General features: G+C 40.1%; 5 protein-coding genes across 8 annotated transcripts; 4 read left to right on the top strand and 1 right to left on the bottom strand.

Moving 5' to 3' along the window:
• Nucleotides 1-2,922: 2,922 nt before the first annotated feature.
• LOC143903208 (uncharacterized) lies at nt 2,923-5,055 on the top strand. Its single transcript, XM_077416664.1, has 4 exons — nt 2,923-2,980; nt 3,081-3,118; nt 4,168-4,209; nt 4,277-5,055. Exons 1-4 carry the CDS (start codon nt 2,975-2,977, stop codon nt 4,995-4,997), a joined length of 807 nt encoding a protein of 268 aa, XP_077272790.1. The 5' UTR covers nt 2,923-2,974; the 3' UTR covers nt 4,998-5,055.
• Nucleotides 5,056-26,679: 21,624 nt separating this feature from the next.
• Nucleotides 26,680-32,537, top strand: LOC143903222 (uncharacterized). Of its 3 annotated transcripts, none has more exons than XM_077416677.1 (11): nt 26,680-27,233; nt 29,513-29,674; nt 29,972-30,175; nt 30,269-30,454; nt 30,574-30,702; nt 30,952-31,113; nt 31,213-31,296; nt 31,445-31,522; nt 31,633-31,850; nt 31,947-32,115; nt 32,232-32,537. In XM_077416677.1, the coding sequence occupies exons 2-11, from the start codon at nt 29,605-29,607 to the stop codon at nt 32,369-32,371; spliced, it is 1,440 nt and encodes a 479-aa protein (XP_077272803.1). In that variant the 5' UTR covers nt 26,680-27,233; nt 29,513-29,604; the 3' UTR covers nt 32,372-32,537. The 3 variants fall into 3 exon arrangements, with proteins under 3 accessions (XP_077272803.1, XP_077272801.1, XP_077272802.1); XM_077416675.1 differs by having other exon boundaries at nt 29,404-29,674; XM_077416676.1 differs by lacking the exon at nt 26,680-27,233 and adding an exon at nt 27,243-27,896 and having other exon boundaries at nt 29,404-29,674.
• On the top strand, nt 32,531-33,793 carry LOC143903223 (uncharacterized). Of its 2 annotated transcripts, XM_077416679.1 has the most exons (3): nt 32,531-33,274; nt 33,366-33,524; nt 33,614-33,793. In XM_077416679.1, exons 1-2 carry the CDS (start codon nt 33,035-33,037, stop codon nt 33,483-33,485), a joined length of 360 nt encoding a protein of 119 aa, XP_077272805.1. In that variant the 5' UTR covers nt 32,531-33,034; the 3' UTR covers nt 33,486-33,524; nt 33,614-33,793. The 2 variants fall into 2 exon arrangements, with proteins under 2 accessions (XP_077272805.1, XP_077272804.1); XM_077416678.1 differs by lacking the exon at nt 33,366-33,524.
• Nucleotides 33,794-45,539: 11,746 nt separating this feature from the next.
• LOC143903198 (uncharacterized) lies at nt 45,540-49,352 on the bottom strand. The gene is made up of 3 exons (XM_077416656.1): nt 48,190-49,352; nt 47,672-48,119; nt 45,540-47,564 (listed from the first exon to the last, which is right to left on the bottom strand). Exons 1-3 carry the CDS (start codon nt 49,350-49,352, stop codon nt 45,540-45,542), a joined length of 3,636 nt encoding a protein of 1,211 aa, XP_077272782.1.
• Nucleotides 49,353-56,277: 6,925 nt separating this feature from the next.
• On the top strand, nt 56,278-56,775 carry LOC143903197 (uncharacterized). The gene has a single exon (XM_077416655.1). It carries the CDS (start codon nt 56,278-56,280, stop codon nt 56,773-56,775), a length of 498 nt encoding a protein of 165 aa, XP_077272781.1.
• The last annotated feature ends 15,314 nt before the right edge of the window (nt 56,776-72,089 follow it).

Genomic DNA, 72,089 nt, shown 5'->3' with positions numbered 1-72,089 from the left:
GACCTTTAAAAACAAAAAACGATCTATTAGCGCTACATGAGCGCGGGTCCGCTCGGCCTCGACTGTCGGCCATTACTGGTAGCACGGTATACGGTATAGCCACCATCAGTTCCTCGTTCCTCGTCAGCCCACAATCGCGAGGGTTTCCGATTGCGCGTGGTCGACGCCACCAAGCTGTCTCAACGTCGCAAGCACAAACGTTCGAACCAGTTCCTCGACGTCGAGACCGTCTTCTTCCTCCTCCTCGAGTCAGTTCAGTTGCTGCAACTACCAAGTGCCGCGGCGAACGCTGCATTGATACCTCGTCACCAAGCGTTTTCAAGCATGATGGAGGATAAACTCAACCAACTTAATATGAATGTAAGTATACATTTAATTAATCTCAAAATCTCGGATACTCGCAACTCGTCGCATCGCGTAAGAATGGGTGCGTTTAGCCGATACTCCGCTAGCCTAGCAATCGTGAGCAGTCGCTCGTTTTCGCTCGTTTCTTCTCCTTTGATCCAATGGATTAAAAGGAGAGGAAACGAGCGACTGCTCACGATTGCTAGGCTAGCGAAGTATCGGCTGAACGCACCCAATATAACATATAATATACCGCATATATATATATATATATATATATATATATATATATATTGTGACGTTGCGGCTCGCCGCATCGTCGCGGCGCCCCGCCGCCGTCACAAGACGCGGAATTTCGCGCCCAGGGACGGACCAGGGGGGCAACGGCGAGATCTCCAGGGGTCGTAATTAATTGCGTTTCCACGTTCTGATGACGTTCTTTTTTTGCAATGTAATACGCGCGGCACCTCACCCACACCACGGCAAACCTTCGAGGGAGTACGTGGCGAGGAAAATCAAGGACGATCGATGACCCGGGAGGGGTGGCAAACGCGGAAGCAGCAGAGATCGCGGGATGGCGAGAGCAGCGCGGCAGGCGGGCGGCACGTACGGCAGCGACGGACGAGGCCGCCGATAGCGGGGCCCCAAGCGCATGGGTGAACACCCGGCTTCAGCAAAGGATCTCTACAAAACATCGACCTACGGGGTGACTGATCACCGCCCCAGGGTCAAACCGGAGACACACCGGCGAGAACCGAATTCCGTCCGCTGCTAAGGACAGAATTGAGGAGTCGCACGCCGCCGAGGGACCGCTGCACGCCCCCGAAGGATCTCGTATCGACAGCACTGCGCCGGGACACCGCGGGCTTGCAAGCTCGCGCCCGATTGGCTCGCGCGCCCCTCAGGAAGGGGTACCGTATCGATTCCGCAATCGAGCGGGTCTAGCGTTTTCACTCTCTGGTCGTCCGTCGGCGAGAATCGTTTTGTAAGATACGCGATAGCCACCCCGAGTCGGGTATTTCGATATTCGTCTGGAGGATCGAGGATCGTGGTGGAAGGCGACGGCGAGGAGCCCAGGAGGAGGCGTATTCCCGGTGAGGTTGCCCGTAAATCGCGATATGTAAAGCCACGACACCGCCCTCCGGTACACGCTCTCGCTCGGGATAACGTCTGTTAAGATTGAGTGTAATTTCGCGATCGATAACGAGAGCGAAGGGCCTCGGGATGGTATCGTGGCCGCGGAACCGTGGTACAAGCGTTGTGGCGAATCCCTGGAGATCGCGGTAGGCGTTAATGAGTTCGGTATCGCGAGTATATTGCGTTGTCCTCGCGACCTTGGTATACGGCCACATACGGGCCGGTAGTTCGTCAATTGCGTTCCGTTTCTTCGCGTCGGGAAGTTCTGGTGTTCGAGCGTCGGTGTTAGCGTATCGATCGGTGTTCGGATCTCGTGATTACGGGCTGAGAATTGTGCTCTCGCGCTGAGAAACTTTGCGTCCGGTATTGCTTGCGCTGCGTCCTATACTCGCGTTAATAAAGTACCGGCGTTCACACGCTTCGTGCGTTTAGATGTTAATTGCGTAGTTCTTCCTGGCGTTCCGTGGATATTAGAAGAGCACTTCGAGTCAAAGGTGGTGTGGCCTTCTCCACACCTGGCGCCCAACATTATTAGCGATATCGCGACTGGCTTGGTTAAATGACTCGGCGCCTTCCCGTTGCGCCCGAGCCGGATATCTCGCGTTAAGCTAAGATATTATTGCGACAGAGTTTTCGTACGGTCCCGGACGTGGTTTCCACGCAATCCAAGCGTGACGTACCCTTATTTCGCGACATTTTGTGTTGAATCTCACTCTCGTGAGTGATATTAAGCGTCTTATTATTATTCATATTATTCATATCATATTATTAATCGTTTGAGAATAGAACCTTCAGCGGGTTTATTAGAGACCCAGTTAATACTCCGTGGGTGTCTCGCGTCCGCAGTAATATTAGTTCTGTTAAAGGAATCTCGACACCCCGCCACCGGCATTCTTGATTTAGTTATCGAAATTATCTTGTGTTTGATCGAAGCCGGATGGATAAACGTTGTTATTTTCCCGACAACCAGTACTCAATAAATATTATATTCTTTGTTATCTGACTGAGTATGAAATTAACGTGTCACCCCGCCGAGTGCCGTGCCGCCCTTCATTAACCCCGCCCGTGATTAGGTCAAGCTAGCCGATTCCACGCACCTCCACACTTCGTTTCGCGTCTCGTTTAGGTTTTCGCGATTTCGTGGACGCGAAGGTACGCGTCTAACATTCGGAACATTTCGTGGAGTATCGGAGGTGCGAGGAAATCACTGGAGAGGCCATCCATCCCGCTCTCCTAAGTCCTTTTGATCCGGCTCACGTCCCGGAGCGGTCCGGGAGTGCAAAAAGTCGTGACAAAATATATATATATATATATATATATATATATATATAACTCATTTATTTTATAGGATGATGAATCTAAGTAACTAAGAAAAGCAGTGCCAATAATCAGTAGAAGAAGAAAAAGAAGCGGGACACGCACGGACACGAGACGTGACCGTGCTACACAGGACCTGAAATTGTCGGTTCACGTTGTGTTGTAAGAAGATGCCATGGCGGTAAGTATTGCATACATAATATTATTTATAACAAATACAATACCTTAGTATTGATAAAAAAAATTTAATTAGGTACAACTGCTATTCTTCCTCTTTACAGCAGGAAGGAGATGGGAATGAAAAGACAGCAATAAACAGGTTAGTTAGAACTTAATTTGAAAGAATGGCTATGCTAGAAATTTCTTGCTTTTGCATGTGTGTGTGTATGTGTGTATATGTGCGTGCGTGTGTGTGTGTGTGTGTGCGTGTGTATGTGTATGCGTGCGTGTGTGTGTGTGCGTGCGTGGCTAGACGCCCTTTCCTGGACTTTTCTGTTTTCTAGATGTATGATACATTCCTGAAATCCGCTCTCACATCGGTTGGCACATTCTAAAATTATTCTCGAAATTGCCGTAGGACTTAAATTTTTCCAGGACTGTACAGCTAGATGTCTCTAGACGCACACACACACACACACACGCACACACACACACACGCACGCACGCACACGCGCGCGCGAGCGCAGGATGATCTAATAAAAAAGTACACAGATTCCGATGTAAATCATGTCGTAGATGTCGTTTTCATAAAATTTCAAAGGCGACTAATTTCTTAAATGGAACTTAATTTTTTCCTTCAGATAAAAGTTGTAGATCTTGTTGAGACGTTTTTGAAACACTAATAATAAAGCTCTCTTTTCTTAAGAATTTCTTGAGATATTTTAAGTTTTGTCATGATATTTTTATTTAATATAAAATATGAACTATCTCGTAAAGTATTCAATTTTCGATGACTTATATTTAAGAAATTAATCGCCTTTGAAATTTCTTGAAAACGACATCTACGACAGGGCTCACATCGGAATCATATGTCACCCTTTAAGGCAAACAACTTTGTCTGAAATATTTTTCCATATCTTTTATATTTTTCGAGATATTTGCCTGCATCGATTAAAATGACATCCTGTAATAAGTAACATAATTTTATTTATAAATACATTTTTCTCAAAAGAACAGAAAGAGAAAGAGATAAGAGAGGAAGAGAAAGCAATATGAATGTATATGTAAATGTATATCGCTTTCTCTTTCTCTCTTATATCTTGAACTGCAAGCTGGCCAGACTCTTATTAGAGAGACTCTACTTTTAATAATTGTGCTAACGATATTTATTATTTATTATTTACAAATGTTTCTTTTTGTTTATTACAGTTCTATTGCTTCTCAGTCTAAGGTGGAAAACGACAATGGACCGTACGTAATGTTTTATTAATTTTACAATTATTATTATTTACACAATTTTAATATTTTTTTGTTCTAGATATGAAGAAGATGAAGATATAATTTTGGGGCAAAAATTTCAATCCCCAGTGATAACCCCTCCCCCGGAACGACAATCAGCAGAAATAGATGTCGGAATGAATTCGCCAATTCAGAATCAGGACCGTCGATCGCCAATTCAGGATCAGGATCAGGACCGTCGATTGCCAATTCAGGATCAGAACCGTCGATCGCCAATTCAGGATCAGGACCGTCGATCGCCAATTCAGGATCAGGACCGTCGATCGCCAATTCAGGATCAGGACCGTCGATCGCGAGATCACTTGCCTCGCGACCGTCGATCACGAGATCATAGTTCTCAGGACCGGCGATTGCGAGATCACTGGTCTCGCGACCGTCGCTCACGAGATCATAGTTCTCAGGACCGGCAATCGCGAGATCACTGGTCTCGCGACCGTCGATCACGAGATCATAATTCTCAGGACCGTCGATCGCGAGATCACTGGTCTCGCGACCGTCGCTCACGAGATCATAGTTCTCAGGACCGGCGATCGCGAGATCACTGGTCTCGCGACCGTCGATCACGAGATCATAATTCTCAGAACCGTCGATCGCGAGATCACTGGTCTCGCGACCGTCGGTCTCGAGATCATAGTTCTCAGGACCGTCGATCGCGAGATCACTGGTCTCGCGACCGTCGATCACGAGATCATAGTTTTTTTCATGACCGTCGATACCTACTACTTTTTTTTCTACGATGACGTTGTTTGGTGTACGAAAGCGAACGTGTTTAAGAGTTTAATACATATATATATCTACGCGTACAAGAAATTAATTTTAAGTTCTCACAGTTCTCTAAATATATAAGTAAGTTAGCGATAGGATAAATAATTAAAAATGTCAGTAGCAAGGGAAGATTCTTTATTATAAGCGAAATCGATTGGTGTTCGATGCATATCGAGGTAAAAATAACAACACTCAAGTGTAAGCTGTCATCGACAATAATTATACAATAATAGACATAAATTGTCTTTCTATCTCACTTTAGGATGTTTCTAACAATAATATACTAATTCTACGTATTTTACGCTCAAACCGCAAGAGCATATATATCTGTACCTCTACTTCTTCCCCGACGCTCATGGAATGCATGTAAGTTATAATGCAATTAAAAGGAATAAACTTTTCATATCTTTTTCTTCATTAAATAACTCTCCCTTCTTTTCTTTATAAAGTCTATTTCTTCCTTCTCTAAAAGTAGGTAGAAACATTATACGCGATTTGCAACAATTGTTCCGTGATAACGACAGAGATCATTGGAGATGTAGTTATGTACGAACAATAGTAGAATAAAAGGAAATACTGTATTCACAGAAACGTACCGTTTTTTACCGTATATGTAGATGAATTTCCTTACCTCAGGAACATTTCGCGACAAAACTTTTTAACATGCATTCGAGATTTTTTACGTTTTTTACGCCTTTGTTTCACGCATTATACAATTTAGAGAGTAGCGCCGCTATTCGCATGCTAACGATCACTTAACTAATGTCTAGGTTGTCCAACAATTCGATACGCGACTAGTCTTAATTTCTAATGCCTTGTTATCAAGATGATTCATCTGCCTGTATTTATATATTGAATTTGGAGCACTTTTTTTGACTTACAAGTTACTTCAGTACTCTTTCTATTTATATGTCTAAAGTCTCTTTTAGGGGCAGCTTTGCTACTTCAAAGAAAATCCTAGAATACAAATAAAATTGAATAAACATTGGTTATTCACGAAAATATGTTTCAATATATGTATATATAAATTATAACGTGTATTATATATATATATATATAAAAATATAAAGTGTAACATGTTCAATATATAAAATACTTACTTGTGGCTGTACTTGCTGTGGACAGTCTTTAATGCTTCTTTGTGTTTCCTATGCAAGCTCTAGTTTAAAAGATTGCAAATATCTCATATGTCGTCAAGTTTATAACCGCTATAGTATTCTAATGTTGGATTCCATCCTCCCAAGTCTTTCATTAGCAACGCGAGTAACAACGCCGCCGCTGCCATTTTACTATCGCTAAACCTGATCATTGTATAATCCATCAGAAAATGTTCCAGTATGTACCGAGCCAGTGTTGACGTGGGCATAGACACCTTGGCACACTATTTTCAGATAGTAGTGATGAATTAGTATACGTTTATATAAATTCCATTTGAATAAGACGGATATTTTATTGGAGAATTTTGAAAAATTATTATTTCATAGAAGAAATAATGTAAAATTCATTTAAATCCTGGGACAGAATAATTACTTGGATACCCGATATAAATTGTTAACTTTGTGAATATCTTACCCTGGCATAACGCCAAAGAAATCTGTAAGAGAGAGGTATTCCCAAGTCAAAATTGACTATTTTTAAAATACTTATTTTAAACGTTAACGCGCGGCCGCAATCACGCGGCAAAAACGCCTCGTGTGAACAGGCTCCTTGATCTCAGTATCAGCTCCCTGCTGTCAATATAAAAAATAATATAATAGGTTATTAACCTGTATGTATAAATGTATAAACACTCACGTAAACGTAGTAAAAACAGTAAATAAAATAGTACAAGTATAACAGTAATATATAGAATAAGATAATTATAGGATAATTACATAAAACAATTACCTTGAATTAATCGTCGCGTCGCGTAAAGAGTCACGGTCGGTCTCGCTCCGCGCGTACTACCATGATTCTCTCGAGATAGGTTATGACTGATGAACTGACTGACAACGCGCTAAACGAACGCACTGTCTAACTAGCTAACGCTGCTATAGCCGCCAGTGTCGAAAAAGTGAAAGTGACGACGTTCTCTGTTTGTTACATGTATGTTATAATAAATGAGAGCGGTCGACGTAGAAGAAAGTATCTTAAAAAAAAATTTTGACATTTAAACTTTGCGTCGTAATATCTCCGTTCGTAGGGCACGTAGCGGAATATTATAAGAGCAACCCCCCCCCCTAATTGGACCCTAAGCTATCGATCAAGCCTACTTAGAACTTGATCCGTTCACTCGTTATCGAGATCTCAACATCTTGTATACTCGCAACCCGTCGCGTCGCGTAAAAGAGTCACGGTGCGGTCTCGCTTCGCGTGTACTTGGCGCGAGACACTACCGTGTCTCTTGAAATTCAATATTAATACTTTAGCATTAAATAAAAAATCTCCAAAAATTCAAGGTTTAATTAGATACAATAGGAAAGCTATTTCTGGGTTCAAACATTTTTTTTATCGATAAATTTGAATTTTGACAGCTATATGTGACAAAAATTTCTTTTTTGTACGATATTGTAACTTTGATCGGCAATATCTCGGAAAGTATTAACCGAAGTTCTATTCTTTCTCTATAAGGAAGCCAAATTAATAAATATTAATAATTATGCATCAAATAAAATACAAGCTTCCTCATAGAAGAAGCTTTATGAGTGAGCGAAATCAAATGTTGATGAAGCAACGTGCAAATTCTTCAGCGTTTCGAGTAAAAGGTCGAAAGGGGCTAATTTTTTTAAATTTTTATTTTTTTGACAAAGTACAAAATTAATATGTTTATATCAGTGCTATTTACTATATCGAATGGCACATAATTAAACTTCCGAATTCAAATTCGATTAAAACAGTAAATTGACTGGCATATGAGGCTACATGCTGCGGATGATATTGTTAAAATGTCGAAAATGTTGAACGTTTGATTATGAAAATCTTGCATTTGACATTACGCTTATAACAGATAAGCGTGTAAAAATCTTGTCTGTATTTGTAACTACATATCACACTTGTGAAAGATAGGCTTGTAAAAAATGTGCAAAAGAAATGTAAACGTGCAGAAAAACTTGTCTGCAATAATACATACGATAGAGACACAGAAGAAAATGTAAATATATTGTAAAAAAAATTGATTTTTTTTATTACAATAATTTAATTATTGAAACTATTTTGTACTATATATGGTTTCTAATCACTTATATGTAATTACCAACAATATATTAATAACAAATAATAAATTAAAGAAGTATTTTTTGATTTGAAAGGTCATGAAAATAGGTATTTTTCATAATAAAATATGTAGTTAATACAAAATCGGACGTTTCGACACTTCTTTTGTGTTATCTTCAGCGTATAAATGCAAATAATACATAAAATTTCGACGATAAAATACAGTCAACCGCGATAAAATGAGTCAGTCAGTAGAATGGCGCAGTTGTCGAAGATTCGAACGATTCGGAGCATATGCATATCGGCCTATCTTACTGGACTACTGAACAACCGTATGACTTTTAATTTATTTATTTGACTGCGCCATTCTCTCTCTCTCTCTCTCTCTCTCTCTCTCTCTCTCTCTCTCTCTCTCTCTCTCTCTCTACTGACTGACTTATTTTAACGCGATTGACTGTATTTTATCGTCGAAATTGTATGTATTATTTTCATTTATACGCTGAAGATAACACAAAAAAAGTGTCGAAACGTCCGATTTTGTATTAACTAATATATTTTATTATTGACTATAATTTGATTACGCATTAATTACCGCGCGTGACTCCGATTGCCTCTATCACTTCCCTTTATTTGATTTATTCAAAAGAGCCTATATTTCGTTAATTTTATTTTTCATTAATTTTTTTGTAGGAAAACGAAGAAGGCGAATAACGTTTAAACTTTTCATGTTTTTTTAACTCTATTTTGAGAGTATATTTTTTAAGTAACAAAAATGCTCTTTTTTCTAAGTTATATCCTGGTCACTAGAATAAGGTATAAATGACAGACGATGTAAATGATTCCAACCGTTCTATAAGTATCAGAAACGCAAAAACCAAAAATTTTCTTATTCAGAAGAAGTGTGACTATCGTCTGAACTAGAATAAACATTATACGTTTATTTAGCTTCTTTCTTTTTTAAATAAAATACTTCCAAAATTTTGAAAAAAGTTATAATATTTTTAATAAAAAAGCCGTTAGAATGGAAATATTAGTTTAGTTCTAGTTCAGACGATAGCCACACTTCTCCTGAATAAAAAAAATTTTGGTTTTTGCGTTTTAGATACCTAGAACAGCTAGAATCATTTACACCGTCTGTCATTTACACCTTCTAATGACGGGATATAACATGGAAAAGAAGAGCATTTTTATTACTTGAAACTAAAAATATATTTTCAAAATAAGGTTAAATAAACATGTACAGTTTAGCGTTATCCGCTGTTTTCGTTTCCCTGCAAAAAATTCCTGAAAAATATCTTTTCTTATGACTTTTTAAACCAGAATATCTATTTAACAATTTTTTACATTTCTTTCCTGATGGAAGAGATTACCTTCTCTCTTTACTTCTAAATATAAATAAATTTAGGTATGTTGTCATGGTTTTATTCGATTATTCCGGCGTTTTTATATTTGTGATTCAATTAGATTGTTTATTTTATTTATATTATTAAGAGATTGTGTGTGTGTGTGTGTGTGTGTTTAATGTTTTACTATATTGTTGCGCTCGTCCGCGCGTTCGCTACACACACACTCACGCACACACTCGCAAACGCGGCGCGCGATCCCGTTGCCGGGAATAAAGACTCTTTCTGATAGAAAAGAACTCTTTTAATGGGAATATGCGAATACAACGAAGGGCTCGTGAACACATCTGTTCGATTCGAAGGCCCAGCGAAGAATCTGACAGACGGCAAATAAAAACAAACAACGCAACAGCTCGTCGTCAGGCTCGACGTCACGCAGCGCTTCGCGACTGCTTTTCGGGCTTCTACCGGGCGTCTCGGCACGGGCGCAACAATATGTATGCTAACTTAAACACGTTAACATGTTTTTTGATATTTATTTTCTTCTTTCATAGCAATCCGTTCGGAAGAAGACTATAAGTACAGTCGAAACGTTAACCGTGTGTATTGTTTGTTTAATAAATTGTTTCTATTTTAATCCAATATCTTTTTTTTGGCGCCCGTGATTTGGCCGTTTAAACATGCATAGCTAAAATTATAAACTTAATAAGAATATACTATAAACTACAATTCTTTTCTTGATCTTCTTCTTCTTCTTCTTCTTCTTCTTAAGCACCATGCCTGCTTCAGACGTTGGCGACTTCTCTTCATATACATGTGCTGCGCGTGTGAATTATACACATTGTATATGGGACCTATATACAGTTTAACGCCGATTACGAATGGCTATATTTAGAGAAGTTTTTCTTGGCAAGTCATACTCTCGGTGGTTTGCCATTGCCTTCCGAGAGGAGAACGAGCGAATATATATGTTATAGTTAAAACCCGAAATTCGTCAAAACCTGAATTTATTGGTAAATTCTAGTTTTAACTAAGCCAGCTTGGCAATTCGCGTTCTAGCTGAAATAATTTAGTCAAAACTAGAATTGACCGAGTGCTTTAGTATATTCGCGTTCTAACTGAAAAATTTAGTTAAAATTAGAATTAACCGACTGCTTTTTAGTAAATTCGCGGTCTAACGTGCTTCTCTTACAGTCAAAACGAAATCCCTTAATCGGCAATTGTTCGGGAGTCGCAGGGAGTGGGGGAAGGGAGCGCGAATCAAGTAGAGTGGATAAACGGTAATACAAGGCAATATATTTTCTCCAATCTAAGTACATGTAATTGTCTTTGGTTTAGTTAACGGCGCCGACTGCCGCCTGAGGCTGAGAGCCTCTTTCAAAAAATCACGTTATGACACGGGGGGGGAGGGGACTTAGAACGTGAGTCGATGGTGTGCTGCCTTTTTCTTTGGTCGTCGTCCCGGTGGGTTCTCGTTGTTGTTGCGATCGAGCTTAAGGGAAGCTCCCGGAGTGGGAAGAGGCCGATCTAGGGCAAGCTCTCGAGGCTCTGGTGATGCCTCCGGTTGGAAGAGAGTCTGCGTACCCAGCATACGCCACGATCGGGGGGGCCACGACGTTTGGGTGGCCACTGATACTCGCGGTGCGGCTCTCGAGGGCGAGATGGGCTGGCTGAGGCGCGGATCCCCTGGAGCGAGTCAGGCGTTGGCGGCGTTCCGGGATCGAGATTTTCTCGAGCCTCCACGTTGTTCCTCGCGCTTCGGTAGGAGCGGTTGTGGTTCTGATGAGTGCCGGTTTTCCACGGCGGCCTCTTCTCCGGCTCCGGCCGTGGCGGCTGGTGGAAGCGGATGCTGATTTTGGCTTCTCTGTGGAGGGGACGCAGTACACCACCGATCGGAGGCGACTGCCGTCACTCGCTTCCACGTCGAAAATCTTCGACGTTGGGCGAGCCGACGAAGGAGGAGAGTAAAGGTTCGTTCTGCGTAACTTGTTCATGCGTCTTGACACCGGGAAAGTGGAGCTACAGAATAGTACGAACAGATTCTGCTTTCTCTTGGCCGGGCCAGGCTTCTTATTGCGTTAAAGAGTAAATCTTCTAACGCGAAATGCGGCCATCCGGTGGCGACAGGTAATATTATCGACGTAAACAAACTCGCGTATATTGTGCTCCGTGAGCGCTCGCGAGACGTGCTGGGTGGCGGGTGGCAGCCATATCAGGCGCGTTCTCATACATTCCGCCCGCCTCGTTAGACGGCTAACGAATGCTGTGCGAGGCTGTGATATTTCTCGTCTTCGGCATTTTGGCTGGCTCCGATCCCGTTGTTGACACCAGGTAGCGGAACCAGTTTTGTGACGGGTCTGGTGAAAGAGGATGTGGCGGTTTTGACTGTAACGACCCTCGTCTATTCATCAGCTCCCGGATGCGTGGCTGTGATCCGCGCAAGCGGCCACTTGCTGGAAGGGGAGATCTCATTGCGAATGAGGCACAGGTCTCCGACGTTGAGGTTGGCTTGCTTCTTCCTCCACTTAGATCTGGTCGTCAGCGTGTTCAAATACTCTTGTGACCAGCGTAACCAAAAATGATCACGCATTTGTTGGAGAGTTTGCCAGCGCGAGAGCCTGGTCAGTGTTACCTTAAGGCGGATAGATCCTCGTGGTCGTCACTTAAGGCTTGCAGGGGCCTGGAATATAGCGTAGCTTCTACTTGTGCTAACAGGGTGGCCATTTCTTTATACGTCAGTGTAGTGTCTCCAATGACTCTTTGGAGGTGGTGTTTCACGGATTTGACTGCCGCCTCCCACAGTCCTCCAAAATGCGGGGCAGCAGGGGGGTTGAATTGCCATTCAACCCCTTCGTTGGCTAGAACATTGCTGATGCGATTGTTGGTGGTGGCCGCTTTGAAGAAGGCGCGTAGTTGCGCATCGGCGCCAACGAAATTTGTTCCTCTGTCGCTGTAGAGGCAGCTGCACAGTCCGCGCCGAGAAACAAGGCGGCGGAATGCTGCCAAAAATGCGTCGGTGGTGTAATCCAACACAACTTCAAGGTGGGTTTCCTTTGTGTTGAGGCAAACAAAGATTGCCAGGAAGGCCTTGCTTGCCTTCTGGCCGCGTCCCTTTGAAGTCCGTAGCAGGACAGGCCCAGCGTAATCCACGCCCACGTGCGTGAACGGCCTTGATGCGGTGACACGCGCGGTGACACACTATAAGATGGAGCACCGATTACTAGGTCGACGGTGTATAATAAACAGAATAATAAATTTCTTTTGCTAGTATATAGAATAACAATTAAAGTAATTTAAATCGACCTGACTGGCAATATATATAACGTCTTTTTTATATATAACGTCCATCTTATAGTTGTTATTGCGATATATATTACCACAGCCCCAGTGGTCGAATTGGCACGACACCCGCACGGTATACGGGAGGTTCCAGGTTCAAGCCCTGGCTGGGGTAATATTTTTCGCAATAAAATTTAAAAACTATTTAATTTAGAAATTACATCAACTGACCAAAACCCATGGTCGAAATTAATGTCTCGATATTGATCTGAAAAAAGTACTGTGTGAATCCGACAAACCAAGTTGGCTCACAGTTTTTCAATGTTCATATCGGAAAAGACGTTATATATATTGCCAGTCAGGTCAATTTAAATTACTTTAATTTTTAATTTTTATGTTTATTAATATTTATTTAATTATATTTGCAATTTTTATATTTATAAATTTCATATATATATGTATATAAATTGTAAATACAATTAAATAAATATTTATAAATGTAACGTATAAGTGCATCGTCGATTTGACAACTCGAGACCTGGCAGTCGGCGAGGCTGGCCGGCCGGCTGGCGAGGCACGAGACGCAATAGCCGAAATTATCGACACATTGTGACTCCGTTTTATTGTACGTATTTGGAGCAGTAATTTCAAGGGCAGAAGGTATATTATTTAAATAATACTCATCGCGAAAAATTGTTTTCATGTTGCAGTTTTGTCACATTTTGACATATTTGTGTTTTTAGATTAAGTATTTGGCTGTTTGTAAAATGTCAACTGAGGACAATGAAAAAAATCCAAGTACGTCGCATCCTGGGCCAAATGTTGAAGTAATTGCCGCATAAATTCCTAATTTTTTTTTTGTTTACTAATTTAATGCTTCATTTATCATATTTAATATCCCTGGTAGAAATTGCCTTGCCAGCGCCACGACACTTGTCAGCGCCATGCAAGTTTGCCACGCCACAGCCTTATCCTAAAAACTAGAAAGAGCCATATCAGGGCCATGTCCGCGCTTAATATGGCATTTACATAAAATTGAACGGGCGCAGGTCTGGATTTGACTGAGTTTCTAATGCGATCCACACTTGCGCCACGTTAGGTGCTGTCGAGATTCTTCTCTTTGGCTTCTAGATCGACTTCTTAATTTTTAGAAATTTATTAAAACATGTACGTTAAAATTGAGACAGGATTATTTTATCCTTTACCTGCCGCGGCCGGAGTCCTTCGGCTGGCAGAGCTCTACTAATTTATCTGGCAATAAATAATAATAAATGATAATAAATTATAATAAATAATAATAAATAATAATAAATGATAATAAATATAATAATAAATAAATGGTAAATAAATAATTTGGTTTGGCAATAAATAATAAATAATTAAATTGGGCGCTAATCAGTTGTAGAAGAACTGATAGGCTACAACTACATCTATCGTAACGCTTTGATCGTGATCGTAAGCAATGAAGTCGTCGTCTTTATTATTCATTAATTCCCACGATCAAAGCGTTACGATAGATGTTAGTTGTTACTTTAGGTTATAATTGCAACGCCAGACGAGCATCGTAATTGGAAAGAGTTCAAGCTGAATCAAGTCATACGACGAGCTTACGATAGCGATTACGACGAGCGTTACGACCGCTTACGATAAACATTACAATAGATGTAGGGTGCATTCGGGGAGACGCTATTAACGCTATAAACGCAAACGCTATGAACTTCGTTAGAGGAGCCAATAGCGCGACAGCGGTAGCAAGCTCCCCGAACGCAGCTTAAGCGCCAATAGTATTTCGTGCCTCACCTCGAAAATAATAGCGCGAGTGATGACATCACGCTGCCTTTACAGTGACGTCATCATCGTATATCACAGCGCCACAAAGCGTCTTCTCGAACCGTTTTGGACGATAATTGTGCTAATAGCGTGCTCCCCGAATGCACCCGTAGTTGTAGCCTCACACGACAATGGATAGTAATAAAAAATTAAAATCAAAATTTCGAGCGCAAAAATATCGCCAGATGAAAAAATTTAAACGCCATTATTTGTCATTATTTGAAGAAGAAAAATACGATACATGTAATAAACCAAGTACTAGCGGTATAACATCAGAAGGTATTAATCATATACATCACGAATAATATCGAAGCAAATATTGTATTGTATGTAATAGTACAGTTAAGAAATATGTTTTATTATTTTTTATGTAGATCACACGGATGATGTAAATGTAAACGTAGGAGAAGGTTCGAGTGATTCCAATGGAAGTGATTCAGAAACAACATCAGAAGGTTATAATTCATATATATCATGTAATCAAGAGACACGGTAGTGTCTCGCGCCAAGTACACGCGGAGCGAGACCGACCGTGACTCTTTTACGCGACGCGACGAGTTGCGAGTACCCGAGATGTTGAGATCTCGATAACGAGTGAACGGATCAAGTTCTAAGTAGGCTTGATCGATAGCTTGGGGTCCAATTAGGGGGGGGTTTCTCTCATAATATTCCGCTACGTGCCCTACGAGCGGAGATATTGCGACGCAAAGTCCAAATGTGAAAATTTATTTTTAAGATACGTATACTTCTAACGCCGACGTCTGATATGATGACGTCATAATCAGAAACGTTACTTTCACTTTTTCGACGTTGGCGGCGCAGGTATCGCCAGTTTCGATATCGCGCGCGTATTTTGAAATTAGGTCGATAGACTTATCGGTCAGAAGGAATATTTCTATTTAGGTAAATTAGGTATATATATAAATAATATATATTGAGTTAATGGAAAAGAAGTTTCTCTACGCTTGGCAGAAAATGCCGCTAGAGAATTTTTAAGTCGATTCTTATGAATTAAGCTTGAATTCGATGTTTTCCGTAGTTTTTGGTGTCTACGTGTATTAATACCTTGAATTCGATGTTCACGTGTCCCAGGTTGCTGATGACGGGATCCAGATAGTGCGCTTCAGAGTTTTCGGTGTCCATGTGTAATCGTACGTTGAATTCGATGTCTAGGTGTCCCAGGTTGCCGATGACGAGGTCCACATAGTGCGCTCCGTAGTTTTCGGTGTCTACGAGTATTAATATCTTGAATTCGATGTCCACGTGTTCCAGGTTGCCGATGACGGGACCCAGATAGTGCGCTTCATAGTTTTCGGTGTCCAGGTGTAATCGTACGTTGAATTCGATGTCTAGGTGTCCCAGGTTGCCGATGACAAGGTCCACATAGTGCGCTTCGTAGTTTTCGGTGTCCAGGTGTAATAATACGTTGAATGCGATGTCTAGGTGTTCCAGGTTGCCGATGATGAAATTTAGATAGTGAGTTCCGTAGTTTTAGGTGTCTACGTGTATTTATACCTTGAATTCTATGTTTAGGTGTCCCAGGTTGCTGATGACGAGGTCCAGATATCGCGCTCCGTAGTTTTTGGTGTCTAGGTGTAATAATACTTCGAATTCGATGTTTACGTGTCCCACGTTGCCGATGACGAGATCCAAATAGTGCGCTTCATAGTTTTCGGGGTCCAGGTGTAATCGTACGTTGAATTCGATGTATAGGTGTCCCAGGTTGCCGATGACAAGGTCCACATAGTGCGCTCCGTAGTTTTCGGTGTCTACGTGTATTAATACCTTGGATTCGATGTCCACGTGTCCCAGGTTGCCGATGACGGGATCCAGATAGTGCGCTTCATAGTTTTCGGTGTCCAGGTGTAATCGTGCGTTGAATTTGATGTATAGGTTGTGACGTGACAAAAGTCGCGTCCCTTACCCCAGATGGGAGCTCGGCCGAGGGAGGCGTCAGGGATGGTGCCTCCGCCCGAGGCGGGCGGAGAGCGAGCCTTTAGGTTAGGATTAAGATCTTTTGCGAGCGTTACAGGTCGAGGGAGTGCGGAGCAGATGGCCAGGGTCACGACGAGTGTAACGGCTTATGCCGCATCGAGGGACTTACGGCTGGACAACCAGGAGCTTTCGAGGGCGTACGATCGGCGGGCGGGTCACGCTGGGGCCTACAGCCGGCAGATCAGATGACCTGTCAAGGCGTCACGGATGGCACGAGAGCACTGCAGCCCGGATACGGGGGACGCCCCGACGAAGGTCCCCGTTAAGGAACGGGGCCACCACCGCTGAGTACCGCTCCCGGTCGACGAGCCATGGCCCGTCCAGCCTGGCCGTCGAGGAACCGGACGATGAGACGCGGCCTGGACAGCCGGTCTCAAATAGGCGGACTTTAAAACTACCGCCGGCGGATGGGCGCAGTGACGAGGGGCGCTCGCGAAGGGCGCGACGATCGCCTAGAGGGATCGCTGGCAGGCCAGGGCGCAGCACCGATCAGGGTAGGGAAACCGGCGCGCGCGGGCGCGCGCGGGCCCTGCGTGGTCCCGCCGGATCAAGGAAACGCCACTGTCGAGCGAGCCGCCATCCCGGCAACATCCAGCCCTAAGAGCGAGTGACGAGCCGCCGGAACGAGACGAATTTGTAAGGCCACTGCTCAGCCTTCCTCGAAGTAAGATCGCGAGAATACCTAAACCCTCCCGGGAGTCGCGTTGTGCCGCGGTAAAGTATGAAATCGGCTGTAATTAAAGAATATCGAGCGCCATACCGCGGGAGGGCCCGGGCGACGAAGTGATCGCGAGTGCCCGCCTCGGGGATGAAACGTACGGCCGCCGACAGTCAGCGTACATGTAATTTCGTTGTGATATCGTTTCGTGTACTTCGTTGCGTATGATTTCGTTGTGAGTAATTTCGTTCGCGTAATTTCGTTGCGGGTGATTTCGTCGCGTGGAATTTCATGAACGCCGTTGGCTTAACCGTGCCGTAGTTTTGAGAAGTGGCTCTCGCGCGTGAGAGGGCCTCGTAGTTATCGTTGCCGGTTAAGTTCATGCCATTTGTAAGTAGCTATACGTGCGTTTCATCGGGATTAATGGCCCACGGTTGTGTCGAGTTAACGGGTGGGGCCATTCGTGCGTTTCGAGGGGAGAGAAGATCCCCAGCGTTGTCGCGGTAGACCGTAGGGAAATTGCGTAATTGTTTAAGGAGATTGCGTTGGTTATTTGTTAGCATCTCGCGTTTGACCGTCCGGGTGGAATTCGCTGCAACTTATGTCGGGGAATACTCTTGTGCGAATTCAATCGGGATTGCCGTGCAGCTCAGCGACGGAATGAATATCGCGCTCGTGGGGTGACACGTGGCGTGTGCTCGAATTCTGCTTGTTCGCCGTGGAACTCGCTATCGTCCACTTGTTATCTGCCTTAACCGAAATATAATTTAATGTTTTATGTATTTGAGTGTGATGATTGCGCTACGCTCCCTCTCCTATTCCATCCGCGGTTGATCAAAGAAGCCCACGCCTGAGAAATACCGCGATCTCGTGAATCGTGGTGCGAGGAATCGCACCTGGCGCCCAACATAACATCTCTAAAATACTCAGTCGAGCTACCATCGGGGTTTCGGAGAGCAGTATCGCGAATATTGATGGAGATTATAGTGAAGAAAGCGACGGCGCGCTCCTCCACGGCCGGCGAGACCGTGAGGACATCGTCGTCGTCGTCGTAAGGTGTCCCAGGTTGCCAATGACGAGGTCCACATAGTGCGCTTTGTAGTTTTCGGTGTCCAGGTGTAATAATACGTTGAATTCGATGTCTACGTGTCTCAGGTTGCCGATGACGAGGTCCACATAGTGCGCTTCGTAGTTTTCGGTGTCCAGGTGTAATCGTGCGTTGAATTTGATGTATAGGTGTCCCAGGTTGCCAATGACGAGGTCCACATAGTGCGCTTTGTAGTTTTCGGTGTCCAGGTGTAATAATACGTTGAATGCGATGTCTAAGTGTTCCAGGTTGAAGATGACAAAGTCCACATAGTGCGCTTCATAGTTTTCGGTGTCCAGGTGTAAGAATACGTTGAATTCGATGTCTACGTGTCTCAGGTTGCCGATGACGAGGTCCACATAGTGCGCTTCGTAGTTTTCGGTGTCCAGGTGTAATAATACGTTGAATGCGATGTCTAAGTGTTCCAGGTTCCAGGTTGCCGATGACAATGTCTAGATAGTGAGCTCCGTAGTTTTCGGTGTCTACGTGTATTAATACCTTGAATTCGATGTTTAGGTGTCCCAGGTTGCTGATGACGAGGTCCAGATAGCGCGCTCGGTAGTTTTTGGTGTCTAGGTGTAATAATACCTCGAATTCGATGTCTACGTGTTCCAGGTTGCCGATGACGAGGTCCACATAATGCGCTTCATAGTTTTTGGTGTCTAGGTGTATTAATAATTTTAAATCTGAATGGGTGCGTTCAGCCAATACTCCGCTAGCCTAGCAATTGTGAGCAGTCGCTCGTTTTCGCTCGTTTCCTCTTCTTTTAATCCATTAGGTCAAAAGAGAGGAAACGAGCGAAAACGAGCGTCTGCTCACGATTGCTAGGCTAGCGAAGTATCGGCTAAACGCACCCAATGTAGGACACGTAGATATCGAATTTGAGGTATTAATACATGTAGACACCGAAAACTATAGAGCGCACTATGTGGACCTCGTCATCGGCAACCTGGGACACCTAGACATTGAATTCAAGCTTGATTCATAAGAATCGACTTAAAATTTCCCTAGCGGCAGAATTAGAATTATGTCATGACATAATAAAAATCGCTAAATTAAAATTATGTTTAGACATAATAAAAATTGGACAAAAATTATGTCTAGACATAATAAAAATTGGATGAATTAAAATTATGTCTGACGTAAAAATAATTATCAAAAATATCGATACCTGAAGATATCGGTACATATACAGTTGCGAACAACATTTAGTAAGACACGCAAATAAAAATAAATAAAGAATTTTACAGTTAACGACTTATTAACATTAATCATGCTTTATTGCGATTATGTTTTATGTTGAAATTGAAAAATATATACAAGGTGTACAACTAAAAGGGTTACAGATTATTATTTAAAAAAAACTAAGCAAAATATTAAATTGTTGTTTTCTTTAGAAATAATAGTCCGTAACAATTTTAGCTTCATACCTTGTATTATATACTGTTTATAAGATTATAAGATATATTGTTTATAAGATTAAGATGCGTAACACTACAAAAAGGCGTGATATCCGTACAAAATTACCTTTTTAAAAAAAAGGTAAAAAAGAGCGCCAAGTACACGCATAGTAGTGTATATGTATTATGTTGTTACCCTGTTATGTTGTTACCTCGAAAAAAACAAAGTGGTAGTTTTATACCTCCAAATAGTTTTATCCTGTACATGCTGTTTATAAAATGCGTAATATACTACAAAAAGGCGTGATATCCGCACAAAATTACCTTTTTTAAAAAAAGGTAAAAAAAGGCGCCAAGTACACGTATAGTAGTGTATATGTTGTTACCTAAAAAAAATGAAAGTGGTATATTATACCTCAAAAAAACCTAAGTAACAAGTGGTAGATTTTTATATCTCAAAAAATCTCGAAAAAATCTAAGCAGTAGTATCTTTATTTCCGAAAAATTATAACCCAAGTGATATACGTCACAAAATTATGTTACCTTATCAAAAAGAAGAGTCGCGCTTCAAGTGATCTATTACAATTACAAAAAAGAAATGATATCTCTTTAAATTAGAGCGCTAATTACAGAAAGAACATGTATATTGCCTCAAAAAATAATTGTTGCACTACTTTGAAAAACCTTTACATTGTGTCAATTAGAAAAGAATGTATAATAACAATTTTATAAGTTTAAAAAATTTTATTTAAATTTAACAAGGGAATACAAGATATTTAAATACAAAGTTTACATGTGTATTTTTTAATGGTCACAAAGAATTACAGAGGTAACAGTACAAAATACAAATATTTTATTAAAATATTTAATCCAACGAGGGAATACAATTTGTATTTAAATATAAAATTTATATATGTATTTTTCAATAGAATAAAATATTTAATCACAAAGAATTACAAAGGTAACAGTACAAAATAAAAATATTTTATTAAAATACATAAATTTTTCTTGTAAAAAAACTTGGCGCTGTTAGACCTCGAAATTTTAAATAAATAAATAAATTTATTCTATACTTAATTATAAGCCGCATTATCCGCCGTCCGCGTCGTCACGCACACCCATATCATTCACTCCCACATCCACGCTGATAATCATTTAATATTACTCCCATCGCATTTTTCTCTGAATTATTTTTATTTACTGTTGTCCTTATTTATTTAAAATTTCGAGGTCTAACAGCGCCAAGTTTTTTTACAAGAAAAATTTATGTATTTTAATAAAATATTTTTATTTTGTTCTGTTACCTTTGTAATTCTTTGTGATTAAAAATTTTATTCTATTGAAAAATACATATATAAATTTTATATTTAAATACAAATTGTATTCCCTCGTTGTATTAAATATTTTAATAAAATATTTGTATTTTGTACTGTTACCTCTGTAATTCTTTGTGACCATTAAAAAATACACATGTAAACTTTGTATTTAAATACCTTGTATTCCCTTGTTAAATTTAAATAAAATTTTTTAAACTTATAAAATTGTTATTATACATTCTTTTCTAATTGACACAATGTAAAGGTTTTTCAAAGTAGTGCAACAATTATTTTTTGAGGCAATATACATGTTCTTTCTGTAATTAGCGCTCTAATTTAAAGAGATATCATTTCTTTTTTGTAATTGTAATAGATCACTTGAAGCGCGACTCTTCTTTATGATAAGGTAACATAATTTTGTGACGTATGTCACTTGGGTTATAATTTTTCGGAAATAAAGATACTACTGCTTAGATTTTTTCGAGATTTTTTGAGATATAAAAATCTACCACTTGTTACTTAGGTTTTTTCGAGGTATAATATACCACTTTCATTTTTTTTAGGTAACAACATATACACTACTATACGTGTACTTGGCGCCTTTTTTTACCTTTTTTTAAAAAAGGTAATTTTGTGCGGTGAATAATATCGAAGCAAATGTATAATGAAGAAATATATTTTATTATTTGTTATGTAGATCATATGAATGACAATATAAACGTAGGAGAAGTGTTGAGTGATTCCGATGGAAGTGATTCAGAAACTTACATTGTAAATGAAGAAATCGATAATAACGATAGCGATCAGAGTGATGTGGACGAGCATAATATAATAGATGTAGAAGAAATTGAAGAAATATCAAAACTACGGGTGTGGGCTATTGAATGTAAGATTCCGTTTGTACATCTGGATAAACTGTTAAAAATCCTTCAACAAAGACTTTTACCTACATTACCAAAACCATCAACAACTTTTTTAAAAACTAACATTTTATCATATGATATAAGTAAAATGGAAGACTGCGATAATATTACGAATGGAGAATATTCGTACTTTGGTATTGAACAAGGATTGCAATCTTGCGTCAATCCTGAAATACATTCTGACAACATTATCGAATTACAAATTAACATTGATGGAATGAAACTATTTAAATCGAGTATAAAATCTATGTGGCCTATTCTAGTCAAAGTACATTTCAAGCCAGACATTTATAAGCCTTTCGTAGCTGCTGCTTATGTAGGAAACAGTAAACCCAAATCAATAAATTTATTTATGAAAGATTTTGTTGCTGAAATCAATATTCTACAAAAGAGAGGTACAGTCATAAATAATAAACATTATTCTGTAATAATAAAATGCTTTATTTGTGATACACCTGCCAGAGCATACCTTAAATGTATTAAGGGTCATAATGCGAAATACGGTTGCGAACGGTGTCTGGTAGAGCGTGAAACTAAGCATAAAATAGCCACATACTTAGACATTAATTGTCCTAAAAAAAGCGATGAAAGTTTCCGAAATTTTTCTCATGTGGAACATCATACAGCAGCATCACCTTTACTGTGCATAGAGCCATCAGTCGACATGGTCAATGATTTCCTACTTGATTCGATGCACTTGTGTAACTTAGGAGTAATGAAACGGTTAATTGATGCTTGGATGTCACCTGATTTTAATGCGCAGCTTAGTAGTAATCAAAAGAAATTACTATCAAGTCGAATGAAGAAAATAAAATTACAGCAGCCCGAAGAATTTCACCGAAAGATTAGAGGCATTGAGCACCATGCTAAATTTAAAGCCACGGATTACCGATTTATTTTGTTATTCTGTGGACCTGTAATATTGAAAGACATTTTAGATAGCGATAGATATAATCATTTTTTATTATTTCATGTAGTTTGTAGAATGTTATCAATGGAAAATGCATTTGATTATACAGATTATGCAGAAAAATTACTTACAAAGTTTATTGTGCTAGCAGAAAAACTTTATGGTTCACAATTTGTAGTCATGAATGTCCATAATCTAATGCATATCTCAGATGATGTAAGAAATATGCAGTGTGGATTGAGTTCAATAAATGCGTTTCCATTTGAAACATATTTAGGGCAATTAAAAATTATTATAAGATCACCTCATAATATTTTGGCGCAACTGACTCGAAGACTACATGAAATTAATTCATATCTCAACCATTCATGTTCACTCCCATCTATACATATTTTGAAAGGAAACGAAAAAGATATAAAAAAGTTAAAATATAAAACAATAATAATTACAACAAAGCTCCCAAATAATATGATTCTATTACAAAATAATAAAGTATGTGAAGTGACTAAAATTTTTGTAAAAAATGATGACATTTTATTAGAAGTTAAAATATGGAAAGTAAAAAATTCTTTATATACTTATCCTTGCGATTCAACAAATTTAAATATGTATAAATTACAACCCGAACCTTTACAAGGAAAAAGAATTATTTCTGTAGAGAAAATTAAATGTAAATTGATAAAATTATCAATTTTCGACGAAACAATAAACAGAGAAAAAATATTTGCAATTTCCCTCTTACATTAAATGTTACACGGCGGGGCTATACGTTTACGCGATGACAATTTTCTACCGTTTACGCTTAGTAATATATATATATGTGAAATAACGAATATACTTTTCATAATAAAATGTTATTTTTTGTTAACCTACCCTGCATAGTCTATACTGATCGATATTAGAAATACAGAATTTAGATCTATATAGATATAGTCAAAGATCTATAACATCAACTACGTAATATCTATCTCGTTGATCGTTACAGATCTATGAATACCATATCTATAAATATTATATCTATAAATAAAATTAAAGGTCAAGCTCGTGTGTGTCAAATAATAAATAGGTTGCCGGCCAATAACGAGCAATGTTAGACGTTAAAATTTCAAAATTTATTAATGTAACATTACAAATGGTACGTTTCGGCAACACTGTGCCTTCCTCAGCCAATTTTAACAATTAATTGAAATGCCACGAATCATGTGTCAAGAGTAACAAATTTCCACATCGAAATTAACATACAGATAACATTGAAATCTAAATTATTACATACTGATGAAGTCCTTAAAGTATTGATAAGGTGTATACTTGCTGAACAAAAATTCGGAATCGTTGTGTATCAATCTTAATTAAACGTCGAATGATAAAATCCATGATTAATTCCTCAGTCGGCAGTGAGAACGAATCGAGTCAATCTGTGATTTTTTGTCCGTCACAATCAAGAGTCAATAATTACGATGAAAGTGTAAACTGTAATCAAGAGTCAATGGTTGAATTAATATTTTTGTAAATTATAAATTAAAACTTGTCAACGTGGGTAAATCTAAGGCTATTATTGCACTTATACGTACTGAGACCATAGCAAATTCGAGTTAGTAAAGTTTTCAGAAGGAACTGTATCGTGTCGAATCTTGTGTGTGACTGAGCATTTTCGTTCCGTGTCGGAATCGGTTGACAACAATGATGTAAATAGACCAATGTTTAACTCCCTATGAGTTGTTACTAAGTTCGTTTAGGATGTTAAAATAAGAACCATCTAGCAATTCAGTGTCTTTATTGGAATTAATACCATTTTTTTGTTCTTTGATGTGTATCATCTCTGATATTAGTCTCTTGTAGTAATTCGTTTCGAAATCTAAAATCTCCGGGTTGTTCCAATTAAAACTATGATTCAAATTAAGTATATGTTCTGTAATGACTGAATGTCTGGATGGGTCTAATTTATAATTGTTTTTGTGTTCGTTGATTCTTGTTTTCAGTTGTCGCTTTGTTTGCCCCACGTAAGAGGCGTCGCAATCATTACATTTGATTTTATAAATTACATTGTTGTTCGAGCATAATGCATTGGTATCTTTATGTGTTTTGATAAACTTGTCCAATTTGTTGAGGACTCTATACCCTATTATATGTTCTTTTTTATCGAAAAGGTGTGCTGTTTTTTCAGAGATGTTGTTAATGAACGGAATAACAATAATTTTCCTTCTATTTTCTTCCGAGTCATTATCAACATCAACATTAGTGTCAACTCTATTCGCATTTTTGTTCTGCTTAAGTTTACCATCGAATAATGTCCTTAATCTTATGTTAATTCTCATAAAGATCAAATCTATAGGATAACCGTTGTTCATTAGTATGTTAATACACAATTTTATGTTCTTTGCTTGGAATATAGGGTGGGACAATAGTATGGACCTGTCCACTAAACTGTATATCGTGCCAATTTTATGACACTCTGGATGGTTCGAATAGTAGGATAGATATCTACCAGAGAATGTATCCTTGTGATACCAATCTATGTGGATAGTGTCATTAATAATATGTAATTTTAGATCTAAAAAACTCAACGTACGGTCATTTTCATATTCGATTGTAAACTTCAGCCTATCATGGTAATTATTAAATTTATCTAGGATGTATTGAGCCTTGTCACGTGGAATCGACATAATTATGTCATCAACATAACGAAAATAGAACGGCAAATTGAAACCAATCGATTCTAAAATTGTTTCCTCTAAATCTTGCATAACCATGTCAGCTATAATTGGGGATAATGGAGATCCCATGGGAGTACCAAAAGTTTGTTTGTATATAGCGTTGTTAAAGTTAAAGTATGTGGATGACAAAATTAATTCAATGGCAATTAAAAATTCTTTTTTCGGTATGTTAGTACCTTCTCTAATATGTGACCATCTTTTTTTGATACTCTCCAATGCTAGATTCAGAGGAATATTTGTAAATAACGAGGTCGCATCTAAAGATATAAGAATATTAGAATTTGAAACTTTCATACCAGAGAGCGTACTGTATAGGTCAAAGCTATTATTCACATAACTTCTTGTTTTTGGTATGTTATCAGAAATAATTTTTTGTAAAAAACTCGCAAGAGGATATAAAGCTGTGTCAATTGAAGAAACAATTATTCTAAACGGATGATTAGGTTTGTGTATTTTAGGGAGGGCATAGGCTTTAGGCAGTGGTGCGTCGCTGGAATGCATTCTAAAATATTCTTTTTTTGAAATATACTCTTTCTTGAACCATGATTTGAGTAAATTGTTACAGTCATTCTCAATTTGTTTTGCAGGATTTTATATCTATAAATACCATGGTCATAGATTCGACAATTTTAACTTTTTCTTAAAATAATAAGGTAGAGATGTTTAACACTCTACAGGTGTAGATCATCACATTTTATTTCTGTTAAAACAAATGAAAACTATAAGAAGTTGCGGACGTCGCGAGTCGCAAGTGCTGTGACAATTCTTTGTAAAATAAAGCTACGAATTTCGTTTAATAATTACGAAACAAGAAAAAAATATGGATAATAGTATTATGTTAACTTTGAATTGACACATACATACACACACGCCCATATATATATATATATATATATATATATATATATATATCGCTTCCGTTTTGATATATATATATATATATATATATATATATATATATATATCAAAACAGAAGCGGTTGTTAGCGGAGCTCGCGGACCGCCGAACGAGATCAAGGGGTGCAGGAAAACACGCGCGCGGCGCGTGACGCGGTAGCGGACGGAGCTGGATACAGCAGGGCCCCGGCGCCGGGAGAGAACAAATTTCTCCGGCTAACCCTTACTACAAACCGGACTCCGGGGCGGCTGGCCACCATCTCCGGGCCGCAAGGGAGGTTCATGGAGGAATCAACGTGTCCCGACCGCTGCCTAAAAATCCCGGGAGGCTGCGAGAGCGAGGGGACATAGGGCACCCCCGCAGGATCTGCTGCTGACAGCACTGCGTAAGGATATATCGCGGGCCTGCGAGCCCGTCCCTAATTGGCCCGCGCTTTCGCGCCGGAAGGCCGCGCGCCTGGGAGGGGCGCGTCGCACGTCATCGATTCCTCTATCGAGCGGCAGCGCATTTTCGCGGTCGTTCTCCGGCGTTGGCACGTGAAAATTTTGGTAGTTATAGCGCCGTGCGCCGTTATCTGCTGCTAGCTGCCGAGACACGAGACCCGAGACCCGAGACCCGAGCCCGGACGGATACGAGCCGATGTGAAAGAGGAACACATTTTCCTGAGGTGAGGTTGCCGTGAACATTTCGCGTGAATAAAGCCACGACACCGCTCTCCGGGTCACGTTCTTGCTCGTACCGACTCGTACATGATTCGCGTCAACTTCCGAGAAGGCTTACTTTGGTGTTGGTGGTCGGTATGGAGAGCGAGAGGCCCCGGGATAGTTTCGTTGGCTTCGGGGGATCGCAGATTGAGATTGCAGGCTCCTGGAGATCGCGACCGTGGAAGGGACGCAGGCGACTACGTGGCAGCGACCTGATTTCGAGATCGCGAATTCACCATTTCTCGCGTTTTTCGTGCTTGCAACCGCGTGTACCATTTCGTGTATTATTTTGCGTCGTAATTAGTGTTGCCGTGCACTAGAGTTTGATTGAGAGAGTGTCGCGCGTGTTAAGCTTCGGAAACGTCACCCGGGTACTCACGGGTATACTCTCTTCTCCTTCTAACTCGCTGAGATAGAAAGGGAACGGAGTATTGCTCGTGTGCACTCGGATGATGTTTTCAAACGCAGCCTTATACCGGTGCGATATTAATCGCACGATATTGAGCATTGTGTTTAGAGTCCCTCGCCTCCCTCGAGCGTATTACACATTGGCGACAGAACCCTTTCGCTGCTTCGGACGTCGAGTTCTTACGCGCCAAGCGTGACGCAGCACTCTTTCACCTTGGGTGATATTTCAAGTTCAATAGCATGTCGTATTCGAGCGTACCTTCGTTTCTTGTTTATATTATATGTAATTCTAGTTTAAATTTAATATTACTTCCTATTTACTTTGAGCATTTTGCATTCATCTCTGTTATGTTTAATTCGGTTCCGTAATTAAGGTTCTTTCGCGTTATATGATCTAATTGTTACTGATTCGATTCAGTCTCTTTAATCCACTGTAACTTCTGTTTTTTTTTGTTGCTATTCAATAATTGTATTCAATGTAATTTCTGACTTCTGATATTTGATTATCTTACTCCGTTCAATTTCTAATTTCCGTTATTCAATATAACTCGATTCAGTTCTCTTTATCATTCTATCTCGCCGTGTTTACAGTCCATAACAAACATTGTTACTGATTATTATTAAATCTTTATGTGTTGTTTTTTACACACACACACACATCAAACATAATACATACATACATATACATATACAGGGTGTATCATTTTAAGTGATTCAACTGAATATCTCTTAAAGTAAAAGAGATTGGAAAAATTGTTTCAGACAAAAGTTGTTTGGTTCGAAGGGGGACATAAGATGGTGTCATTAGTTTGACCATGGATGGTCGTTTAAAGCTCACGTGAACGACACCTTTAATTTCTTAAATGAAAACCCCTATTTTTCAATACATATTGTTGTAGCTAATCTCGAGAGCTTTTCAAAACACTATAATAAAGTATTTTTTCGTTAAAAACTTTTGGAATTATGAGGCTTGAAAGTTCTAGTATTTTGACATAAAATACAAAATATCTTGTAAAACATTAATTTTTCGGTAATGTTACCTTAATACTTTTATGCACAGAATAATGAGACGAATCAATTGGTATGAAAAAAAGACATGGTTGCTTGCAAGAAAAAGTATGCAGATGCGTGTTGCAAATTACATATTATTTCTTAAACGAACTATGCCTTTTTTTCATACCAATTGATTTGTCTCATTATTCTGTGCATAAAAGTATTAAGGTAACATTACCGAAAAATTAATGTTTTACAAGATATTTTGAATTTTATGTCAAAGTACTAGAACTTTCAAGCCTTATAATTCCAAAAGTTTTTAACGAAAAAATACTTTATTACAGTATTTTGAAAAGTTCTCGAGATTAGCTACAAGAATATGCATTGAAAAATAAGTTTCCATTTAAGAAATTAAAGGTGTTGTTTACGTGAGTTTTAAACGACCATCCATGGTCAAACCAATGACACCATCTTATGTCCTCCTTCGAACCAAACAACTTTTGTCTGAAACAATTTTTCCAATCTCTTTTACTTTAAGAGATATTCAGCTGAATCACTTAAAATGATACACCCTGTATATTTGCTATATGCTAGATTGCTATATAATATATACATCAAAAATTTAGATTTTGTGCCCTGCATCTAATTTTTTCCAAATTTTTTCTTGTTGCTATTAAGTATGACCAACATCATCAGTGTCATGCAAGGGATAATTTATACATATTTATACAGATCTCTGAAAGCGACGACGGCGAAAAAATGATTTACCGATTTAAAATTGTGAGATTTGTTAAACGTGGGAGAAAAGGTCTCACGAAAGAAATTGATATTGTCCCTTCAGCCTGGATTGACTGGGACGAGAAAACAAAAAGATTAAAAGTTCCGTTTCTTCCTCCTCCATATACAAAAAAGAACATCAATGAACTCCACGATATGGTGAAACAAGAATCTGAAGTACCAGACTCATGGCCATTCTACAATATTGACATTGTTGGGCAAGCAAGTATGTAATATGTACAACTAATATTTCCTTTTTTTTTTAATAAAAGAATCTTATGAATATTATATCCGAACTGACAAAGGTGTTCACAGACTAGCTCGATCCAACATATCACAGCTAACGCACATAATGGTGATGCACATAAATTAAAACTAAATTCTAAATCTATAATTAAATTGCGTCAATCTGTAAATGCCTTTATGTAATTAAAAATTTTATTTTAGTTAAAAATGGTAAACTAATTAACTTATAGATTTCTATTAATTAATCGCAATGAATGTAATAAAATAATTATTTCAGAGACATTCACAGAAGCTATGGATCGCTTGATACTTCTTGATCGAACTGAGACTGCTTTTTCGCAGGATTCGGAAGACGACGAAGAAAAAATAAAGAAAGCAGAGACAGTTTACCGACAACAAAAGTTGAAAAAAAATGCAGATGAAATTAAAAATCTTTTTAATGAAATTCCTGTGCTCACAAAAAAATCTTGCAGTCAGTCAGGTTTGATGCATTTTAAAATGTAGAATAATATTATTTAACTTAACTTCAACTAAACACAATCCAGGTTTTAATATTACATTATATTAATTGTAGATAAACATAAATCTGCTATGAAGTCATCAAAATTGTCGGAGAAGAAGTTTACGGCTGTAAGGTCAAAATTATTGGAGAAGAATGTTACGGAAAAAAGTATTATTGTACCAACTGCAAAAACATCTGAACCAGAATCAGAATCAGAACCAGAATCAGAACCAGAACCAGAATCAAAACTATCAAATAGTGAGTTTTTTGTTCTTTCTTATTTTTGATTATTTACATCTCCCAATATCACACATATAAGAGTACATTTATCAACTAAACACAATCCAGGCTTTAATATTACATTATATTAATTGTAGATAAACATAAATCTGCTATGAAGTCATCAAAATTATTGGAGAAGAATGTTACGGAAAAAAGTATTGTACCAACTGCAAAAACATCTAAACCAGAATCAGAACCAGAACCAGAATCAGAACTATCAAATAGTGAGTTTTTTGTTCTTTATTTTTTATTATTTACATCTCCCAATATCACACATACATACAGGTCCGTATTTAGAATGCGCTTACAACGATGTTAGCGCGAAATGTTAGCGGTCCTAGCCAATGGAGCGTTCTAGGAGCGCTAACATCTCGCGCTAACATCGTTGTAAGCGCGTTCTGAATACGGGCCACAGAGTACATTTATCAACTAAACACAATCCAGGCTTTAATATTACATTATATTAATTGTAGATGAACATAAATCTGCTATGAAGTCATCAAAATTGTCGGAGAAGAAGTTTACGGCTGTAAGGTCAAAATTATTGGAGAAGAATGTTACGGAAAAAAGTATTAGTGTACCAACTGCAAAAACATCTGAATCAGAACTAGAACCAGAATCAGGACTATCAAATAGTGAGTTTTTTGTTCTTTCTTATTTTTTATTTTTTTTACACCTCCCAATATCACACATACATACAGACTACATTTATCCTAAAAATTACCATTTTTCAGATCAGTTACCTTCTATAATGTTGCTTGATACGCAATTACCTGTCATATCTAAAAATGACTTAATAAAATATACAAACAATAAAGGTATACAATATTTTTGTAAAGATGTAAATGTTCAAATCTATACTTATTATAAATAATTTTATATTTATTATAAAGACTAATGACAGTAATGACAATGACATTAATTGTTGTAAGTATTAATAATTGTAACAAAATTTAATTGATTCAGATCCGCTTAGCGTTGATATAAATGCAGTTTGGTCGAAATTGATAATGCTGGAAAGTGATTCGAAAAACTTAAATAAAAGTAAGATTTTTAAACATATATAGATGTATTATTCAAATATGTATATATAAATTTCTGTTGAAATGTCTATGTATGTACATGTAACTTAATTTGTTATTTTTGTTTCACAGAATTAGATTTAATATTAGAAAAATTGAAAAGTCTACTTTTTGATACTAAAACCATAAAAAATCAAACAATAAACCAAGGCAGTTCCAGTAAATCTATCAACGTGGATGCAGATAACATATTTAAAAAATATGAAATAATATTACCTGCAAAAACAAACGAAGAATTTGGGCATATAAATATTAAATTAGACAAAGATAGGGAATTTCGAACCAATTTTGTGAGTTTATTTTACAAAACATAATAATTTATTATTATTTGAAAAAGGGTATATATATTATTTCGTTAAAAATAATAAAATTAATTATATTTTTAGTGTGAGCATCTTTATCGTTATATTGAATTTAATTCAACGTTAACAAAAAATATCACAACGATTTTAAAAATCTGTGTAACGCGCGATATAGCAGTCACATATACTGCTACTAAAACTATGCTTGGCAAGAAAACAATGAAAGATGAACCATTTTACTCATGTATAGAAGGTACATATTTTATATTATATAATTAATATTTTCTCGAAATGAGAGAGAGAGAGATTTTGCTGTCATTGCAGCGCCGACTCCGAACGTTAAATCTTTATAAATATTCGGATTTTTAGATATATTTCTTCAAAAAGAATTTAAAGGAGAAGATGTATCAAGGAATGGTCTTGTAAAGGCATTGAGTGCAGCGCTTTCCAATGCAAAGGACTGGGAAGGACATAGAAAAGACCGAATCAAGTGCAACAAAGATGTGTAAGACTACCTGGAGACCAGCGAATATTTGTTCGTTTAATTTCGCTGCGATGTCCTACTCGCGAATAAAGGCATTATAGTGTTAGGTGAAAAGAAGTACAAAGTTTTTGTTTTTATCTGGAACATAGGAAATTATTAAATGTAAAACTGCTGATGTAAGACTGTGATTATTTGCCAAATATTAAGGTATTTTATTTTTAATTATAATGGTGTCATTTTATCTCCCTATTGAACTTAATACCACTTCCTTTATCTCGTTGATATAGAGTCACGTTTGTCATTGTATAATACATATTTATTTTCATGTTTCCTAATTTATGAGATAGATTATTAGTTCAATTGACAGTCTGTTAAAAATAACTAATTAATAAATAATCTTTAAATAAATGCATTATATGAATTTAGAAATTGTACCTTATTGGCGCCATGTTAGCGCCATACACGTGCCATGTTAAAAACTCGCTAGCCCCATGTCTGCATTATGATAGTACCTTATTGCCGCCATGTTAGCGCCATACACGTGCCACGTTAAAAACTCGCTAGCCCCATGTCTGCATTATGATAGTACCTTATTGCCGCCATGTTAGCGCCGTGCCAGCACCACATCAAATCTGTGGCGCTAGCGGGCAAAACGTGACGTTTCGCGGATGGCGCTTACCAGCGTGCCATGCCAGCTCCTGAAGTGGCAGTGTGGAACGCTGGTCAGTGCCAGGCAAGCGCCCAGTCAAAATTTCTACCAGGGATACTTCCACTCATTTTTCAGAACCCTAAGCTTCAAGAGTATTACACAGATAAAAAAATTGAAAGCTTGTTAGTCGAAAATCTCTACCTGAAGAGTCTGCTAAAAATGTCAACTAAGGACAATCAAAAAAATCCAAGTACGTCGCATCCTGGGCCAAATGTTGAGGTAATTGCCGCATAAATTTCTAATTTTTTCTTTCGTTTACTAATTTAATGCTTCATTTATCATATTTAATATACTTCCACTCATTTTTCAGGACCCTAAGCTTCAAGAGTATTACACAGATGAAGAAATTGTAAGCTTGTTGATCGAAAATCTCTACCTGAAGAGTCAGCTGAAAGGGTTACATCCTAAAATGTCAACTGACGACAATTAAAAAAATCCAAGTACGTCGCATTTTGGACCAAATGTTGAGGTAATTGCCGCATAAATTCCTAATTTTTTCTTTCGTTTATTAATGTAATGATCCATTTATTTTATTTAATATACTTTCACTCATTTCAGGACCCTAAGCTTCAAGAGTATTACGCAGATGAAAAAACTGAAAGCTTGTTGGTCGAAAATCTCTACCTGAAGAGTAAGCTGAAACGGTTACATCTTATTTTGAAAATGTTCTCTCATAATCCATCAGTTGCTGAATATTTACAACAGCACAATGTCAAATAATTTATTTGCCTTTTTCGATTACTTTGTATCAAATGAAACTATTGTACAAATAAAAAATTATACTTTGTATCAAATAAAATGACTTTGAATTGTATGAAATAAATTTCATTTTTCAAAAGATTGTTACTTCATAAATAACACTGTAGCTGCATAATAATAATAATAATAATAATAATAATAATAATGATGATGGTGATCAGATAATGGTGATGGTGATGGTGATGGTGATGGTGATGGTGATGGTGATGGTGATGATGATAAATAATAATAATAATTATAATAATAATAATAAACAGCTTTCGTAGTTCGCCAGTGATAAATAAATATATTTCAGTTTCTCGACTTAACTGGCAAAGTTTTGTACATCAAATTTCGCACGACGTTTCGGCCCTTGGTTTGGGCCCTTATCAAGTGACTGTAATAACGTAACGCAATCTCAGGAAGTAACAAATTACCAAAATACAAGACTTAAATTAATTAATCATACCTAAATCATCTATAAGACTCGTCGTAAAACCAAATCTCACACGATTAAACAACTAATCTTTCTACTTTGGTGCCGAAGACAGGACATGTTACCACCGCATATAAAAAACCTACGGACTAATGTACGTTTTTACAGGGGTTCTACGAATAACTTGTTAGATAACTACAAGAAGCGATACCAAAGAGCAATGTTAAATTTAGAAATTAAGGATTTTATTCAATATGGGAATTTTTTGCGCTTGAAAATAGAGGACACGGAGAAAAAACTGTTCCTATTGTTACCGGAACAGTTAGTGATCAATTTTATTAGGCTCAATGACGATAAAATTCTCCGACACAAGAATTTGGTCAAAGATAGACTTATCAAGTGAAGAACTGAAAAAAAAACTACAAACACACAGAATCCGTTTTCTAAAGTAGATAACAACAAATGGTTTGTCAATATTAGCACTAAAGTCATTCCGGATTCAGTAAAAAATATTCTATGTCTTGGTGACAAGTTTGGATTACCTATTAGTAACATGAATAAAAAAGATCGGCTAAATTCAGTGTTGGAGGTCATCCAAAACGTGGAATACTACAATTTTAAGTTTCCGGTAAAATGCTTCAATGGAATTCGCAATAGTGTATCCAACACTCTATCGACCTTTCTTAACAATAGCAAACATTTAAATCACATAGACAGGTACGTTCTCAATGGCTTTCAGATGTGCAAAAGATTCCCAATTGACAATGATGATGTCCTTGTCACGAAAGCGGACAAAGGTCAGATCACAGTTGTCATGGACAAAATTGATAACATCAACCGGATGACAGAATTACTCAACGACCAATCCACTTATAAAAAACTAAATAAATATCCGATTACGAAAATAACTTCTAAACTAAATCAATTAGTTAAGTCCTGGCGTGACAACGACATCATCGACCAGAATTTATATAAACTACTAAACTCTGCGTATTATCGTCTCCTCAATAGGAAGTCCATTATATAACGTTGCAAGTTTCTTACATGAAACCATACACACATCTGTTAAAAAACCGAACTCTCACGTCAAGGACAGCTGGTCTTTTGTTCATGAGATTAAAAATGTTAGTATCGGCCCAGACGAGATTCTTATATCTTTAGATGTTACAGCTCTTTTGACTAACATTCCTAAAGAACTTGTAATTATGGGGATTGAAAAACGATGGAATGACATATCTCAGAATACTAAAATGAATATAACACAATTTTTACCCGCCGTTGAACTCGTTTTGGGATCTACTAGTTTTTATTTTAATGGACAAGCGTACGAACAGATTTTTGGTAGCCGAATGGGATTTCCGTTGTCTCCGTGTTCGGCCGACATTGTAATGGACGATCTAGAGACGCACTGTCTTGCTTCGCTTGATGTTGTTGTTCCGTTCTTCCGCAGATATGTGGATGATATTTTCGCAATAATACCATGCTCAAAGATTCATGTGATCCTCGGTGCGTTTAACGGCTATCACCCCAGATTACAGTTTACACACGAAAAAGAAATCAACGGCTCCATTCTTCTTAGATACAACAGTGATCAGAGACAATGATAAACTCATCACTAATTGGTACAGGAAACCTACATTCTCGGGTAGATACACCAACTTTTTTTCTAGCTACCCCTTTAAATATAAATTAAACACGATAATTAGCTTGGTTGATCATGCTATTCTACTGTCGGACAAGTGATTTCATTGTAAAAATTTAAAAACGGTTAAAAAAATTTTACTACATAACAGTAGACAGACAATATATACTTCTACACTCAGAGCGAATTGCGGGGGTCGGGGGGGGGGTACGTTCCCCGCGGGGGGAACGCCATAAGAGATGGGCGAGGGGGGTCCGGGAGGAGCACGTGGTGGGGGTAAGAGTGGGGGAAAAAAAGAGTGGGGGCGGACGAGGAGTGGGGGAAGAATTCCACTTCTGGCCTCAGGTACTCTGGAGGGGAGCGGGGAAGGGGGGTACCGCGAAACCGACGGTGCGCGAGGAAGGAGCGTCGTCGATCGCGGCGAGGCGCGTACTGTCGCCCGGGTCGGACGTGGTTTCCGGCCGCCCGTTTCTTAAACGGCGAAAATCGCGAGTCGTCCTCCCGCGAGAGGGAGCGTCGATCGCGCGCTTCTTCGCCCCGACGGGCCGGACGCGGTTTTCCGACGTATCGAGAGAGAGACCGAGAGAGAGAGAGACGATACCGCTCTCTTCGTTCACCCCGAACCGTTACGTTTCGCTAATAATATTTTTTTATCGCGCGTCCGAACTCGTTCAAGGTCGCTGTCGACGTCGCGTCCTCCTTTTGTTTTTCTCACGCGAGTCGTCCTCCCGCGAGGGGGAGCGTCGATCGCGCGCTTCTTTGTCCCGACGGGCCGGACGCGGTTTCGCGAATAATATTTTTTTATCGCGCGTCCGAACTCGCGTTCAAGGTCGCTGTCGACGTCGCATCCTCCTTTTTTGTTTTTTTCTCATCTCGATCGACGCTGCGAGCGGTCGTCGTGTTTTCCCGCGAGGGGGAGCGTCGATCGCGCGCTTCTTCGTCCCGACGGGCCGGACGCGGTTTCGCGAATAGTATTATTTTATCGCGCGTCCGAACTCGAGTTCAAGGTCGCTGTCGACGTCACATCCTCCTTTGGTTTTTTTGCGAGCGACGCGGCGAGCGGTTCGCGGAACACGCGCGACAGACTCGAGTCAACGAGGCACGGCGGTAATATGTATTTTATTTGTTAAATTTAAATCAAATTAATTTTATAAAAAAGATGTATAATGTATAAATTAATGAAACTTACGATTAAACATCATGGGGAAGAGTATATCCCCGACCCGTCAACAGACGGAAACGGAGCTCGGACAACAGCATGAACAACGCCATATTATCCGGCGGGTCACGCCGATCACCACCCGGTAAAAAGTCGCACTGACCGATGCGGAAACGTGGACGAGTGTAGGTAAAGCCCTCATCCAACCAGTCGGGCACCACCAGCGTAGGAGGGGCAGTTTCCTCCACCGTACTGGCAGCCCGGAGTTTCTCCAGAGACACTACACCTTTAACTGGCACAAACTGCTCGAGAGGAGTCATAATCGTAAAAAAATTGAAAAAGACGTTACGCGACGGAGAAACAGTCTCGAACTAAAGCGACTCGTTAAATTATATAAAGCTAGCAGTCATAATCAGCAAAAAAAAATGCGATAAAAATAATACCAAGATAGTACCAGATGTGGTTTTCCGACCAGCCTCGTTGTATCGAGAAAAACCGAGAGAGACGATACCGCTCTCTCTTCGTTCACCCGAACCGTACGTTTCGCGAATAATATTTTTCATCGCGCGTCCGAAGATCGCTGTCGACGTCACATCCTCCTTTTGTTTTTCTCGAACGATGCGGCGAGCAATTGTCGTTTTTTTTCCGGGGAAAGAGTTTATCTCTGGGTATGGAAAACCAAAACGTTGAGATAACGAACGCGTATAAAAAGAGTTTTGCTCGCGACGGCGCGGCATACGGTGACGCGGATTGACAAATGTATCGTGACAGAGCGGTGCGAACCGATCGGAACGGGAATAAGTTGTTTTTTAATGCGGTATGAGCGACGAGTACGTAGAACTTTGCAAACCGGTGTTTAATCCTAAAATTAGAAAACCGATCGTAAAAATAAGCGAACCGCTCGTGAGGAATTGTTGCAGATCGGATTCGTGGAGAGTCGACGTAACAAGATATCTGATCCGTCGCGAAATCGGAATCGCTGATCGCCAATTAAACAGGAGGTTTTTCTATTGCCAAATATATTTGAAAAGAATAGAGGACGGTATTTATACGTCTAATTGATTTAGACTCGACAGCGGTGATAATGTAGCAATAGCAATGTGCGTACTCGCGAATGAACGATCACCGTTATTACTCGTCCCGAGGAATCAGACGGCGAATCGCGCTGTTACGAGCCCATGCCCGCGTTCTCGTCGGATTCGGACGAAGAATCGGCGAGACTCGAAACGTCGTTATCGTCAAACGCATGTGCGTTGGTGGTGGTGAAGGAGGACGCGCGATGGAATCTGGCGACTCATCATTTGCGGAGAGAGATCGGAGCGCAAACTGCGCGCGAGCGCGCGTGGATAGAGACGACGATGGTAAATTCCGCTAGGGCGCACGATTATACGCGTAAATTGCCGCTCAAATATCATCATTATTATCAGACGGTGCTCGGAGGAGAGAAGCTACGTAGGATTTACACCTGCGGGTCTCGTCGTCTTTTCGATCGAGTGAAATTCTGTGTTCCCGAGGGTGAAAGGCCCTTCTGGATAACATGCAGAAAGAGTGCAACGAATTGCTCGCTGCGGACGTCCGCGACGCGGACGGATATCGCGCGTGGAGACGACGATGCGACGAGTGTCTCCAGCTCCTGCGGGAGAGCTGTCGAGTCGGACGCTCCGGAGGGCGAGGCAACACCGGAGCCGTGACCGCTCTGATGGCTCGAATAGCGCGACTGGAAGGTTCGAGGGAGGATCTGCGTCGGCGATTCGAACGCGCCGTGGGTGCCGGTTTGGACGGTGAGGGTGCAGGTAGCAGCAGCAGCAGCGTCAGCGAAGGATTTTCGTAGGTCGAGATCGATACGGCGTTCCGAAGTCGCGTGCTCACAGGCGTTGCGACGAACTCGACGAACATTGAACCCGCGCGATTTCTCGAGGATGCGAAGGGCACCGTGCTCAAAAAAGTGCAGGACAATTTGAACAAACACACGTATTTGAAGATAAATGTCATGTTCAATGAAGAATTCGTAGCGAACGATAAGATCGACGTGAAGAGTATCGTTACGCGGAACAAACAGCTCCTCCAAGCGTCCAATTTGAGCGAGTGGTACGATAGGCGCGTGCGCGACGCAATTCTAGTAGGGTTGGACGAATTTCAGAAACGCGACAGCGGATGGGCGTTGTCTAGAATACTGAACCTAACGGTGAACGTGAACAAGTGTAATCCCATGCGCGTGGGATGTTGGATGGAAATACCGCAAGGTATAAGACTTAAAAAGGCGGTGGTAAACGTGCGATCGGAGAAGGACACGTGTTTCGCACGCGCGGAGGACAAACGCATGCGAGATCACTGTCATCTAACCGGACGTTACAGAGGTCCGGCGCATGTTCGTTGCAATCTGAATTACAGAAACGTGTACGTGATTCCCGTGTTCCACAATCTTCCACAATCTGTCGGGTTACGACGCGCATTTCATCATCGAGAAAATCGCGAACGATTTCGAGGGCGAGGTCGAGCTCCTGCCGCTTACGAAGGAAACCTACATATCGTTCTCGAAGACCGTTAAGGAGACGCAGACGGATGGGACACGGGATCGGTACGTTAAGCTACGATTCGTGGACTCGTACAAATTTTTAGCCGCGAGTATCGAAACCCTGGCGTCCTATCTGAGCAAGGACAAGCTGAGAATAACGCGCTCGGAGTACGCGGATTTGAGCACGGATCTCGATCTGCTCACTCGCAAGGGAGTATTTCCGTACGAGTACGTCGACAGCCTGGACAAGTTGCGGAAGACCGATCTTCCACCGCGCGAGGTCTTTTACAGTTCCCTGACCGACGAGACCGCGAGCGAGAGCGACTACGAGCACGCGACGAGGGTCTGGCAACGTTTTCGCGTGCGAGATCTCGGGGAGTACAGCGATCTCTATCTCAAGACCGACGTGCTTCTTCTGGCGGATATCTTTGAAAATTTTCGGGACACGTGTATGGCGAGTTACGGGCTCGATCCCGCGTATTATTATACGTTGCCGGGGTACACGTGGGACGCAATGCTGAGATACACCGGCGTGCGTTTCGAGCTGCTCACCAACATCGACATGGTGCTGTTCGTGGAACGTGGAATACGCGGCGGCCTCAGTCAATGTTCGCTCAGGTACGCGCGAGCTAACAACAGGCACGTACCGACATACGATTCGTCCCAGCCCGATACGTATCTCATGTATTACGACGTGAACAATCTGTACGGTTGGGCTATGTGCGAATCGCTGCCGTACGCGAATTTCCAGTGGCTCGACGACCCTAAGAATTTTGACGTGACGACCGTGCCACCGAACGGCGATGTCGGTTACATTCTGGAGGTGGATCTCGAGTATCCTGGTGACCTGCACGACGCCCACGCGGACCTGCCGTTGTGCCCAACGCGCAATAAACCGCCCGGTAAGCGGCAGGAGAAACTGCTCGCCACGCTCTACGACAAATCGCGCTACGTGACGCACTATCGAAATCTGCAGCAATGTCTGCGACTGGGTTTGCGACTGACGCGAGTTCGTCGCGTTCTGCGATTCACCCAGTCACCTTGGCTTTGCGGCTACATCGAGTTGAACACAACGTTCAGGACTCGCGCGAGCAACGAGTTTGAACAAAATATGTACAAACTGATGAACAATGCCGTCTTCGGTAAGACGATGGACGATGGAGAACGTGCGCGATCACGTGGACGTGCGTCTCGTGACGCGATGGGAAGGCAGGTACGGCGCGGAGGCGATGATCGCCAGACCGAACTTTCACAGCAGGAGCGTCTTCTCGGAGAATCTCGTCGCGATCGAGCTGCGAAGGCTCGAGGTGAAATTCAACAAGCCGGTCTACGTGGGAATGTGTATTTTCGAAATATCCAAGACGCGCCTCTACGAGTTTCACTACGACTACATGGCGCCGCTCTATCGCGATCGGTGTCGAATTCTTTACACCGATACCGACAGTCTGATCTATTTGCTGGAGTGCGAAGACGCGTACGAGCTTATGAGACGCGACTTAGACAGATTCGACACGAGCGATTACGCGGAGAATAACGCGCACGGTATGCCGCGCGTCAACAGGAAAGTGCCCGGTTTGATGAAGGACGAGAACATCGGCGCGATCATGATGGAGTTCGTGGGCCTCAGAGCGAAGATGTACGCTTACAAGGTACTCGGATGTGACGACACCAAGAGAATAAAGGGCGTCAAGAGAAACGTAGTCGCTAAGAAGATCACGTTCGAGGATTACGTGGCGTGCATGCGAAACGCGCGCGAGCTGAAAACGCACCAGTCGTGTATACGCTCGTGCCTGCACGACGTTTTCACCGTGTCGGAGCAGAAACTTGCTCTCAGTCCGCACGACGACAAACGATGCGTAAGGTTGGACAGCGTGGAAACGCTTCCCTGGGGACATTATACGGAATACCGTTGTAAAAAAAAATAAAACAATATCATACGTTTTCTAAAAAATTGTATTATTGTAAGATCAATACGTAAAAAAAAAATACTGATAAATATGTATACTTTTTTTTCGACGTTTCTGATGATACATCGAGTCAATCGGAAACGGACGAAGTCAGTGAAGTTACAAATGCATCTCAACCGGCAAGTGGATCTATGAAAAAAAAAATGGAAAGCCGATTATAGATTAGTTGTTAGTGTAATTTTTTTTATATCTGATTTATGATTGGTTTATAAGTCAGATTTACTGCCTGAGTGAATGTCAGTAATTACGTCATTCTTCATTCTGTAACTTGTGTTGAATATTGTAGATATTTAACAATTGTTTTTTTTATCATATTACTCGTATAACATATTTTTATTTTTTTTCGTATAACATATTTGTATTTTTTTTCGTATAACATATTTGTATTTTTTTTTCATATAACATATTTGTATTTTTTCTCTACGTGAAAAAAAACAACGAACGATGTCGTTCCTCTTCACACGCGCCTATTCCACAATTTCCACAGTGTACATTACGAGCTACCGAGTGCGCAAAAATGGTCGGTCGCGAGAACGCGATAAACATTGCGTACCGCCGAATGCGTAAGAATGGCCGGTCGCGGTACCTCTTAATTGAACAAACAGAGAAACGGCGAACGATTGACGAGAGAGCGAGACGGGGAAGGAGCGATAACGCGGAGACGCTTCAGCGCGAATGACCCGACGAGCCGCTGCGGCGCGAGGTGCGGTTACGAGCGATAACGCAAATTGTTCTAATAATGTTTTTTTTCTTTTTTCTATTTTTTTCTTACGTATTGTATAAATATAAATAACACTTTTATAAATAATGAAAATTTTTTTATGCAGCATACGGATATTATAACATAAATTTATACGACTACATGCAACATAAATTATTTTGTCGCGAGAACGCGATAAACATTGCGTACCGCCGAATGCGTAAGAATGGCCGGTCGCGGTACCTCTTAATTGAACAAACAGAGAAACGGCGAACGATTGACGAGAGAGCGAGACGGGGAAGGAGCGATAACGCGGAGACGCTTCAGCGCGAATGACCCGACGAGCCGCTGCGGCGCGGCGCGAGTGAGCGATAACGCGAGGTGCGGTTACGAGCGATAACACGAGTTGTTCTAATAATGTTTTTTTTTTTCTTTTTTTATTTTTTTCTTTTTCCATTTTTTTCTTACGTATTGTATAAATATAAATAACACTTTTATAAATAATGAAAATTTTTTTATGCAGCATACGGATATTATAACATAAATTTATACGACTACATGCAACATAAATTATTTTACTGCAAACACCCACTTTTTTTATAATTACTAGACACTACAGACGCGCGCGCTATTTAGCTTTAACGTTATGCTATTACTATTACACTATTAACCCACCTTGATACACACACACACACACACACACACACACACACACACACACACACACACACACACACACACACACACACACACACAACTGACAAAATATACAATGACAGCTGCAAATGAAGTAAGCGCAGCAAGAGAACCAATCGGCATCGTGGAAAAAAGTGACAACAATACCTACGACATGCCCTTTTTAGAAAAGGAGTCACTATATAATTACCTATCTCCGATCCGCTGATATTTCGCGTGGCACTTCGAGCCTTGCGTGACGCGACCAAAATTCAGAATTAAACGATTTTATATTTATAATAATGATGAGAGATCGCATTAATAATAATATTAACCTCGCGACACAACGCGAGCCGACGCATGACAGTCCCTCACGGGATGAAGCAAGCTCGCGGCGCGGCAATCAATCGAGATAGCCAATCAGCATCGCGGAAATGAGGCTTCAATTTTACGATACAAACGAAATTCACTCAGGTAACACGCCTTTTTTTAAAGCGGATGTAAACATATCCTTCTAACTTCACTTTTCAAAAAATTATGGCGTATTCCAAACTCGTTGAATTGTGAGTGCCGCAACGCTCATCAAAGCTGGCTGTGATATGAGCATCATTACATCAGCATATTACAACCACTTTGTGAGCAACGCGAGCACGCTTTCCTCTTTGCAGTCGAGAATACAATCTCCAGAACGTCTCTCATGTTACATCCTTTCGCGTTTCCGCACGGTGTAAACGGAGAGGGCGATGCGTAAAACGGCAATCAAAATCGTCAAAAATGGCTGTGATATGAAATTCAGAGGAGCAACACGTCAAAATATATTTGGCAATAGAAAAACCTCCAATTCGATTGGCGATCGGCGATTCCAATTTTCGCGACGGATCAGATATCTCGTTACGTCGACTCTCCACAAATCCGATCTGCAACAATTCCTCACGAGCGGCTCGCTTACACCGTATGCCGCGCCGTCGCGAGCAAAACTCATTTTATACGCGTTCGTTATCTCAACGTTGTCTTTCCCCGGAAAAAACGACGACCGCTCGCCGCGTCGTTCGAGAAAAACAAAAGGAGGATGTGACGACAGCGACCTTGAACGAGTTCGGTATTATTCGCGAAACGTACGGTTCGGGTGAACGAAGAGAGCGGTATCGTCTCTCTCTCTCTCGGTCTCTCTCGATACGTCGGAAAACCGCGTCCGGCCCGTCGGGACGAAGAAGCGCGCGATCGACGCTCCCCCTCGCGGGAGGACGATTCTTTCCCCGAAATAGCGAGAATCGCGAGTGCCACGCGAAATATCAGCGGATCGGAGATAGGTAATTATATAGTGACTCCTCTTCTAAAGAAGGCATGTCGTAGGTATTGTTGTCACTTTTTTCCACGATGCCGATTGGTTCTCTTGCTGCGCTTTCTTCATTTGCAGCTGTCATTGTATATTTTGTCAGTTGTGTGTGTGTGTGTGTGTGTGTGTGTATCAAGGTGGGTTAATAGTGTAATAGTAATAGCATAACGTTAAAGCTAAATAGCGCGCGCGTCTGTAGTGTAATAGTAATAGCATAACGTTAAAGCTAAATAGCGCGCGCGTCTGTAGTGTAATAGTAATAGCATAACGTTAAAGCTAAATAGCGCGCGCGTCTGTAGTGTAATAGTAATAGCATAACGTTAAAGCTAAATAGCGAGCGCGTCTGTAGTGTCTAGTAATTATAAAAAAAGTGGGTGTTTACAGTAAAATAATTTATGTTGCATGTAGTCGTATAAATTTATGTTATAATATCCGTATGCTGCATAAAAAATTTTCATTATTTATAAAAGTGTTATTTATATTTATACAATACGTAAGAAAAAAATAGAAAAAAGAAAAAAAAACATTATTAGAACAACTCGCGTTATCGCTCGTAACCGCACCTCGCGTTATCGCTCACTCGCGCCGCAGCGGCTCGTCGGGTCATTCGCGCTGAAGCGTCTCCGCGTTATCGCTCCTTCCCCGTCTCGCTCTCTCGTCAATCGTTCGCCGTTTCTCTGTTTGTTCAATTAAGGGGTACCGCGACCGGCCATTCTTACGCATTCGGCGGTACGCAATGTTTATCGCGTTCTCGCGACCGACCATTTTTGCGCACTCGGTAGCTCGTAATGTACACTGTGGAAATTGTGGAATAGGCGCGTGTGAAGAGGAACGACATCGTTCGTTGTTTTTTTTTCACGTAGAGAAAAATACAAAATATGTTATACGAAAAAAATTCAAATATGTTATACGAAAAAAATACAAATATGTTATACGAGTAATATGTTATACGAGTAATATGATAAAAAAAACAATTGTGAAATATCTACAATATTCAACATAAGTTACAGAATGAAGAATGACGTGCACGTGATTACTGACATTCACTCAGGCAGTAAATCTGACTTATAAACCGATCATAAATCAGATATAAAAAAATTACACTAACAACTAATCTATAATCGGCTTTCCATTTTTTTTCATAGATCCACTCTCCGGTTGAGATGCAATTGTAACTTCACTGACTTCGTCCGTTTCCGATTGACTCGATGTATCAGAAACGTCGAAAAAAGTATACATATTCATCGGTATTTTTTATACGTATTGATCTTACGATAATACAATTTTTAGAAAACGTATGATATTGTTTTATTTTTTTACAACGGTATTCCGTAATGTCCCCAGGGAAGCGTTTCCACGCTGTCCAACCTCACGCATCGCTTGTCGTCGTGCGGACTGAGAGCAAGTTTCTGCTCCGACACGGTGAAAACGTCGTGCAGGCACGAGCGTATACACGACTGGTGCGTTTTCAGCTCGCGCGCGTTTCGCAGGCACGCCACGTAATCCTCGAACGTGATCTTCTTAGCGACAACGTTTCTCTTGACGCCCTTTATTCTCTTGGTGTCGTCACATCCGAGTACCTTGTAAGCGTACATCTTCGCTCTGAGGCCCACGAACTCCATCATGATCGCGCCGTTGTTCTCGTCCTTCATCAAACCGGGCACCTTCCTGTTGACGCGCGGCATACCGTGCGCGTTATTCTCCGCGTAATCGCTCGTGTCGAATCTGTCTAAGTCGCGTCTCATAAGCTCGTACGCGTCTTCGCACTCCAGCGAATAGATCAGACTGTCGGTATCGGTGTAAAGAATTCGACACCGGTCGCGATAGAGCGGCGCCATGTAGTCGTAGTGAAACTCGTAGAGGCGCGTCTTGGATATCTCGAGAATACACATTCCCACGTAGACCGGCTTGTTGAATTTCACCTCGAGCCTTCGCAGCTCGATCGCGACGAGATTCTCCGAGAAGACGCTCCTGCTGTGAAAGTTCGGTCTGGCGATCATCGCCTCCGCGCCGTACCTGCCCTCCCATCGCGTCACGAGACGCACGTCCACGTGATCGCGCACGTTCTCCATCGTCTTACCGAAGACGGCATTGCTCATCAGTTTGTACATATTTCGTTCGAACTCGTTGCTCGCGCGAGTCCTGAACGTTGTGTTCAGCTCGATGTAGCCGCGAAGCCAAGGTGACTGGGTGAATCGCAGAACGCGAAGAACTTGCGTCAGTCGCAAACCCAGTCGCAGACATTGCTGCAGATTTCGATAGTGCGTCACGTAGCGCGATTTATCGTAGAGCGTGGCGAGCAGTTTCTCCTGCCGCTTACCGGGTGGTTTATCGCGCGTTGGGCACAACGGCAGGTCCGCGTTGGCGTCGTGCAGGTCACCAGGATACTCGAGATCCACCTCCAGAATGTAACCGACATCGCCGTTCGGTGGCACGGTCGTCACGTCAAAATTCTCAGGGTCGTCGAGCCACTGGAAATTCGCGTACGGCAGCGATTCGCACATAGCCCAGCCGTACAGATTGTTCACGTCGTAATACATGAGATACGTATCGGGCTGGGACGAATCGTATGTCGGTACGTGCCTGTTGTTAGCTCGCGCGTACCTGAGCGAACATTGACTGAGGCCGCCGCGTATTCCACGTTCCACGAACAGCACCATGTCGATGTCGGTGAGCAGCTCGAAACGCACGCCGGTGTATCTCAGCATTGCGTCCCACGTGTACCTCGGCAACGTATAATAATACGTGGGATCGAGCCCGTAACTCGCCATACACGTGTCCCGAAAATTTTCAAAGATATCCGCCAGAAGAAGCACGTCGGTCTTGAGATAGAGATCGCTGTACTCCCCGAGATCTCGCACGCGAAAACGTCGCCAAACCCTCGTCGCGTGCTCGTAGTCGCTCTCGCTCGCGGTCTCGTCGGTCAGGGAGCTGTAAAAGACCTCGCGCGGTGGAAGATCGGTCTCCCGCAACTTGTCCAGACTGTCGACGTACACGTACGGAAATACTCCCTTGCGAGTGAGCAGATCGAGATCCTCCGTGCTCAAATCCGCGTACTCCGAGCGCGTTATTCTCAGCTTGTCCTTGCTCAGATAGGACGCCAGGGTTTCGATACTCGCGGCTAAAAATTTGTACGAGTCCACGAATCGTAGCTTAACGTACCGATCCCATGTCCCATCCGTCTGCGTCTCTTTAACGGTCTTCGAGAACGATATGTAGGTTTCCTTCGTAAGCGGTAGAAGCTCGACCTCGCCCTCGAAATCGTTCGCGATTTTCTCGATGATGAAATGCGCGTCGTAACCCGACAGATTGTGAAGAACACGGGAATCACGTACACGTTTCTGTAATTCAGATTGCAACGAACATGCGCCGGACCTCTGTAACGTCCGGTTAGATGACAGTGATCTCGCATGCGTTTGTCCTCCGGTTGGAACATTTTTCGACACACGTGACAATGCGTCGCGCACAGAAATTCGCGTTTCTCGTCCTCCGTAAGTTCTATCATAGATATATTGGTGGAGAATTTAATCTTAGCGCGACGCGCGAGAACGCGAAGCTCGTTAACGAACCACGAAACATAATCCTTGCCGCGACGATATCTGTACGTGGATACGGTATCGTCGTAGGTGCAGCACAGATAGTAACCCAGGCTGAACGGTACGTGACGCTGATAAGCGTATCTCGCCCTCCTTTTGGCATTCTCCCTCTCCCATGGTTCAAGAAGACACTCCAGATCCGCGTACACCACGAAGGGGAGTCGCTCCTTCCTGTCGTGATTGTCGAAAGACAGCCACTTATTGTCCTCGTTTGGAAGAACGATGGCGCAGTCGTTCATTCGACCGCAGTCGACGCTGTGAGCGGCCAACTTTTCGCACGTATAGAAATAGTGTAGGCATCTGCGAAGTAACGCCATATATTAAATAACATCTCTCTCCGTTCCCTTGTTCCTCAGTTTTTTTTACTTACCGATCGCAAACGTGCTTCGCGCAGCGGCGCACGGTCAATTGTGAATTCACCAATCGCGATAGATTTTTTATCCAGGCGAAATGACCCCCGTTGACGACGCCACGCAACGTATCGCGCAGATGAAGGAGATTTACGTGTCTATCCCTCTTATCGTCGGTTAACCGCAGAGGCACGATCGCGTTGTCGTCGGCGCCCCGTCCGTACTTATCTTTCTTTCCTATCTCTTTCCGAGTGGTGAACACATTGATCGATACGTCATTCTGACGTTCGAACTTTCCGATGTGTTTCAGATCTATGGGGAAGTTTATCCCGTCGAGATTCAGCACCGTCGCGTAATCGGGATACGAGACGCATCGTTCCGCGTTCCGCTCGGCGGGATACAGAGCCGCGACCACCGCGCGTGCGAAACACGTGTCCTTCTCCGATCGCACGTTTACCACCGCCTTTTTAAGTCTTATACCTCGCGGTATTTCCATCCAACATCCCACGCGCATGGGATTACACTTGTTCACGTTCACCGTTAAGTTCAGTATTCTAGACAACGCCCATCCGCTGTCGCGTTCCTGAAATTCGTCCAACCCTGCTAGAATTGCGTCGCGCACGCGCCTATCGTACCACTCGCTCAAATCGGACGCTTGGAGGAGCTGTTCGTTCCGCGTAACGATACTCTTCACGTCGATCTTATCGTTCGCTACGAATTCTCCATTGAACATGACATTTACCTTCAAACACGCGTGTTTGTTCAAATTGTCCTGCACTTTTTCGAGCACGGTGCCCTTCGCATCCTCGAGAAATCGCGCGGGTTCGATGTACGTCGAGTTCATCGCAACACCTGTGAGCACGCGACCCCGGAACGCCGTATCGATCTCGACCCACGAAAATCCTTCGCTGACGCTGCTGCTGCTACCTGCACCATCACCGTCCAAACTGGCACCCACGGCGCGTTCGAATCGCCGACGCAGATCCTCCCTCGAACCTTCCAGTCGCGCTATTCGAGCCACCAGAGCGGTCACGGCTCCGGTGTTGCCTTGCCCTCCGGAGCGTCCGACTCGACAGCTCTCCCGCAGGAGCTGGAGACACTCGTCGCATCGTCGTCTCCACGCGCGATATCCGTCCGCGTCGCGGACGTCCGCGGCGAGCAATTTGTCGCACTCTTTCTGCATGTTATCCAGAAGGGCCTTTCACCCTCGGGAACACAGAATTTCACTCGATCAAAAAGACGACGAGACCCGCAGGTGTAAATCCTACGTAGCTTCTCTCCTCCGAACACCGTCTGATAATAATGATTATATTTGATCGGCAATTTACGCGTATAATCGTGCGCCCTAGCGGAATTTACCATCGTTGTCTCTATCCACGCGCGCTCGCGCGCAGTTCGCGCTCCGATCTCTCTCCGCAAATGATGAGTCGCCAGATTCCATCGCGCGTCCTCCTTCACCACCACCAACGCACATGCGTTTGACGATAACGACGTTTCGATCGGTTTTTCTAATTTTATAATTAAACACCGGTTTTTGCAAAGTTCTACGTACTTGTCGCTCGTACCGCATTAAAAAACAATTTTATTCCCCGTTCCGATCGGTTCGCACCGCTCTCTCACGATACATTTGTCAATCCGCGTCACCGTATGCCGCGCCGTCGCGAGCAAAACTCATTTTATATACGCGTTCGTTATCTCAACGTTGGTTTTCCATACCCAGAGATAAACTCTTTCCCCGAAAAAAAACGACAATTGCTCGCCGCGTCGTTCGAGAAAAACAAAAGGAGGATGTGACGTCGACAGCGACCTTGAACGCGAATTCGGACGCGCGATAAAAAATATTATTCGCGAAACGTACGGTTCGGGTGAACGAAGAGAGAGCGGTATCGTCTCTCTCGGTCTCTCTCGATACATCGGAAAACCGCGTCCGGCCCGTCGGGACGAAGAAGCGCGATCGAAGCCCCCCCTCGCGGGAGGACTCGACGACCGCTCGCAGCGTCGCTCGAGAAAAGAAAAAACAAAAAGAAGGATGCAACGTCGACAGCGACCTTGAACGCGAGTTCGGACGCGCAATAAAAAAAATATTATTCGCGAAACGTACGGTTCGGGGTGAACGAAGAGAGCGGTATCGTCTCTCTCGGTCTCTCTCGATACGTCGGAAAACCGCGTCCGGCCCCCGTCGGGACGAAGAAACGCGCGATCGACGCTCCCCCTCGCGGGAGGACACGACGACCGCTCGCAGCGTCGCTCTAGAAAAGAAAAAACAAAAGGAAGACGCGACGTCGACAGCGACCTTGAACGCGAGTTCGGACGCGCGATAAAAAAATATTATTAGCGAAACGTACGGTTCGGGGGGGTGAACGAAGAGAGCGGTATCGTCTCTCTCGGTCTCTCTCTCGATACATCGGAAAAAGAACAAAAAAATAAGCAGCCAATCGCTAACGTCGTACATCGGAAAAACCACCACTTTTATACGTCAACGATAAAAGTAGAAAAAAAATACGCAGCCAATCGCCAACGTCGTACATCGGAAATCCGCGTCCGCGTAGCCAATCGCCAACGTCGTACATCGGAAAACCGCGTCCGTCCCGTTGGGACGAAGAAGCGCGCGATCGACGCTCCCCCTCGCGGGAGGACGACTCGCGATTTTCACCGTAAAAATGGGGAAAAAAGATGTAGGGAAAAAGTAAGTAGCCAATCGCTAACGAGGTACATCGGAAAATCACCACCGTTGGCAGCCCTGCCACACCTAACTTTACGTAAAGTGTTCCCCCCGCGTCGCGCTCCCCCTCTCGCCCAGTTTTCGCTTCCCCCCGCATAGCCCCCCTTCCGGAGACCTTTTACACCGTCCCTCGACCCCCTCGCCCACCGCTTACGGCGGTCCCCCCGAGGCAGCGAAGCCCCTCCCGACCCCGCTAAACCCGAGATCCCTGAGGCAGGAATGTATATTCTCTAGCTACTTTCTACATATAATAGATGTATTTAAAAATTGGAAAAAAAACTTCATGGACATTGTTCTATTCCGCGTTATTCTTTGACAGATGTACCGCTTCAGTCAAACTCCTCGCCTGGCAGTGTCCTCGAATCGGATCACGCGGGAGTATTAACGGCGATCGGCCTCGAGGCCTCAAGCCCGTATCAGACTACCGACTGCGAAGGCCGACCCGACTGCCGATCGCGACTGCCGACTCACATCTAGCCAATAGACCATGACTGCCGACTCACATCTAGCCAATAGACCATGGTCTATTGGCTAAATGTGAGTCGGCAGTCGCGATCGGCAGTCGGGTCGGTCTTCGCAGTCGATAGTCTGAAACGGGCTTCACGCCACTCTGACACGCTTGGCTCTAGAACAAATTGAGATGCGAGAAAAGTGCTCAAAAAATTTTAGCATCGGTTACCGTGTAAAAATGTGCAAAAATAAATTTTGAAATCACAGTTTTTAAATGAGCTCTTATGGCAGAGGGGTTCCTGGAGACAGAAAACGAGATATTAATTATATGAAGGCGGCCTACCAGAGATTCAAAAAACGGAGCTCTTATAGATCGTAATCTAAGCTTTTCAAAAATATCGAGAAAAACAAGGGTTACCGTGTAAAATTTTGTGATATTGGCTATTGAAACAGACCATATCACAGTTCACGTAGCGTGCTTCAATTAACAAGGGAGATTTGGCAACGTCGCAGCGACTGCACCCGTGCGGAAAGTGTGCAGCCAGTACAGCACCACATATGACAGCACTTCAAACTTAAGCACCTAACCTAACGAGCGCTTACGGAGGAGTACTCGTTCTAAAATTATGTGAAATACAAGTTCTATCAATAAACAACAAAACATAATTTATATTTTTATTTATCTGAGAACAAAGAATAAGGTTAGGTTAGGTGAAAGGGTGTGGTCATCTAGTGACCATTCACTCGGAGACCTAAGGTCCATTGTGATACCTTATTTTTAACCCTTGACCCGTCTTTACCACCTCGCGTTGATACACTTCCAGTTCCGTGCGAAGCTCATTATATTGTCAATGCCCATCTCCGCTGCGTCTTCCATTCCATCCAGAAATTCTTGTCCCATTGTCTGGAGGCGTCGGTTTTCTAGGGCTGGACACCAGCACATCAGATGCTCAATTGTTTCTTCTTCCTCGTTGCATTCTCTGCAGCTGCTGTCATCTGTGATTTTCCATTTCTGGAGGTTCACTCCTACCGCACAGTTTCCTGTGACGACTCCTGCTGCTATGCGAACCAGGTTCTTCTTGTGTTTCAATAGTTGCCTAGTCCTATTGTTATCTATCTTAGGCCAGAGATTTCGGGCTATCCCGCAATCATTCCGGTTTTGCCAAATCTCTCTGTGTTTCTCCAGTATAATTTCCTCTATGGCATCTTTTAGTGAACTGATCGGTGGTAGTGGGGAGTCCATTACCTCCGCGCCGTTCCCTCCCGCCCCCAGCTTTGCCAGTCTGTCCGCACCTATGTTCCCTACCACATTTTTGTGACCGGGAACCCAGCGCAGACCGACCCCGTCGCCGCGGAGCCAGGACAACGCTTCTTGGCAACACAAAGAATAAACTTTATCAATTAATTTTTTTGACGTAGTGACTCGAGCCTTGCCATCGATGCTCTCTCCAAACAAAACTAATACCATCATAACCATTCTTCGTGAAAGTTTCCTCTAGTATATTTCTGTTTATACCTGCTTTAGCTATTTTTTGAATTAAATTTGCCGAAATTTTGTTCTGATATACTGATCGTAGCAAAGTTTTGTTAGCGGATATAATGGATTTTCTATTCTTTTCATCGATCATGTTTGTGACGCTCTTAGCAAACTTTTTGATCAGCAAATCATCTATTTTCAAATAATCGGTAATTTTTTTCAACATGATAACATCATCGACAGCATTGTGAAGGTTCTCGTAATTTTCGCCTGGAAGGAAATCTTGTAAAAGAGCTTTTACCGAAAAAATTAAAGAAAAAAAATTTTTTTAAATAAAAAAAAATTAAAAAAAAATTAAAATCAAAATCTAGATTTTAATACTAAAAAGTCGTTTTTCAAGTTCTTATGCATTGATATGAAATTAATTAACAATTTTGTAAAAAAGAAAAATTGTGCATTGTTCTATTAGTTGTACTAATATGTACTATTAGATGTACATTGACTATTGCTATCTCTTTCTCTTTCTGTCTTTATCTCTTTTCTATTCCATTCTCTTTCTGTTTCTCTGCTTTTGACGAATAATGTCGGACCAATGAAAAGTGGCCCTCTTATGGCCAGTCTTCGATTAGAGGGTCTCTTTTTATTATTTAGCTTCACTTCAAAGAAGACTCTATAAAAGAGTTTCAGTCTTGGAAAGATAGGACGTACAGAGGGAATAAAATGTCTAGTCTAGCAAGTGTGTATCGTTGATTAAAAGATTTTGGTTAGAAAAAAGATGGGTAACTTTTTAGATATTCAAGTTTCAAAACCATTATTTATACATATAATTACTGTACATTGAGAGCTGGTGTAACATTTAAAGATACAATGTAAAAAAAACTTAAATGTCTATATACTTATCCAAACTTACACATTTGTGTAAATAAGGGCATACTATTATAACTAATCTGATTTTCTCTATCACTATCTTAATCAGACGAGTAAAATTATCGCATAACGCAGAATATTTACAGAAGTAACTAGAAAAATTTTACAATCGATATTGAATTATTTTTATACCTACATCACCTACATAAGCTTATGTCTCTAAAACTTGTACTATTATTTTTTTTTTATAAGTTACAAATACAGATTCAATTTGATATGCTCGATAATTATAAACTTCTGCTAAAGCACTCACTTATCATCTTACTGTAAAGCACTCAAAGTCAACTTTTTCTCTAATTGAAGACCTTCTCTGCAACTGTCTTTGGCTACGCTCTCGATTGCAGGGCCCACAACTCTCTCATGTCTTTTTACTACTGTTGGGTTCAAGGCTGGTATATCTAACGCGGATAAAATTGTGTTGTGATGGGTTTCTCCAATACCTGCATCAATCATCCCTAAATAAATTCAATTTTTTATATTATACAACTAGATAATTAGTAAAAAATCAAGCTTATATAAATACAAACCCATGACTGCCTTTAGGTTTACGGTGTAGTACATATGACCATCACCGGGCACTTCTGCGTTGGTCGTGACCTTATAACTATTCCCACATTTTGTACATTTTAATGTGATGATACTAGCAAGGCCTGATCGGAATTCATCAGTAGCATATCTTAACGATAATGGTAAATTGCACTCTTTGCACCACAGTTCTGCTGCTAAATGAGCCAAGTCAACAATTCTTCGCCCATCTATGACACTTTTGCATTTGTCGAACCAATTTTTGGTCTGAAATTAATATTTCAATTTTTGTTTATACGTATATCAGTAGTGTATAAGTGCGTGCGTGCGTGAGTGCGTGCGTGCGTGCGTGCGTGCGTGCGTGCGTGCGTGCGTGCGTGCGTGCGTGCGTGCGTGCGTGCGTGCGTGCGTGCGTGCGTGCGTGCGTGCGTGCGTGCGTGCGTGCGTGCGTGCGTGCGTGCGTGCGTGCGTGCGTGCGTGCGTGCGTGCGTGCGTGCGTGCGTGCGTGCGTGCGTGCGTGCGTGCGTGCGTGCGTGTGTGCGTGCGTGCGTGCGTGCGTGCGTGCGTGCGTGCGTGCGTGCGTGCGTGCGTGCGTGCGTGCGTGCGTGCGTGCGTGCGTGCGTGCGTGCATGCGTGCGTGTGTGTAAAGAGTAAAAGTGATATAGTAATGTAAATAACTTTCACATGTATGATCAAAGTTGAAAATATTACTAACCTCATCCAACCTTTTATCTGCCAATTATTTTTGGGCATTTTCCATTCGAAGAACAACTTGTTTTTTTGCGAATCTTCCTCTATTGATACCACGCAAAATTTTATTCTTATTTTTCCAAGAATTGGTCAGGCTTGGAGGAGTCATTATTAATTTATAAACAGTAAACACAGTTACTGAATTAAAAAATACCACGGTCATACGAGCAGAATAGCGAGACTCAAGTTGCGACGTTGCCACATTTTCTCGTATGTATAAGCCGGAGTCAAAAGAGCACTTACACGATATTTTTAATTATTCCTTGTTTTGACTAATAAGGGTATAATATAAGTTTTAACGTCATTAAAATTAATGAAAATATTTTATGAATACTTGGAATTGATGAATTTAAAGATTTTGTCTTCATCTCTCAACTGACTAAAGAGTACCTGTAGAACCTCCTTAACAAACCGAACAACGTCGGATCGCTACTGGGATTCTCGTCGACGCGTATATTGCAACCGGGACAGTGGCACGAATTGGACGCACCGATTAATATTATCAACGTAAACATTATCCGCGTGGAGTGTAACGTGACCGCGGGTGCGTACAGCAACGACAAACGCGTTCATACGATACACGAATTTTCACCGAGCGTACCACCGGGATATAAGATATTGGAAACGCCGGCGCAGATCATTTATCTGCCGATCATCGCGCGGAGCGTTACAAATCTAACGATACGCGTCGCTGATCAAGACGGACGATTGCTCGATTTTCGCGGAAAAGAGATCACCGTCAGATTGCACGTACGACCACGGCGAGAGCGATAACGCGCCAGTGTATGCGTGAACGTGAGTGTACGCGCGACATATGAGATGCTAGTGTTGAACGACTCGGAGCACGCGACAGATAACAGTAATATCTTTACGGTTGCACCGATCGACGATATCGTCAAGTTCGTGACATTCGGTGGCGTTAAACAAACGACGAGAAAGAAGCTCAACGCGTCGAACGTTAAGTTTTTACAATCTCTGGGATTCGCGGTGCGAAACATCTGAATAATGACTGAAATTCTCAACATTGGAAGCGAGCCGGTCTTTGATGATCGCATCGTCAAGATCGAGACTTACACGTACAACTTGTACGCCAACACAACGTTTGACTATAGCGACGAGATACGAATACCCATACAACAGCAGGATCTGTATACGTTGCCGTGCAAAAGTTTTCTCTACTTCGAAGGAACATTGATGGTGACCAGAGCAGCCGACTAAGTCGGTAACGTGGTATTGGGTACTAATTGCGTCGCGTTCATGTTCGATGAGATTCAATACAAGCTCGACGGTATGGAGATTGATCGCTGCAGAAACATAGGAATAACCAGCACGCTCAAGAACTACGTTACGGTATCGTCCGACAAAAGCGTGATCCTGCGAAACGCGGGCTGGGAACCACATAATAACCCGAACGGATATTTCAATTTCTGCGTACCGCTCAACTTGTTACTGGGATTTTGCGAGAATTACAAACGCGTGGTGATCAACGCTCGTCACAAATTGATCTTGATACGAGCTCGCAACGACAACAATTCCCTGGTGGGAAATCTCGCGTTGGAGCCTACTATCAAAATACTCAAGATACAATGGCGAATGCCTCACGTGGTATTGAACGAGATCAACAAGCTGTTGATGCTGCGCACCTTTGAAGACGGACGATATCTAAGTATGGGTTTCCGTTCGTGGGATCTGTACGAGTATCCCCTGTTGCAGAACACGACCAAGCACTCGTGGGCCATTAAGACCGCGACCTAGCTCGAGAAACCGCGATACGTTGTCTTCGCTCTGCAGACGGGTCGGAAGAACGTCATGTCCGCCGACACAAGCCGATTCAACGACTGCAACTTGACCAACGTAAAACTCTATCTAAACTTAGAAGTTTATCCGTACGACGACCTGAATTTGGATTTTGGTAAACACAGATGGGCGATTCTGTATGATATGTACGCACGTTTCTGCAAGAGATACTACGGATACGAATATCTCGAGCCGAGTCTCACCGTTTCGACTTTTCTACGTAACGGTTCGTTTGTGATCATCGATTGCTCTCGCCAAAACGAATCCGTCAAAAACGCCACCGTGGATGTTAGACTAGAATTTGACTGTATGGAGATCGTACCGCCGAATACCTCCGCGTACTGTCTCATCATACACGACCGCGTGATTGAGTACAACCCGTTGACGAACGTGGTGCGTAAAATAGTCTGAATGTTTGCTGCAACGTCGACGTAAATATTTTCTCTCTCTTTCCATCAATCTCCGATACAATTATTGAGAGGGGTAAAAGAGGGGGAGTATAAATCAGAGTGTCGCGAGACGGTTTGCAGAGTTGCGCGTCATTCCTCTCGATTGACGCATCGACGAGCGAGAGAAAGATAAAGAAATCTCGTCATGTCCGTACCAACGTTCGTGGACCTGCAAGGATTCCTCGTCGGGATGAAATTTGTCGTGAAGGAGGTGGCGGTGCTGAGAAAAGGCTGCGTTCTGACGCATCACATCTTTAATTACCCCATGCCGTGGAATCTCTTCACAAAATCCGACAAATCGTGCGCTACCTGGTTGATTCGCAATCACCATGGATCACGATGGGAAGACGGAAACGTGCCGTACAGCATGATGAAACGCCTGATAACATCGGCCGTGTTTGGTGTAGAAAAAGACAAAAAAGAAGACGATGACGACGAGATGCCGACTCTCGTGTACGTCAAGGGATGCCAAAAACGAGAATGGCTGGTCGATCTGCTGGAGAATTGTGCGCGAAAAAACCTAATCGTCGAGACTCTGGATGCGCATTACAAAGATATCGAATCTTTGAATAAACTAGATGACATCAATACTATGCGATGCGGAAAACATAAAAAGAATTGCGCGTTACAAAATGTAATAAAACTATTTTTCTTACTACCTCGGTCGAAAGTACGTACTTTCGGCCCCGGTTCCACGGCAGAAAGTCTCATTTTTATGCCTTGGTTAAACTACATGCGCGCCATCTAGAATAGCGGGAGTAAAAACTTAGTTGCGTGCACTGGCACTCAATATATGACAAGATCCCTACCACAATATTACCACAAACCCAATTCACATCGCCCCAACCTCTACTTTTACTTTCACTCGTATAACCTAAAAATTTGTTTACAGTTAGTCAATGATAATGTTTATTAATAAATTCTATTCAGAAAGTGATTGTGATTAGTGTAATAAAAATAAAAATAAGAAAATGCATGAACCATCATCTGGCGAGTCAACAGATAAGGAAGAAGTCACCAAAAACTTTGATGCGGAAGCACAATTGATAGTGCAAACTGACACCTTGCCTGCCCCCGACCAGCAGCACTCGCTTTGCTCGTGCCGCAAATGTCGGGGCAGGCATCAATATCTTCAACACACACATGTCATTCTTCCGTACTTTTGACCAGGCAGCAAGAAAAATAGTATACACTACACGGGCAGAAAGTTTGAGAGCCCTGAACTGCGCGCCATCGTGCTCGAGGCGAAGCCGAGAGTGCAGGAATCTCAAACTTTCTGCCCTTGTAGTGTAATATACTATAACTGGTGGTCGCCCGCGACGCCATAAAGATTTGTGATTTTTTTTAAATAAATAAATTATATATAACTTTTTATTATGTTTTATTTTTTACTCTCCTTCTTCTCCCCCATCATCACCGTTAGAGTAGGCTTTACTTCCCCCTCTCCTAAAAAAATTTACTACGCAGTTCTATAAACATTAATTCCCCCTTCCCCTTCCCCCACCACCACATCATTACTTTTTGGAGTTGTCGCGTATACTCGATTAATTTTATATGATCAGTTTTGTCGCGATCGCTTGTACTGACGGTCAACTTCTCAAAGCCTAGAGAGCGAAAATGTGTTCCTTTGAAGGATGCAACAGCAGCAGCAGCAGCAACAACGGTGCAAAACGCGTGAATGCCATGAATTATTACATGCCGATTCACAACGTTGAAACTCAAACGTATGAGGCCAGATGCAATAGGTAATTTTCGTTTAGGATAAAAAAACATATAGAGCCTACCTCAGTTTTTATATCTTTGCAAATTGTAATACTTACGATAAATAAAACTATTTTCATTTCTTTTATACAGCATTTCGTTGGATCGTCGCGCGGTTCGTATACTCAGCAGACAATACGCGCTGACAGCTACGGAATACAAATTTCTCGAAATTGGTATCAACGTGGGTTCACCGAGCTACGTGGAGATCGCCGTTGGAGATCTTCGCCGAGAAAAGGAACTGCTGTTGTCTCTCGAAACGTGGAAGGCACTCTACGAGCAACGGCAAAATATTCAGAATTTCTTTCGCAATGACTTCAAAGATATTCATAGTTTTATAAACGTTGGACCGCTAACAAGTTTGATCAGAATACTTGCGACGGTCGATGCAAAGTTTGCGCAGTTCTCCGATATCGCGTCCACTGTGAAGGATCCCAAGGAAGCGTCGAATGTAATATACGCTAGCGATGCGTTCAATACGAATCAGATCATCTATTGTGAGCTCGCAGATTTAGTTTTTTAGCACGTAAGATATGTAAAAAAAAAGTTAAATAAACAGGCTTTTTTACCTAAAACGAACGATGTATTTTTCTTTTACGTGCATGTTCATCCCTACCTATATTTTATCAAATGTTGTTTATGACGAACATGTTTTGACAGGTTTGATGCGTTATCAGGTCGATCATCGTCCCGATGACGTCATTTCTTCCTTTGTCTTTTACGTACTGCGTCGTAAAAAATAGCGCAAAATTGTTTAGTCTACGCGATAACACCCCCCCTTTTCCTCGAAAATGTTGTTTACGACGAACATGTTCCGACAGGTTCGATGCGTTATCTATCGGGTCTAGTCGATCATCGTCCCCAATGACGTCATTTCTTCCTTTGTCTTTTACGTACTGCGTAGATAGATTGTTTAGTCTACGCGATAACCGCCCCCCCTTTTTGTAAAAAATTGTTGTTTACGACGAACGTGTCCCGACAGGTTCGATGCGTCATCGACAAAAATACACGCTTCTACGCAGTGCGCTATCGAGTTAGTCTTACCCATTGTGCGCCGCCTAGCGGCGTCGTTGCGAACGAGGCCCCCGCGGCACGACGGATCCCGCGGCGCAACCGCGGATCCCCACGCGGCCCCCGCTGACCCCCACACGGACCCGCGGCGCGACCGCGACCGCGAACCCGCTTCGCAGGTGAGTCATCTCGGTGAGTAATCCCGATGACTCATCCCGGTGAGTCATCCCGGTGGTATGTCAAGGTCAACCCCTCCCCTCCTCCTTCCCCGCGAAAAATCCAATATCCTTATGTAACCCGATACCCTTGTGTAACTCGATACCCTTGTGTAACCCGATACCCTTGTGTAACCCGATATTTTTGTGTAACTCGATACCCTGCCCCTCTCCCCTCCCCTTCACCTCCGCGTTATCTCCTTGTAACCCGATACCCCTATGTAACCCGATACCCCGCCCCTCCCCCCTCTTCCTCACCACCCCACGGAGCTCCCGGGGTAGAACACTCATAGTATAACTACTGCGCTTCAAGTGATCTATTACAATTACAAAAACGAAATGATATCTTTTTAAATTACAGCGCCAATTACAGAAAAAACATATACATATATTGCCTCAAAAAATATTTGTTGCACTACTTTGAAAAATCTTTACATTGTGTCAATTAGAAAAGAATGTATGATAATTTTATGAGATAAAAAAATTTTATTTAAATTTAACAAGGGAATACAAGATATTTAAATACAAAGTTTACATGTGTATTTTTTAGTGGTCACAAAGAATTACAGAGGTAACAGCACCAAATAAAAATATTTTATTAAAATACATAAATTTTTCTTGTAAAAAAACTTGGCGCTGCTAGACCTCGAAATTTTAAATAAATAAGGACAACAATAAATAAAAATAATTCAGAGAAGAATGCGATGGGAGTAATATTAAATGATTATCAGCGTGAATGTGCGAGTGAGTGATATGGGTGTGCGTGACGACGCGGACGGCGGATAATGCGGCTTATAATTAAGTAGAAGATAAGTTTATTTATTTATTAAAAATTTTGAGGTCTAGCAGCGCCAAGTTTTTTTACAAGAAAAGTTTATGTATTTTAATAAAATATTTTTAATTTTTTATTGTTACCTCTGTAATTCTTGGTGACCACTAAAAAATACACATGTAAACTTTGTATTTAAATATCTTGTATTCCCTTGTTAAATTTAAATAAAATTTTTTAATTTTATAAAATTGTTATCATACATTATTTTCTAATTGACACAATGTAAAGATTTTTCAAAGTAATGCAACAATTATTTTTTAAGGCAATATAATGTAGATGTTCTTTCTGTAATTGGCGCTGTAATTTAAAGAGATATCATTTTTTTTTGTAATTGTAATAGATCACTTGAAGCGCGACTCTTCTTTTTGATAAAGTAACATAATTTTGTGATGTGTATCACTCGGGTTATAATTTTTCGGAAATAAAAATACTATTGCTTAAATTTTTTCGAGATTTTTCGAGATATAAAGATTACGTCTACCACTTGTTACTTAGGTTTTTTCGATGTATAATACTACCCCTTTCTTTTTAGGTAACAACATATACACTACTATGCGTGTATTTGGCGCCTTTTTTTACCTTTTTTTTAAAGATAATTTTGTAAATTTTAATATCACACTTTTTTTGTAGTATTACGCATTTTATAAACAGTATGTACAGGGTAAAGCTATTTGGAGGTATAATACTACCACTTTGTTTTTTTCGAGGTAACAACATAACAGGGTAACAACATAATACATATACACTACTATGCGTGTAATTGGGGCGCTTTTTTTTACCTTTTCTTTTAAAAAGGTAATTTTGTACGGATATCACGCCTTTTTGTAGTGTTACGCATCTTAATCTTATAAACAATATACCTTATAATTTCATAAACAGTATATAAAAGGTATGAAGCTAAAAGTGTTACGGACTATTATTTCTAAAGAAAACAACAATTTAATATATTTTGCTTAGTTTTTAAAAAATAATAATCTGTAACTCTTTTAGTTGTACACCTTTCATATATTTTTCAATTTCAACATAAAACATAATCGCAATATAGCATGATTAATGTTAATAAGTCGTTAACTGTAAAATTTTTTATTTATTTCTATTTGCGTGTCTTACACTGAATGTTGTTCGCAACTGTATATGTACCGATATTTTCAAGTATCGATATTTTTGATAATTAAATATAGACACTTGTAACACGTGCCTGAAATTTACCTGATTTATTTATTCTTTTATTCCCTTCAACTAATCGCAAATTAATTCTATTTGATAAAAGCAATTCTGTTAAATTTCTCATACATAACGCATCGTTTATAATTTTCTATTAGTTATAAATATTAAATAGTACGATATATATATATTCGTACTCACATCCTTGAAAATTATTTCAGGAATTCGAGCGAATGTCACAACTAGATAAATTTATCTTTCATATTTTGACAGTTGAGTAGGAACATATTTGAGTTGGCGAAAAATGATTCTCTGAAACCGCACGTGTGTGTAAATAATTCAGTAGAAAATATATAATCTTCATTTCAAAATACATTTGCACACTACGTACCAAAAATATATAATATGATAACGTAGTTTTTGCTATTCAATTAATTGAATTTAGAAAAGAAAAAGATTTAAAAGTATATAACTATGTCAGTCAATAAAGAGACATAGACGCAAATTGAAACATATATATTTAATTGCCTGCTCATTAAATATAAAGTGCAAACACATAGAAATTGTATATTTTTCTATACTTAAATGCAATAGGAAGAAATAATTAAGCAAGTATCCTTGCATAGGAATATTATGCATAATTTTTACAAAAAATATTTGAGATTCGCGCAATTAAGGCTGCGGTCCACTTGACGCTACAAATGCTTCGAAGCATTCCTCTTCTCTTTTCTTTCAATGAAGAAAGATAAAGAAGAAGAACGCTCCAAAGAATTTGTAGCGTCAAGTGGACCGCAGCCTAAAATATATAATAACAATTCTATAAATCTTAGGTATATGTTAATAATACGACATGATCTTTTTAATCATGAAACTTACAAACTAACGGAAAAAGATTTGTATCCGAAATACCAATAATTTTTCTTATGTAACAATAATACTGAAAATATATGGATAAAAATATATACATATTTTATGTAGAATTTTGGAATAGTATTTTACAACAAGTAATTTTTTTGAACCAATAAAATGGGTAGAAAGTACTTAAAAAAGAAAAAAAATTTTTTTTTCAAAATTATAGTTTTTTTAGTACCATCGCCATATTTTTATTTAGAATTTTGGAATGGAATCCTACAACAATTAAAATTTTCCGGAATCGATTAAATAAATAAGTGCAGGTATTAAAAAAAAAAAAATATAAAATAAAATAAATTGGAATAATTATGAAAGGATGAACTATAATCGTATTAAATTAAATGTTTATTAATGAAGTACTGTACACGCCCCGTAAAGAACGTGAGCTCGCACAGTAGGTTAGGTTATTAAAAAAACACAACTCGTTAATTTGTCTTAAAAAGTAGTTTCTCGATATATTACTTGAGTAACAATTCTTAAAGTTTTTGAGAATATAACGCGGTATCAATATAAATGCATAAATAATCACACATGAAATAGAAATAACATAATACAATAAATATACTGTTGGAATTATGCTCTCCGCGGGGATCGAGATGGTGGTGGTGATTGCTAACAAACGACTCTTTTATCTGCTGTTATTATAACTCTTTATTCCCGACACAATATAAGACACCGTATATAAGACACGTGTGCACGCGATGAGCTCAGACTATCGTCTGTCGCTTCGTACGACGCACGTGCGCGCCCGCGTTGCTGCGCCACGCAGTGCCCTCTGGAAGGGCGCGAGTGCTCTACTCGCACAAAGCATCTTTCCAACACTCCCTCCCTTTGTGTGGGTAGTGGGCTTGGGTCCTCTAAGTCTCTTTCTTATCTAAAAAATGGCAAAGTATTAGTTCCGAGTAAGATTTTGCTTTTAATTGCTCTTAAACTCTAAATTCGCGATATTACCTTTAAGATATGCGAATGCTTCCAACGGTAACGGTTTAGTCATGATATCAGCTAAGTTTTCTCTAGTTTCTATCCATCTAACTTCTACTTTCTCTTGATCTACACATTGTTTGACAAAATCTCCATGAGTATCTGCCATGTGCTTTCGGTTTCCAGTATCTTCTCTTTCTTTTAAGTTTCTCTTTATTTCTTCTAGTTCATCATCAAACATCTTAAGTTTGTGACTTTCATCTTTTTTAATGCAGTTTCCTGCAGCTCTATTATCACACCATATTACTGAAGGAAAGAATGTTTTTCCAACAACATGTTTGAGTGACGTGTCCAGTGAAATCACTTCTTGACATGCTTCACTCATTGCTAAGTATTCCGCTTGACATGTAGAGAGTGTGACATAAGTCTGTTTATGACTTCTCCATGCTATCACATCTCCAAATAGCTTGATAATATATCTTCCAGTAGATGTAGTACAATCCCTGAAACTTGCATCTGTCAATGCTTCTAGCTCGTTTGTTTTTTCACTAAATATCAGTCCTCTATTTACCGTTCCTTTCATATATCTAAATACTCTTTTCACATCTTGCCAATCTTCTTCTGTAGGCTCTAATTGTTTTCTTGCCAAGTAGTTTACTGCAAAGGCTATATCAGGTCTTGTATAGCGTTTGCTAGATACATCAAATTTCCAATAGCTTCTCTATAAGGCACTCTTTTGATTTATTTTTTTGGATCACATCTTCATTGTTCGATTCTTCTAATCTGCTTTTTTATTTTTATTGCTTACCTGTCTAGTGAACATAGGAGTATTTTCGGTTTACATTCCTTCATATGGAACTTTTTCAGCACACTTTCTGTATATCGTGTTTGATGGATACTCATATATTTGTCTTCTTTATTTCTCTCTATTGTGATTCCTAAAAAGCTCTTTGGTTCGCCAAGATCCTTAGTCTCAAATGTTTCATCTAATTTGCCTTTGATTTTCTCTAATTTCTCTAAGTCAATACTTGCGACCAGCATGTCATCCACATAAAGCAATACTACTACCATTTTTCCTTCTTTCCTCCATGTGAACAGGCATGGCTTATTAAGTCATTCTCTAATCCAAGTTTTTTAGCCTCTTCTGAAAATCTCTTATTCCATCTTTTTGGACTTATCTTCAATCCATACAAAGCTTTATTTAATTTACACACCTTGGTTTTCTTGGTGTTTTCATCCACTTCCATTCCCTCTGGAATCTCCATATATATTTCTTCTTCTAGAACTCCATTTAAAAACGCAGTCTTAACATCTAGCTGGCAAGCGTATAAGTTATACTTATTTATTATTGCCAATATAGATCTAACCAGTGACAGTCTTGAAACGGGTGCATATGTCTCTTTTAGATCATACACGTTTCTATCTTTACAACCTCTAATCACAAGTCTTGCTTTGAATCTGGCAGATCCATTTGCCTCTAATTTTCTTTTAAATACTCATTTTGAATCTTGTATTATGTTGAGTCGTTTTCCATTTAATTTCTCTAATGGTCTATCGACAAGTTCCCACACTTGATTAGCATACATAGATTCAAGTTTCTCTTTGACTGCAATTTTCCAATTTTCTCTTTCGTTACTTGACATAGTTTCTTCATAAGTGACAGGTTCTATATTCAACGATATCACAAGACATTGATGTAATTCGTCTTCATACTCTATTGTCTGGCACTTATTTGTTTCTACGAAATTATAATTAGCGAAACTAATATCCTCTATCGGTTTTTGCACTTGATTGTCTCTAATATTCTCTGATAATTCACATATTTCCTCTTAGTTTTACTTCTAGTCATTGGAGCGTTACTCCCTCTTTGCACACTCTTTCGTTTTTGTTCATTTAACTGTATTGCTTGTTTTCTTGGTCTACCTTTTTTTCTTTTTTATAATATTTCTTGTTGTAACTCTTCTTTCTCTTTATCTTCTACAAATTCTTTCATCCAATTCTTGTCCATTTTTTTTTATTTTCGGTTTGACCGTTTCTATATACATCTTTATATGTTATCTTTTCATTGAATCGGACATGTCGAGACTCTATAAACTTTCTTGTACTTGGATGCCCCCGCAAAAAACGATTGTATTAAAACCGTATTAAAAGCTTATATGAATTTATTAAGAATCTTATTAGAATCGAATATGCAAATCAATTATAATTTAAATATGTCATATTTAAATCAAATTAAAGTACCCCATCTTATTTAATTTATATATGGATTAAACTGGACCTTGCTTTGTTAAAATATGCAAAATCAGCCGCACAGACCAAAAGAAATGCAGAGTTAATATGGTTTTAATTTGCCAAATGTGGATTAAATATGGTAATAAATTCAAAATTAATTTGTTAAATATAATCATATAAGTGTCAAATATAATCATATAAGTCAAATATAATCATATATAAGTCAAATATAATCATATAAGTCATATAAGTCATATAAGTCAAATTTGTCATATATAAATGTTATTTGATCTTATTAAATTTTTATATAATTTTGTTTTAAATTTAAAGTTATACCAATTTAAACTTAAACAAGATTATTTAAAATTTTATTTTTTAAGCGTGCTACTTTATTATAAGAGTGGACTTCACGATATAACTGATACAAAAATTGTGTCGTTCCGAGACAGTGTCGTGTCTTCTTGATACCGTTATCTTATAACACTCTTTGTCAAATTTTAATTACGAGAAACAGATCACATCGAATGCCATCTATCGGATACTTTGAGATGCAATATTCTGATCTGATCATATATAATCTTATATGACTATATTATTTTTTTTTTAATTTGAATCAAATATTTTACATGTTAAGTTCGACAAATAAAGAAACAAAGTTTACCGCAAATATTATTTAAACATTATTTAAACAAAATTACGTTTTAATAAGAATCAAATTAAAACCAAAGGGCCTAGCGGAATAAGCATGTGAAATTGGCCCTTGATCATACAGAGCTGACATTAATGTCACAAGTTAGTACCAATATGATAAAACTTTCCACCAAACATTATTTTAAAAAATCTACTTTTTTAGAAGTTATGCAGGGAGAAGTAAAATAATGAAATGTATTTTTCTCAAAAATCACTTGACCGATCTTGATGAAAAAAATATATGTTATGTAGACTAATAAAACTAATTAACAAAAAAAATGTTCAAAATGTTTGTCAAAAAAAAAAGACCAAAAAAAATATTTAAACTTTTTAATATTTTTTTAGGGTGATATTTTTGAGGTACTTTTTTGAAATTTTTACGAAAATTTCTCTTAAAGTGTCCACTATAACATATATTTTTTTCAATTTTTTTTAAATGGTGGAACATAGTTAAAAATACGAAAATTGTAAGCGTCGCGTCACTCCGGCGCACCAGTGCAGTGCCATTCCGCGTTGCGGGTGTTCGATGTAACTTATTTACTAGCACATATGTACGTCTGCAATTAGCTTATAATATGTATACTTTTTAATTTTTATAGTTTCCAGAGTTTACTACGTGGAGGTTGCAGTACGGTTTTAAACTCCTTATTGGGGGCTTTTTTAACGTGAGTCCACTCGCCTCTCACTATATTTCCGTAAAATCGGGATGCTTTTTTAACGTGAGTCCTCTCGCCTTTCACTACGTTTCCGTAAAATCAGGGTGCTTTTTTAACGTGAGTCCCTTCGCCTCTCACTACGTTTCCGTAAAATCGGGGTGCTTTTTGAATGTAAGACCTCTCGCTTCTCATTACGCCTTACACCTACGATTTTATTTAATCTTCTTCACTATCACTGTCTATTACTGGAATGTTATTTGTTTTTTTAAACAGATCGCTCAGTATTTCTGCTGGTTTCAAAATTTTCGCTAAATATCTTGCATGAAATAGATAATATATAATTGCAGCAATATGACAGCAGCATCCAATTGTTCGTAGCCCATTAGCGATCTGTTTAAGAAAACAAATAACATTCCAGTAATAGACAGTGATAGTGAAGAAGATTAAATAAATCGTAGGTGTAGGGTGTAATGAGAGACGAGGGGTCTTACATTCAAAAAGCACCCCGATTTTACGGAAACGTAGTGAGAGGCAAAGGGACTCACGTTAAAAAAGCACCCTGATTTTACGGAAACGTAGTGAAAGGCGAGGGGACTCACGTTAAAAAAACACCCCGATTTTACGGAAACGTAGTGAGAGGCGAAGGGACTCACGTTAAAAAAGCACCCTGATTTTACGGAAACGTAGTGAAAGGCGAGGGGACTCCGTTAAAAAAGCACCCCAATAAGGAGTTTAAAACCGTGTGCAACCTCCACGTGGTAAACTCTGAAAACTATAAAAATTAAAAAGTATACATATTATAGGCTAATTGCAGACGTACATATGTGCTAGTAAAGTTACATCGAACACCCGCAACGCGGAATGGCACTGCACTGTGCGCCGGAGTGACGCGACGCTTACGATTTTCGTATTTTTAACTATGTTCCACCATTTAAAAAAAATTGAAAAAAATATATGTTATAGTGGACATTTTAAGAGAAATTTTCGTAAAAATAATTTCAAAGGGGTACCTCAAAAATATCACCCTAAAAAAAAATATTTAAAAATTCAAATATTTTTTTTTGGTCTTTTTTTTGGCAAACATTTTGGACATTTTTTTTGTTAATTAGTTTCATTAGTCTACATAACATATTTTTTTCATCAAGATCGGTCAAGTGGTTTTCGAGAAAAATATATTTCTTTATTTTACTTTCTCCCTGCATAACTTCTAAAAAAATGAATTTTTTTAAATAATATTTGGTGGAAAGTTTTATCATATTGGTACTAACTTGTGACATTAATGTCAGCTTTGTATGATCAAGGGCCGATTTCACATGCTTACTCCGCTAGGCCCTTCGGGTTAAAGCCGCAATTGAATCGAGTAAAAGTCGCATACAGAACACATTAACTTTTTATTAAAGTCTTATATATAAATATTCTGCATCATGTATGGTTCTGGATCATATATAATCCACATAAGTTATCTTATTAAATACAAATTAAAACCATATTTGATTCGAAGTGTTATATGATCCACATAAGTGATCTAATTAAATTTTAATTAAAGCCCTATTTTATTGTGGATCATATTTAATCTACATAACTGATTTTAATAAGTGCAAATTAAAACTGTATTTAAACAAATATAATTTTAATATAAAATCTGGAATTAATTTAAATTTTACCCAAATTTAATATGATTTAATATGATTTTAGTTATATTCATATTAGATCGTTTTTCGCGGGCCATAGTATATACCCAGTATTAGTGTATCCAACTAATATTCCTCTAATTGCTCTTTTATCAAATTTTGATGTGGGCTTCGGTACTTTTGCATACCCAATGCATCCGAATCTCTTAAGCTGTTCTAAGTGACAGGTTGTCTCTGGTAAGAACTTCTTCAATGAAATTTCATACTCTATAGTTTTGTGTGGAGATCTGTTGTACGCATGCACAGCAGCGTCAATTGCTAGCTCCCACATATTTTTCTGTAATCCGGAGTCGAATATAAATATTCTTATTCTCTCTTGTAATGTTCGATTAAACCTTTCGGCTACTCCGTTATGCTCTGGAGTATACGATGTCGCAAATATGTTTTCTATCTCTTCTCTTTCCAGTACTTCTCTAAACGCACCTCCCGTAAACTCCTTGCCTTGATCTGACTTTACGTAGCATGGTTTTTCTTCTTTTCCTAGTAAATTTCTGGCATGTATGAGGTATTTCTCTAAAGTCTCTCCAGATTCGTATTTTGTCTTTAATGAGTATGCTTTCGCCAATCTAGAATGATCATCTATGAACACAATAATAAATCTCTTTTGTCCTGGATATGAGGTCGGTTTTATCGGACCCATAATATCCGTGTGTATGACTTGAAGTGGTCTTTGTGTTTTAGTTTTTGTTTCTCTAAATGGCAGTTTTCCATTTTTGCCATTATACATACCTCACATTCTAATATGGAATCATCTAACTTTACTTTCTCTAATTTCTTATCTAATTTCTGTAATTTTTTTAGATGGCTTAGTGATGCATGACCCAATCTAACATGCCATAACATCGCCTCATTTATTTTTCTTGTTTTCTCTGACTTCTCTATTATTGAACTTTTGCACATTTTTTCTATATCCTCTAACGATTGTAAATCTTCTAATTTAACTGTTTGATTAAGTTTTGTACTTGTCTCATGCTGTACATTTTCATTCACACTTGTGAGTTCCTCCTCATTCTCCCTCCCAATCGCAGATCCAACATCTTCATACTCTTTTAATTCTTCCACCGAAATTGATAACTCATTGTTTTGAATGTTTGTCTGTGATTGTTCAGGGGACTCACAATGTGACACTATCTTTGCTCTATATCTATATACTGCACATTCTACTCTACTACTATTCTCTACATTGTTATTTTTAACCTCAAATTGTATCGTCCAATTAGGTTTATTATAATTTCCTCTAAAAATTATTTTTTTTTATTTTTATTAAGTTTTATTTTTATACCTTTTTCCTCTAAATCTTCCAGCCTGTGCTCCGGCGTTTGGACAATTGTCTCCTTTGTGACCTCTAACTTCTTGGCAATGGTAAAAGAACCAAGCTCTTGTTTCAATGAGCGGGCAGTCCTTAGCCATATGTCCTAGCTTATTGCATCGGTAGCACTTTACAGGTTTTCCGTCTGTTTCTAATTTCGTTCTCTGTGCTCTAGCCTCTGTTTTCTCTAATTGCTCTTTCTCTATACTCTTATTTGTTTCTGCTTCTAACTGTGTAATAAATGATTTTATTTCATCAATATTTATTTCTTTTTGAGTTGTTTGTCTTCTTATCAAATCGGCATTCCTCAGTTCTGGTACATTAAAAGCTACCGCCTGATAGAATGACGATCTAATTTTTTGCTCTGTGAGAGACACTGCATCCTCACATGATTCATATTCTCATGGAGTCAAAGGGCTAGATATAAGTATAAGGGCGGAGAGATTTGTTAATAGTATAGTAAGTGTAATGGATACTGTAGAACCTAAGAAAAAGTTTAAGATTACAAAAATATGGGAAAGGAAAATGTGGTATTCAGAAGAAATTAGAATGGCAACAGATAGAAGGGATGAGGCTCACAGTAGAGCAATAAGCTCAGGTAAAGAACAGGACTGAGGATTTTTCAAGAATGAAAGAAATGCAGTAGTTAAATTTATTAGGGCAAAAAAGAAAGAATATTATGAGAATATGATAGATAATAATAGGAGTGATCCTACTTTAAAAGAATTAATTAAAGGTGAGCAAAGGGGTTCAGAGAACATCGATAATGTAGATTTTGAAATATTAAAAAACATAAAAGAATGCAATATAGCTGATAAATTTAATATATATTATGTAAAAAGTATTAGCAACATTGTGCAATCTATTGGTAATAAGGGGATAGAAGGCACAGGTAGGAGACCTATTTATGTAATCGAGAATAAGGGAGTTATGGAAAATTTTGAGCCAATTAGTGCAAGTGATCTGGAACAAATTGTTAGGGAACTACCACGAAAGAACGGAACAAAGGAAGGGATAAATAGTGATATACTGAAAATGGTGCTACCTGTGATAAAAGATGAGTTTGTAGGGGTAATAAATGATTCGCTTAGGACAGGTAAATTTCCAGAAGGATGGAAAACATCCACGATAATACCGATACCAAAGGTAAACAAACCAAAAAAAGCGAGCGAGTATAGACCGATCAATATGTTACCGATATATGAAAAAGTATTAGAGTTAGTTGTAAAAAAACAGTTGGAAAAATTTCTAGAAGACAATAAAATAATAACCGAATACCAATCGGGATTTAGGAAACAGCAGTCGTGTGAGACAGCAATTCAAAGTTTTATCGAGGAATGGAAGTTGATAATTGAGGAGAAAAAATTGGTGGGGGTGTTATTCCTGGATCTTAGGAGAGCGTTTGAGACAATAGATAGGGTAAGATTAG

This window comes from Temnothorax americanus, unplaced genomic scaffold (genome assembly GCF_048541705.1).
Source record: "Temnothorax americanus isolate GAGA-0224 unplaced genomic scaffold, ASM4854170v1 Scaffold44, whole genome shotgun sequence".
NCBI classification, from domain to species: domain Eukaryota; kingdom Metazoa; phylum Arthropoda; class Insecta; order Hymenoptera; family Formicidae; genus Temnothorax; species Temnothorax americanus.
This window is presented reverse-complemented; position numbering and strand designations above follow the sequence as displayed.

Bases quoted from the DNA above. Each gene is read 5' to 3' on its own strand.
- LOC143903208 (XM_077416664.1), top strand. The intron at 3,119-4,167 runs GTTAGTTAGAAC...TGTTTATTACAG, and splicing joins GAAAAGACAGCAATAAACAG to TTCTATTGCTTCTCAGTCTA. The intron at 4,210-4,276 runs GTACGTAATGTT...TTTTTGTTCTAG, and splicing joins GTGGAAAACGACAATGGACC to ATATGAAGAAGATGAAGATA.
- LOC143903222 (XM_077416675.1), top strand. From the start codon at position 29,431: ATGATTTACCGATTTAAAATTGTGAGATTTGTTAAACGTGGGAGAAAA. The intron at 31,297-31,444 runs GTATACAATATT...TAATTGATTCAG, and splicing joins AAAATATACAAACAATAAAG to ATCCGCTTAGCGTTGATATA. The intron at 32,116-32,231 runs GTACATATTTTA...TCGGATTTTTAG, and splicing joins ATTTTACTCATGTATAGAAG to ATATATTTCTTCAAAAAGAA.
- LOC143903223 (XM_077416678.1), top strand. From the start codon at position 33,035: ATGCCAGCTCCTGAAGTGGCAGTGTGGAACGCTGGTCAGTGCCAGGCA. The intron at 33,275-33,613 runs GTAATTGCCGCA...CACTCATTTCAG, and splicing joins ATCCTGGGCCAAATGTTGAG to GACCCTAAGCTTCAAGAGTA.
- LOC143903198 (XM_077416656.1), bottom strand. From the start codon at position 49,352: ATGCAGAAAGAGTGCGACAAATTGCTCGCCGCGGACGTCCGCGACGCG. The intron at 48,120-48,189 runs GTAAGTAAAAAA...GTTACTTCGCAG, and splicing joins GCGAAGCACGTTTGCGATCG to ATGCCTACACTATTTCTATA. The intron at 47,565-47,671 runs GTGTGTCGAAAA...TCTGAATTACAG, and splicing joins TGTGCGCGACGCATTGTCAC to AAACGTGTACGTGATTCCCG.
- LOC143903197 (XM_077416655.1), top strand. From the start codon at position 56,278: ATGTTCGATGAGATTCAATACAAGCTCGACGGTATGGAGATTGATCGC.